This window comes from Gracilinanus agilis, chromosome 1 (assembly GCF_016433145.1).
Source record: "Gracilinanus agilis isolate LMUSP501 chromosome 1, AgileGrace, whole genome shotgun sequence".
NCBI lineage: Eukaryota > Metazoa > Chordata > Mammalia > Didelphimorphia > Didelphidae > Gracilinanus > Gracilinanus agilis.
The window spans coordinates 388,507,896-388,579,984 of record NC_058130.1 but is presented as its reverse complement, the minus strand read 5'-3'; the positions used below and the strand labels follow the sequence as shown (position 1 = coordinate 388,579,984).

At 36.8% G+C, this 72,089-nt stretch overlaps 2 protein-coding genes across 2 annotated transcripts in view; both read right to left on the bottom strand.

Annotated features, from left to right (window-relative positions):
* CPLX4 (complexin 4) overlaps positions 1-2,499 on the bottom strand; it is a 38,119-nt gene extending 35,620 nt beyond the window's left edge. Inside the window, exon 1 of the mRNA XM_044657792.1 lies at positions 2,281-2,499. Coding sequence (XP_044513727.1) covers positions 2,281-2,447 — 167 coding nt within the window. The 5' untranslated portion in view covers positions 2,448-2,499. The remainder of the gene's footprint in view (positions 1-2,280) is intronic.
* Positions 2,500-11,743: 9,244 nt separating this feature from the next.
* Positions 11,744-49,900, bottom strand: LMAN1 (lectin, mannose binding 1). The gene is made up of 13 exons (XM_044657791.1): positions 49,624-49,900; positions 43,455-43,609; positions 43,266-43,373; positions 34,881-34,942; positions 31,423-31,522; positions 26,222-26,345; positions 24,252-24,310; positions 23,885-24,017; positions 17,993-18,186; positions 17,832-17,902; positions 14,295-14,448; positions 12,363-12,484; positions 11,744-11,941 (listed from the first exon to the last, which is right to left on the bottom strand). Exons 1-13 carry the CDS (start codon positions 49,877-49,879, stop codon positions 11,905-11,907), a joined length of 1,575 nt encoding a protein of 524 aa, XP_044513726.1. The 5' UTR covers positions 49,880-49,900; the 3' UTR covers positions 11,744-11,904.
* Positions 49,901-72,089: the final 22,189 nt, after the last annotated feature.

The following is a 72,089-nucleotide window of genomic DNA, read 5'->3' as shown; positions in this document are numbered from 1 at the left end:
CAATCAGGGGATGACTTAAAAGCCAAATGAGGGCAATCTTCTTGAAGAAGGGAGTTGGGCCAGGTGAGCTGCTCATTGGTTGAAGACCGAACGGCTGAACTCCTATTAATAATGTTTCATTTCCTAAGTTTCTTGTGCTGCCCCTCTCTCCGCCCCGCTCCCCCGCCCCCCGGGAGAGACTAGGACTCGTCCCCTCAGCTCGAGCTAAGCCGCGGACCTCTCTGCGTTTTGACTCCTCAGAAGCACGGTCTGGCCAGAGGCAAAAATTAAACCAAGCTGGAATGTGAGCTAAGCCTCCCCTGCTCGGAGCGCCAGAGTTCCGGCATGGTGCTGGGTTTTCCTCTATGCGGAGCACCCGTACAGGCAGCTAACCAGAGGCTGCTCTTCTTGGACGAGAGCGAGGTTATGTGGGAATATCCGTGTACTATACACGCGTCCATGCTCGCCCCCAGACACGCGTGCATACACTTACGAGGGCAAACCTTTGCATGCATGTCTGTGTAATAGACAGATATCGTTCTCTCTCGGTGTAGATCCGTATCCACATCAGTACTGAGACTGATCTCTTTGAGGCGCTAATTTCTAAAGCACGAGTTCTCAGAATGGGATCTGAGGGCCCCCTTTCAGGAGGCCTTGCCTATGAGCGGCTCCTCCCTTTTCCAACGCTATACCTGTGTGAGGCTGTATTTTCTTTGTGTACTTCTACCAAAACAAGAGTGAATGCAGAAGCGGATAGGAGAATCCAGCTGTCTCTTGTTAAGGCAGACATGAAAGACACTGGCAAAAATATCACTCTTCTCATTAATTTTTTCATTGCTTTTCTAATGATGTGTACTGCAGGCTTGAAGAGCTTCAAACTGGTATAAAGCGGCTTCTTTCCATTTGATTGCCTGGCCTGACTTTGCCCTGGAACATTGCCTGACGGAAGCATTTCCTTTCCTTCATCCCCATTAGCCTCCAACCCACTTTGGGCTGGACAGAACTATTCCTGTCTTTCTGGACAAAACAATGGGAATGGTGACCATTAAACCTAACCCTTTCCACGCCTTAGATTCCTCTGGGTCATTAACCTTCTCACCCATAATCACCTTAGCATCAGATTTAGAAAACCATTACATAATTATTAGTGAAATAGCTGTAAAGGCAAAACACAGCATTAGAGATGCTTGTCCTTGAAATTATAAACTGTCCAGTTCAAACTCAAAATGATGGGTGTGTTTATTTCACTTCGGAGTTGACTTTTAAACACAATTTTAATTAGCTTGGCACTAGAAAAAAGGTGGATTTACTAAGCATTAATAGCTAATTCCATAACTGGGAAAAGTTTTTTCCCAAATGATTTTTCATTATCATCAAATTATCATTATCACAAACATTAAAACAACACATATTATTTCCTTTAATGTGTTCAATTGGAATATTGCCAGATTCATTTGCTTTTTCCTTTTTTAAATTTTATGGAACCTTTCCAAAAGGTAATTTTTATGAGCTCTATGCACTTATCACTTCTCCAAATGAATGTGTGTGTCACTAAATCTGCCTGAGTCTTAGGTTACTCTTTGTAAAAGGAAGAGGTTGGAGTAGGTAATCTTTAAGTTCTTCTAGTGCTAATACTTCATCACTGTAATTCTGAACTTTTTGTCTTCCATGTACTGCAACCAGAAAGGAAAAATTGAGCTCATTTTTCATTTAAAGAAGGAAAGAAAGAAGGGAAAAAGGAAGAAAGAAAGAAAGAAAGAAAGAAAGAAAGAAAGAAGGAAAGAAAGAAAGAGAAAAAGAAAAGGAAAATAGGTCATATCTGGCAGTGCCAGGGGAAAAGAGCACTCAATTGGGAAAAAGCAAACCTGGGTTCAAATCTTGTCATCTAAAATTATTAATTATATGATGTTGGGGAAGACACTGAACCTCTCTAGGACTGTTTCCTCATCATGTGGGAGCTCTACTAGATCACCTGTAAGATCCTTTCCAGCTCATTCCTGGATGTGACACTGGAATTTAGACTTGAACTTTCTTCAAATGAATCCTTCATCACAGCAGAATACAAGCAAGCCAGCTAGATTCCTAGACCACTCCACGAAGAAGGGAAAGAAAAGGGGAAGGCTTGATGCTGTCTTTTGAGATTTCTTTTGTAGTTTTGCTCCTATTTTGAGTATTGCTTTTCTGAATGGAACTCTGTGCAAAAGGGGGGAGCTCAGCATTTGGGAGGAAGAGGAAATGATTCTCAAATGAGCAGGCTTGTCCTGTTCTGAAAGGGGAATGAATGAAGGTGCATGTACTCACTTCTCCTCAATCATCTGCTTCTGATATTCCTCATACTCCTCTCTAGTCATTCCCTTTGCAGCTGCAGGATCAGAGGTGCCTCCTTCTTCTTTTTTCTCTTCCGTACCACCTCCAAGGCCTAAATTCTTGACCTGGTCACTTAGCATGTTTTTGATGAAGAAAGTCATGGTCTTATCCCAAAAAAAGTGAAAACCAAGCCTCAAAACTTAAAAAAATAAATAAAAATTCTCAAAACCTCCCCAAAGAGAGCAAGTAATTTAACAGCAAAGGGCTTTCTACACAGCCTCATCAGCTCTTCAAGGGCATAATGATAGGGAAAAGAGGATGCCAAAAATGGTTTGTCGGCCATAAGCTGGATTAAAGTGTCGAACTCCTTAGTGTATAGAGAGGCAGATGGTTCAGATTACTCTGGGGGAAAGCCCTTCCCACCATCGTTAGATATAACTGACTATTTTCTATACCGCTGTTTTTCTTTTCTTTTTTTTCTATTTCAAAATTTCTTCATTACAAATGCAGCAGGTTGCTATCAGGAACCATTTCTATTAAAAGAATCAGAGCCCGATTAGTTGGTCATAGAGCAATTTCCAAATTCCAGCCCCTTAGCATAACATGTCTATTGAAAACAGTGCAATGAGCTTTGAGAACCAGAATGCTTCATTAAGCAAAAATAATCCTTTTTTATCTATCATTTTATCTCATTGGGCTCTAAGCACTGGACAAGGATTTGCTTTTGAGCTTTCTTGGTTTCTATCCTGCTCAATAACTACTGTGCTGGATACCATGAAAAACTTATTTCTAAATCTAAAAGTAAACTGAGTGGTCCCTTGAACTGCAACTGTGTGCAGCAGTGGATGGATGACCCCTGGGTCCCATGAGCAACAAGATGGTGGACTGGATGTTTCTGCAATCTCAATGACCTTGTGAACCTCTCTAAAACAAATTATACACCAAAGATTATTTCAGCTGTCTCTATTATCCAGGACCTCTGGAATCCAAAGGAAGGTTTAAAAAACAAAACAAAAACCAGGAACTGATGCTCACTAACCCTGAACTTAGTCAGCGCCCATCCTTTACCTCTTACCCTACCAGTGGCAAGGCTGCTCCAGCAGATCTAAGGACATAACCTAGGCTTACATCAAACCCCTTCCTACATCCCAGAGAAGGCTCTTTCCAGTGCCATGGGCACTCCAGCTCTAGGCAGTTTAAGTTTCCTTGGCCCTTGACAGTCAGCTTGGCTCCAACCCTTCAGGAGCAACAGCCTGCCAGGATTGCCACTCAGGAGCACCAGCACTGTAAAGCTCTGAAGTGCCAGTGAGAGGGCAAATAGGCCTTGAACTGCTAGTAATGGACGAGAGAACTAAGGAAAAGAATGAGTGGTGGGGTCTCCAAAACATGGCACGATGTATATGAGGATCTATGATACTTTAGCAAGCCTAAGGGAAAGAGTACTGGCATCCAGCTAGGGTCAGTTCTGATGACCAAAAATCTCCTGAGGCAGAGACTTAGGCTGCTGGACCATGAATGTGTGGGAATGTGGGAGGAGGCTAAGACACTTTGAGATCCAGACTCAAGGAAACTTATCATCAGAGTCAGGAAATGAGTGATAAGGAAAAATAAGGGGAAAGTACCAAAGATTTCAGGAAGAACAAAATCAAAGCCCTTGAACACAAATAAATAAATCAATAGGAAAAAGTTACAAAAAGAAAGAAATGGGTCTCCAAATCTAGTAAGTGAGTTTGGACTTCTATGCCAAAATATTGCAAAATAAAATAATCCAGTTCTTGATGACCAAGAATTTTGCAGAACTTGATAATAGAATTATAAGATGCTATTCCCAAATGGTTTAAAAGAGATGAGAATCATGAGAGTAGAATTTACATGCTGCAAAGCAAAAATAAGGAGCCAAACAGAAAAACTTGAATCTTGAATGGCAGCCCTCATCAAAGAAACAAAAGAACAGGGACTGCAAAGACAGAAAAATGAAGGGCAATCAAAGAAGAAAAGAAAAAAAGGGCATTAAAAGAATATATGCTTACTATGCAAAGCAAAACATACTAATCTTGAAGATGGGTTGTGTGGAGACAACCTAAAGATCATAGCTCTCCCATAAGAATATGACAAGACAAGAAACTTTAACACCACAATGAAGGAAACAACTTCTAAACAAAGAAAATGAAATTCCAATGGAAAGAATTAACAAATCACCTCTAGAAAACAACAGTAACAACAACAAAACCAAAGGTTGCAAACTTGAAGACACAAAGTGGTTACATTTAGCAATTCAATTCAGAAACAAGTTCTGCAAGCCATCAAGAGGAGCTTCAACTAGATAGGAATGGACATTCAAGTAATACAAGGCAGAGCCCATAATATGTTCAGAAGAGCAATGGAGCTCAGGATAACAATCTGGTGACCTATCTTGCAAAACTGAGCATAACCGTACAGGATAAGAAACGTATGTCTGATAATAAAGAAGAGGTTCAAACATTTCTTAGAAAGACAGCCAGAACTGAGGAGATCATTTACTTCTCAAATACCCCACACAACAGAAATGCAGGAGGAGCAAATAATTATATCAGGCAAGAATAGCAACAGCAGGGGAGTGACAAGACTACCAAAAGGAGATGACTTTCCAAATGTACAAAAAAAGAACAAAAGTGAAGGTGGAAATCTGGCAGTGGTAACAGTGAAGAGATAGACAAAGGGAATAATGGACAGAATCTGATGACACTCTATCTTCAGATCAATTGATGCCTTTTTTGTTGGACACTACAATATGGGAGGGGACAAGGGGCAAGAGGAACAAGTGGATAGGGAGGAATGTGTGGTGGGCCACACAGTCCAAGGGCTAGCCATGGTTGGGAGGTGGGGGAGAAGTGACCTCTGTGGTCTCAGAAAGAGGAGAGACTAGAAGGTAGAGGGTGAGGAGGGAAGTTTTAAAAAAGTGGAGAAGAAAGGAAGCTTTACTTTAGAGGTGAGGGAATTCCACTGATGGATACTCCCATTGGTAAAGTGGCAGTTGGTGAAGGGAGATGAGGATTGGATGGAGCCTGGAGGATTTGGTGCTTGAAAATCTATTTGTTCCGGGAGGTGGAAGAGTTGGAACCTCTGAGGGTAACTGGCACTTGAAAGAATGGGAGAAAATGGAGAGATTTCCAAGCAAATGCAGGAAAAAAAAACCCAATTTGTAATTCAGTGGGGGTGCTGCATAATCAGGGACATTGTCAGGGAAGGGTCTTATCATGGGGCAGGGGCATTTCTGATACTACAATAACTGGCACTGTTCTAAAGGTGAGGCAGAATAGAAAAGGGAAATGCTTGGAGTAAACCCTACAAAAAAGCAGGAACAGAAAGCCCCTGACAGGGAGAGAGCCTAGAATGGATACCTTGGAAGCTTTGGTTACATGAATAGAGAAGAGAAAGAACAAATAATTATAAGTCATGAATTAAAGAATGAGAGTCTAGAGAAGGTAGAGAGAATGAAGATAATGAGAGAAAATCTTTTTGGAAAAGGATTCAAAAATTTTTCTTAAACTTATGAACAGAACTAACTGAAGGAGAGAAGTGGGAAGCAACTAACTGAGAAGGAAAAAAGGGGGAAAGAAATATATAACTAGGCAGGAGAGAAAGGGTGAGGATCAGGATGGGGGGAAGAGAACCAGTGGGAATCAAGGTCATCTTAAAAAAAAGATTAAAGTAACTGAAGGAACAGAATACTGTATTTTCAGCAGAAAAGTGAGAAATATAACACTCCTCCCAAAAAGAATTTTAGCCACAAATGGAGGGGGAAAAATAAATCTCATATCTTCAAAGGTAAATGCATCAAACAAGCCAACAAAATGAAAAAGTGACATAGAAGACAACAAAACCATACAATCTACTGCTTAAACCAAAACAGACAACATTGATGCATTTAGACTAAGATGGGAAGTGGTTGAATGGGAAAAAATCTTTGTATCAGTTTTCTCTGATAAGAGTTTGATATCGAAGATATAAAAATTTTATGAATATATATGAGTAATAGTCATTTCCCAATAGATAAGTAGTCAAAGGATATGAACGTAAAGCTCATAAAAGAATCCCAAAGTATTCACAACCAAATTTTTAAAACACTCCAAATCACTAATAAGGTAAGAAAAAATCAAAACAAATCACCTCAAATTCTGAAAATTGTCAAAAAGGACAAAATCTGACAAGTCAATATTGGAGAGGTTATGGAAAGATAGGTGCACTAATATATTGTTGGAAGAGCTGTGAAATAGTAGTCTTTTTGGAAAGCAATTTTAAATTATGCAAATAAAATGACTAAAATGTCCATACCCTTTGAACCAGACTTAAATCCCAAAGAAACATAAATAAGAAAAAAGTCCTTATATACTCGAAAATATTTATAGCAACACTTTGTGATAACTAAGAACTGGAAACAAAGCAGATGCTCATCAATTGGGGAAAGGTTAAGTAAATTGTGGTACATGAATGTAATGGAATATTACCATGCATATGTGTGATGAATACAAAGGAGCATGTAAAGATCTATATGAACTGATACAGTGTGAAGTAAGCAGAGCCAAAAAAGCAATATACACAGTAACTACAACAATGTAAATGGAAAGAATGGCACACCAAAAAAAAAAAACAAAAGTAAATGTAAAAAATTTATAAAAATCAAGGACTTAAATAAATGAGAACTTTCTTTTGTGGAGTTAGGAAGTCCACAAGACTTTTTTCAACCTATCAATCAATTGTGCTGATTTGTAGGATGGCTTTCTGAGAAAGGAAGAGATATATGAGAATACTATGGTGACAGAAGAAACAGAAAATATCAATAAAAATTTATTTTAAAATAACTAGCATTTATATTGCACCTACTATATGGTAGACAAAAGGATATGCAGTGGAGGATATGACTGATTCAGTTGAGTAAAGCTGGTCAAGTTTGAGAATGATGATGACAAGAATGAAAGTGATGAGGATGAAACAGATGACAATGAAGATTCTTCTCTCCAGTGACCTCTTCTTGTTTCTTCTTCACCAAATGCCTTACAGTCTACATCCTGAAAAGATGACATCCTTCTAACCCCTCCACACCTACAGGACCTGAAGTCAGTGATTACCACCCCCCATCCTGACACACACCGACACACATAGACACACACACACACACAACCATAGTAGGAAGCTTTGGCCAGCTTTGCTTCATTCTCTCCTCTCCAACTACTTTATATACAGCTTCCTCCAATCCCGTTCATCAGAACAACTCTGCGATTGTTCCTGGATGGGGTTCTTTCTGGATTAAAAGTCCTGACACATCCCTCCCTGTCCAAGTGGACCCCAATGTATTGTTTCCTCCATTAGAATATGAGAGCTTCTTGAAGGCAGACTTGTCTTTGCTTTTATAGTATCTGTACTTCCAGCTCTTAATACTGTGCTTGGTATATAGCAAACACTCAATAAATGCCTTTTTATTCTTTAGGTTGCTTTTTAAAAATGATCATACAGATACAGGATGGGAGAAGTGATTTGCTCAACAGTTTAGGTAAAAAAAAAGTGAACATTTCAGTCAATGAAAGATAGATGAGTAGAGTGTGACCTGGATGTCAATAAACCTAAGATCCTGGTCTGAATTAATAGATGTAAAAATAACCACAATGAGGAATGTCAATAAGCTCACTGTCCTCTATAAATGGTCATGCCACAAATGAACTTCTATATTTGGTTCTGAGGGCAACATTTTGGGAGTCACTGACAAACTGGAGGACAGAAAAAATGGGGCAAGAAGACTTAAAAATCAAATCATGATGACTGAAGGAGACTTGGAAGTTTTCCCTAAAGAAGACTAAATCATATCTCCCTTATTATTTGAAGAACTGTAGGAATGAATAAGGAATGAAATCTTTCCCTTTTAGTTCAAAAATAGATGAGTATTAATGGTTGGAAATTATGAAGAGGTAAGTCTTAGCTCAATACAAAGAACCTTATGTAAAGGCAATCCAAAAGTGGAATGTGTCTTTTGTCAATGGAAATGTTCAAGCTGAAGGTGAGCAATCTCTGAATGCAGATGTTATGAAAGGGATTCATATATCAGACAGGACACTGACCTTTGGAGTCCCTTAAAATAAAAATATCAAGTAATATGTGCTTGGTATTGAAGATTCTCCACAATCCTACCTCACCTTACATTTCTAGTCATTCCCTTGAAACTTTCCTTGTACAAATTAATGTGTCCATACATTTATATAACTCACTCTGTCTTTCTGTTTCTGTGTCTGCCTCTCTCTTTTCCCCTCTCTCTCCAAGATCTTAACTCTTTAGGGTAGGAACATCTACACACTGGTATTCCATACAGTGACCTGAATAAATGCTTTGTATACATTAATATTTAAAAAGAAACACTGCCTTAATAAATACATGGCTCAGATTTTCTCAGAGTTCAATGAAAGAGGAAGACATTTTAATAAAATATTTCTTTATTTGTATAAGGTTAATGTCTTTTCTTGAATTCCAGCTAGCATCAAGTAACATTAGTCAGAAAACAAAATAACTTGAGAAATAGTATCCAAGTGACAGTGGCTAGAAAATCTTTTCAATTTTACAGCAATATCAATAAAATTTATCTCTTAAATAGGCAACAGACAGATCTAACAAGTTGCAAGTATAGATTTTACATCAAATCTTGTTTTTAAACATCAATACAACATTTTTTTTTAAAACTATGTCCCTGAAATGAACATTTGGTCAGGGAGATCCAGTCACCAGATTTTAATATTCAACATTACACTTTCTCCAAAGATTGCATCTTTGTAATGCATTATGCCAGACAATCCCTATTCAAGTAGTTTCTCCTGTCCCTATTTTGCTTTTGTTATTAAAAAGTAATCTTTAACTTTATACAAAACAACACATCCATGACTACCATTAAATGCAAGAAGCTTTTTGGTAGGCAGGTTTTGGATGGGATTTAACACAGTGGATTGAATGTCAGTGAATTTAGAAGTCATTGTCAAGCTGACTTAGGAGTCAGGCAACATTCTGGGTGGCTAATAATATACACCAATTGTTCCTTATTTAAAAAAAGGGCATTAAGGAAGTAATGTGTACAAAAGAATCAGTGCACAAAAGCTTAAGGGATCAATGATGATGAAAGTTATGTTATATCACTAATTCTAAACCAGGGAAGATGTTATTAGGCTCTTTCAACAGATAATATACAGTGTACTTGTATGGTTTTACTATTTTAAAGTTTTGAATGAAAGAAAACATATCTGGAAGATTGGAACATGAAAAAGGTACATTAAACGAGGAGTTAACAATCATCATGTTATTGCATTCTTTAAAAAGTAACTTTATGAACACAAAAAACACTGATAATATTCTAAATAAAATTTGTTTTAATCCAAGGCACCCTGTAAAATATTTGCTGGTGTGAGAGTAAATAAATTCAATTACCCAAAATAACAAAGAAGTTAAAGAATCCTGGCAGTGACTTTTTTCCCCACCAAGTTTGAACATTTTTCTTCATAAGTAATCTACTTATCTTCAGTTCTTTTGAGGAAGATAAACCAGACCCAATTAATGGGATTTAACTGCCCCATCCCAACTACTCAATGTTTTCAAAGCAATTCAATATCCAAGGGAATAGGGAATTTAAAATGCATGATTATGCCCTCTTGATACAGTAGAGGTATTGACTTGTCTAGGCTGTAAACAGAATGAGACCACTTGAATTCTAGCCTGACAAATATATACTGCATAGATTTTGTATTCCTTCAATGTTTCAGGCACAGTGTGACTGTGGAATTTTTAATACTGGATTTGGCAGCTTTTTACTTAGGGGTGATCAGCATAAATTTCATACTTTACAACCTAAACACTCTTTTGAAGGTATTAAAAATTTCTCATAGTCATTAGCTAAAGAAGAAGAAATTTCCTAATAACGTCCTTGAAATGATCCATGTATTCAAATTGATTTTAAAATGTTAATGTTATAAAGGGAAAAAAATCCATTCCTATAGATAGAATGAAAAATATCACATACTGGAATATTCTCATTTATCACCCCAGAACAAATGTTCACAGAGGCTGTAATACTAAGACTGTTAGTTCATATACTAGCACTAATAAAGTATTGCAAAACCAGAGTCTTCATAGAGTCCTTGTATAGGCTATAGGCATGAGAGAAATGACCTATGTGATTAAAAAATCACTATCTTGGGACCTGCTGGAGTCTTATTGCAAAACTTGTGACAAACAAAAAATGGCTGGAGTAGATAGAAGGCATGTTCTGTTAGCCATGAAACATTTAGGTCCTGTTCAGTTATAAGAAAAAAAATTTATGATAGACTTTTAAGTGCAACAAATATATAATTATTATTATTTTTAATCATACTTAAATCTTCAGTCATTAAAGCTCAGAAGTCAGAAATGTAATAACTGTGCAAGGAGTTTATGAAGACCCTTTGTACTTGGACATTAAAAGGCAAATCCTACTGACAAATGCATTATTATCTTGAAGCTCTTAAAAAAAAATTCACAAATGTCTACCCTCCTTTTTTATACTTCTTAAAAACTGCTCATGAAAACCTTGAAATTGCAATGAGGAACAATCTCCCACCACACTTTTAGGGGATAGAACAAATTCATGTATTCAAGGGTTGTGTAGTGAAATGGCATTATAACTCGAATGCAGTGGTTACTTTTGTGTTATTTACACTGTTCAAATCCCATGCACCCCAGAGCTGAATTTACATGCTATACTTTGAAATATGGCAAAACTGATTTAAACTACAAATTGAAAAAAGAAGCTATTTTAAAAGCAGATTTAAGTGACTTTCTTGAGGTAAAGACATTCAGAAGCATGAAATGAATCTATCAGCAGACAAAATACCCGTAAGAACCGTTAATCAGAAGAATGTTGTCATCAAAATGAAAAATTTAGGCAAAAAGCAGCTTAGGTTCCCCCCCACCCCCCAGCTTCCTATCAAAATAAAATATACTGTCCACATTTGAAGGGGGAAAAAAACAAGAGTTCCACACAGGCATTATGAAATGCTAACATCTTGATCCTAAAAAAATGTCTCCTTGGGCAAAATGATCTTGATTTCAGACTTACAGTAACATAAAAGGATTATAGGAGCAGATCTTTGATTAGGACTTTCTGATTCAAACATTGTAAGACTTTGGTTACGCTAACCACCATGATAGGGGAACTATATATACTTTGGACTTCAGGTCAACTTCTTAATTTTGGAAATGTTTTCTTTTAAGTAACATCCTTAAAATGTCATATTCTTATGAGTAACTTTTTGCCTCAGAAATCAAATGTGCTAACCATCATTTGGGAGGCATATCCCTAATTTTTCTTACCCTAATCACACTGGAAATGTGTTTCTTGGCTGTTTTACCATCAACCATAAATTCAATAAATTTTAAATAAAGTTATATACTGTGCACAGTTTTTCTTGTAGTTCTCACTTCTGTAAGGTTTATTCTTACCACAATTTAACATTTAAACAGGTAATTTTAACAAAAAAATTAATAATTTAGAATATTGAAGAAATTCAAACACAAAAATTCCCTCATTTACAGTCAAAGTTCTGTGCATACATACATGTACAAAAATGGTGATCAAAAGAATTTTTTGGCTGCTGCTTCTTGCTGAGTCCTAAATAAAACACACAAACATATATATTGAGATAAGTTAAAATACTATGAATTAGCATTATGAATTAAATGAAAACACAATTCACTGTGACCTATTTTACTACTACATATTAGATTGCATAATCAAAAAGTTTCAAGATGGAAAAGTTATCTTGCCTTCCAGAACTTTACATGCTCCTCTACCTGAAGATTATATCAATCAGGAAAAAAATTTTCTACAGAATGTTGAGTTTTGGGTGTTTTTTTTTTGGTATGTATCTCAAGTGTTATTTTCAAAAATCTGTCTTACCAGAATCTATCTCATTATAGAACTTGGAACCTAGTGCTAAAGTAAATTATTTGTTTTAATTTAGATAACTACCACTAATCTGTATGGATATGGAGAAAGAGGAGAATCTAGTCAGATTATAAGAGGAACTTACCTATACATGATATAACCAATGAACAACATCGTTTGTACTGCTACAAATATTAAAAAGTGAGTTGTAGATAAACAAGATGGAAATGGTGGTAGCTCTGGGCATTTTGGTCTTTCATTTGATGGCTGTAAGATAAAAAAAACCACATGTAGAAGACAATACCCAAAGAATTTCCTGCTACACGAAATATATTTAGCATTTCAAAAGTCAGAGCTTAGTAGTTCCTAAATCAACGATTCTCAAGCATATTTTTTCCAAAGTCCATCAACTAGCCTACTTGCTACTTCCATGTGTCACTGCAATTAGTTTGTTCTACTTTTGCATTAAAGAAAAAAAGTCCTTATGAGGGTGACCTGCAACATCTTGGATTTAATAAAATTATTAAACTTCAACAGAAAAGTGTGCATATAAGTTTTGCAAACAGGAAGTATGGTGTAGAGGAAAGGGAAATGATAGATCAATAACCAGAAGGCTTATATTCTAGCCTATCCTTACTACTTTTTTACCAACATGATCTCAGTTCCCCCATCAGTTAAATAGGGAGAATACCTATTCTACTTACCTCACAGGGTTGTAACAAATGAGATAATATACATGAAAGCACTCTGGAGACTACGTGAATGTAGGATATGAGATATAACTACTAAAGACTATCAAGTGCTGTATGAATAGAAGATGCAGGTTGTTCATTGAAAATATCATATGACAAAAAAATCAGCCCAAAAACTACCTGAAAGACTTTGTTGGACAAAATCTATCTCAGAGCATGTATTTAGAACCATTATGCTAAAATATATTGATGAATGATTTAAAGTCTGAGTTAGTTACTCAGAGTTCTAACAGCTAAAATAAAATCATACTCAAGGCAGTTAATAATTAATTTATATAGTCTTTAAGATTTGCAATGTGCTTTACAAATTTTAATTCATTTGTATCTCTTAAATACTATCTCATTTATTATACTCATGTTTATTTTACAACCACCCTGAGATATAGGTGCTATTAACTTCATTTTACAGCTGAGGAAACTGAGGCACAGAGGTTAAGTAACTTTCCCAGAAGCACATATTCAATCAGTGTCTGAGGCTGGGTTTTGATATCAAGTGTTCTAGATTCTGGATCTAGCACTCTATCTATTGCCCCACCTAGCTGCGCCTCTTAGTGAGTAAAGTAGCAGTGCTTCTGAAATAAAACAAATAACAAAAGAGAAACTATAGGTAGAAGAATCCTTCAAAGTTCTTTTTATAGAACAGTACCATAAATATCTCAGCTACCTAAACTTAAATAAGCCCTTAAAAGAAAAACAGCTAAAATTCACTTAAAATTATTTATAATTTGATTTTCTTCTCTTACCTTCTCCCATTTAGCACTGGCCATTATTCTTTGTCCTCTACAAAATTCTCTAATAAAAATATATGCATTTCATATTTTTGCATAAGTTTTCACACTGTTAATTCTCAATAATTATTTCTCCTTTTAGTAAATGGATATATAATAAGCTAAACAGATCACTGAGGCTGGTAACATTTTCTCAGGGTATGGTGCTATTTTACTGAAAAGAGGGATAAAATAGTTATCATTTTTCTCCTATTCAAAGAAGTCCTGAATATAAGAACCACAGGAAACAGGAATGATGATGGATAAATAAAATCTGGGGCTGGACAACCTTACTAACGGGGCTTGGCAGTTGATGTCTTGATGCTTTGCTTAAAAAAATAGACAAGTTAGATCAGCTGGTTACTGAAGAAATATAAAGTGCTCCAATTCATTTTACAAGTTTAAAATTGATGATCAAGGAAAAAAGCAAAAACTTGAAGTTTTCAGAGGAATAATCAAAAGCTAAAACAATGATTCCTTTTTTAAAAAAGGAAATTAAAACACACTTGACTAGACAAGGATAAAGTTCATTAAAAATTCAAGGAAAAGAAAACATACCACATTTCGCTGTATTAAATGTTCAATATCCCTCTTTACTACATGAAGATGTTCTTTGATATCATTGAAATGCTGGGTTGTTTCATACACACTGCCCGCTGTGCCAGTGTGCTGGGATCCACTGACCAGCCTGAGGGTTTCACCCATGGAATTCCTGAGAAAGAAAATTTCCCGATTCTTAATGAAAACAAGTTAAGAGAGAAGGTCTGAGGTCAAAGCACTGCCTAAGTCACAGAGATGATATTCAGATGCTGGTATCACACTGTCCTGAGACCAGCTGGTCACAGAAAACACTACAAAAAGTCTGACTTGACTGAAGACTGAAAAAATTCACTTGCCAAGTCTTAACAAGCTGAACACGAAAAATCCGATAAACTAAAAAAAATGTTTCCATAGTATAAAACTAGGAAGCAGGAAGTGTGGAGTACTGAAAGGGGTATTAGAACAGGTATCAGAGATCTGGGTTTGAATTTCACCTCCATCAAGGCCCAGATATGTGACAATGGCAGTCACTTCAACTCTCTGCGCTCTAATCACTGAATTTTTGAAATATTTCCATTACCTACCTCACAGGGCTATTGTGAAGAATAGGTGTTATACAATTTTAATTACAAAATAAGTAGTAGTTATTCATGTATAACCCAGTGGAATTGATCATTAGCTCAGGGAGGGGGAAACAAGAGAGGAGGGAAAGAACATAAATCATGTAACCATGGAAAAATATTCTAAATAAATAAGTTAATTAAAAAAAAGTAAATAAATAAATAGTTGTTATCATTGCTCATAACTGAAACTCTGTTCATGCTTTAAAGAATGTCATCAAAGAACTGCATTTAAGAATCTTGTTTTCAGGAGTATGGTCTTAAAAGAATATTCATTCAATCAACATTTTATTATTTATTATGGACCTAGTGAAACAAAGGCAAGACATAGTTCTTGACCTCCTGGAGTTTTTACTCTAGCAACATAAATACACATGTTAAAACAAGTGGAAATGCTCATTGGCTATGGGGGGGAGGAGGGGGAAGGTGAAGAAGAAAGTAAGAACATGAATCATGTAACCATGATAACTTTTCTAAAAAATAAAAATTATTAAAAAAAAGAAAAGCATAGGAAGACATATGAATTGATACAAAAATGAAGTGGGCAAAACCAAGGGCACATTATACAAATAACAGCAACATTGTAATGATAATCAACTGTAATTTAGTTACTCCCATCAATACAATGATCCACAAAAATTTTCAAAGGACTCAAAATATCCACATTTAGAGAGAAATTTTTTTTCATTTTATTTTTCTTATCTTTTTTTGCAATATGCCCAATATAGAAATATATCTTATATGACTTCACATGTCCAATGAGTATCATATTGCTTGCCTTCTCAACAGGTGAAGGAGAAATGGGAAGGGCAAAAGGGCAGGAGAGATTTTGGAACTCAAAATAAGAAAAGAACTTTTTAAAATTAGAATAAAATTTAAAAAATAATCTTCTTCATGAAATCCCTCATAAGCTATTTGAACAACTCCAGTGAGGCACAGCTCATTACTTCCTAAGGCAGTTTATTTCACTTTTGGATATTTTTAATCATTAGTAAATTGTTCTTGTTATAGCACAACTCCAGAGTTTTCTTTCTTTCTAGCATGAATGCATTTGTCAGAAGGAATCTGTGCCATTACTTCACCCAAATAATCTGAATTACCTTGCCCAACTATCCTGGCAGAAAGGGAAAGATAAAAGGATATTTTTGTGTCCTTGTTGTTTCTATCACCTTTGTTTCTATATCACCTAAATTTCTCAAAATATTCCTGTCTTCCCCTCCCAGAGAGCATCACTTAAAACAAACCAACACATCCAATAAAGTCTAATATTTTATGATGGCGAGGTTTATACACCTACAGTCTACCACCTCTGTTGTAAAAGGAAGGGAAAGGAAAGGAGATACATTTAGATGTCTTCTTTTGGGGCAAACTTGGTCATTATCATTTCATAGCACTCGATGTAGATTATTTTCTTATATAGTTCACTTTACTTATATTATTATAGTCTGTGTGTCTATTGTTTTCCTGGTTCCACTTAATTTACTTTGCATCAATTCATGTAAGTCTCCCCATACTTCTCTGTATACATCATATTTATTATTTCTTTCAATTCAGTATTATCCCACTTCACTCAATAGATGGATATCTACTTGGCTACTATAAAATTATTGCTGAAAATAAAAAAAACAACATAAATACAAATTTTAACACTAAATAGAAACATGAAGCAGGGTAAACAAAAATAAAATTCCCTTTGTAACCATCTCTCCACTTAACCTCTTTCTGGTATATACTTAAACTTCTTCCAGTGATCAATGGAAAACAGCAGGAAAAAATGGAGAATCAAACAAGCTACATGTTGCCTCATAATAATATTATTCCAACCAAGAAGAGATTCCGGTGACTAATATTTCACCCCTTCTGGTGCCTTCCTCTATGCCCTCTTCTTTGAAGCTCTCTGTTAGCTAAAGTTATTTTGTTGATAAATGTTGGAAGGGATATGGCAAAATGGGGACACTGATGCATTGCTGGTGGAGTTATGAACTAATCCAACCATTCTAGAGGGCAATTTGGAACTATGCCCAGTGGGCTGTAAAACAATGCATAACCTCTGATCCAGTAATACCACTACTAGGCCTGTATCTCAGAGAGGAAAAAAAAGCAGGGAAAGAACCTAGTTGTACAAAAGGTGCTCTTTTTTTGGTGGCAAAGAACTGGAAATTATGGGGATGTCCACGAATTAGAGAATGATTGAATAAATTGTGGTGACGGAATACTATTGTGCTATAAGGAATGATGAACAAGATGATTTCAGAAAGAGCTGGGAAGACCTACATGAACTGATGCAGAGTGAAATAAGCAGAACCAGGAGAATATTGGTCACAGTAACAGCAATACTATGGAATGATCAAATGTGATAGACTTAGCTATTATCAGCAATACAATGATCCAGGACATTCTGAGGGACTTATGCCAAAGACTGCTACCCACCACCAGAGAAAGAACTGTTAAGAGTCAGATTGTAGATAAAAGCATATGATTTTTCAATTTTTTATTTGGGTTTATGTTTTGGGGTTTTGGTTTTATAAGATTATTCACTTACAAAAATGAACAATACAGAAAGATGTTTTGTATAATACATGTGTAATGCAGATCAAATCGTCTGCCAGCACTGAGAAAGGGAAGGGAAGGAGATAAGTTTGACCATATAATCTGGGAAAACATGTGTGGAAATTTGTTATTACATGTAATTGGCAAAAAAAAAAAAGTTATTTTGTATGTTTTGGAGTAGTTTAAAATTTCTCTAAAATGTCAAACATGAGATCTGTATATGTTGGATAAGACAATACCTGAAATGTTTGTTAAGTCATATATGAATTCAGGGTCTCATCACCACTTTCATAATAGGAAAAAACCTTTCTTACCATAAAAGCAAACAAATATATTTTAAAACAATTATTGGCATCTATTTTATACTATCTTTATACATACTTACTTCATTTCATTCACTTGTCTTAGAACCTCTTGCTGGGTTTTCACCACAGTATCAAGCTCTTGCTGAGGCGCCTGAAATAAGATAAGACAAACCATTTTGATAATCTTCAACAACTATACCAGCTAGTTATCAGCTTCTTCACATTCATGGGCTGAGCTCACCTGTCCAAGCTGTGCTGGGCCACCAGGTCCTCTTTTAGAGATTTCTTCTGTCAAGGCAGAGACATATCTTCTTTGTTCATCGAGAATCATATCTAATTGTCGGTTGAGTTGCTTGATTTCAAGATGGATGCGATTTTGCCCTTCAAAAATTTGTCTTAGCTCCCGATCACTTACACTCTCAAAGATTTCTTCAGCTACAAAAAGTTAGTTTAGAATATCAGAATCGCACATGTATGTGGCTGGCAAAGAAGCATGATTCTCACATATTTTAAAATTGGCACTAAGAACTCCATAATCTACCAAGTCCAGCAAATACACTGCTAGATTATATATATTATATACAGAATACCTAGTTAGATAATGTAATTAGATAATGTAAAATGTTATTCACTTGTGTTACTTCCAATGACTAATTTTTCATTTTTATTGAAATCTTGTTTTTTATCATCCTAGTTTCAAAAATATATTCCCCCTTCCCCATAGCAGCTATTCCTTACAACAAAGTAAAAAACAAAACAAAAAAAAAATAGCTCACTAAAATAAACCAATATACAAAAAGAATTTGACAGTTTATTTAATAACCATAGTTCCCACCTCTGCAAAGCTGCATGGAAGAGGTATTTTCTCATCTCTACTTTGGGTCCAAACTAGAGCATTTAATTTCATTTTGAGGAGTTATTTTCATCTACACTGTTGTAGCTATTGTGTATTATTTTCCTGATTCTGTTTACTTCAAAGAAGTTTTCTTATACTTCTCTGCATTTTTTAAATTCAGTTTTAAATTTATTTTACTACACTCAAAAATGATGAACATCTATACTCTGATGTTCTTTGCTATTACAAACAATATTACAAAAATATTGGTATATGTAGGACCTTTATTAAATGTTTTTTTACTTCCTTGGAATATATGCTTGGCTACAGGATCTCTGGACAAAAGGTATAGGCACTTTAGTTACCTTTTTTTTTTTAAACAAAGATTACAAATTCTTTTCTAGAATGGTTCAACCACTTCACAGTTCCACCACACTGTATTAGTATGCCTGTCTTTTCACAGTCCCTTCCAAAATTAACTGATTCTTTGTCATCTCTGCCAATTTGTTGGGGATTAAGTGAAATCTTGAAATTGTTTTGATTTGAATTTCCTCTTAATTATCAGTGATTTGGAACAATTTTTCATATGGCAATTAATTAGTTTATAATTCCTCTTTTGAAAACTGGTTATATGCTTTGACCATTTATCTATTGAAATGGCTTTTACTATAAATGTGCTTCAGTTTTTTTTTTTATCTACCTTGAATATCAGACCTTCATTAGTGTTATTTAATGTAAAATTCTTTTCTCCAATTGGTCAATTCCCTTCTTATCCTAGGTGCAATGACTTTGTTGGTGCAAAAGTTTTTTAATTTCTTGTAAAAGAAATGATCTATTTTATCTTTCAAGATTGCCATTATCTCTTCTTTGGCTAAGAATTCTCTCTCTAAAAAAAATAAAAATAAAAAAACACACCTTTTCCTCTATCAATAGCTCTGCAGGTAGATTAAAAAAGGTCCTCTATTTTTTAAGTCACGAAATAAGTCTTTTAAAATTATTAATATTATTGTTGTTTTTATTCACCTTCCTTTTCCTATATTATTTTAAATTACTTCACCCAAATAAAATTTCTTATAATGCATTCTTTTTCATAATTCCTTCCTTCCCAATCACCTTTTTTTCCTCTTTCCCTTTATTTCCCTAATCAATATGAAAATAGTTTAGTATTTAAGTGCCTAGAATGGGCCAGAAGGTAAAGTATTGGTGATAGGTCTCATGAAAAATAGAAGACTCAGTTCTTCCCCATGCAAGGTGTGCAAACACAGAGGAGAAGCATGATCAAACAGGTGAAGTGATAAGAGGAATCTACAGAAGCCTGCAAGGAACAACTGCCCTCTGCAGGATTCGAGCAATAATGGAGCAAAGAAAGACAGAAATTTGAGATAGGAGGGGATGATTTTCCATTTTCAGAATAACAGAATAGTGATGGTCCAAAGTTTGATTATATAGTCCACAAAACGAGGTCTTACTTAAACTTTCCCTCTCTGCCCACAAGGAACTATGAAATGTTATATCACTAAGATTTAGCTATCCCTCACAGTATTATAGCATTAATAACCACTTCTATTGAGGTGGGTTTCTTGACTCGGTTTCATTTGACATTATTGTCTACCATCTCCTCCTAGATGCTCTCTGCTCTGGGCTTTTGAGACCCTGTTCTATTCTGGTTCTCCTCCTACTTCTACGGCTATTCCTCAGTCTCTTAGTGATGTGTCAGCCACGTTACCCCCATTAACTGTGGGAGAACCCCAAGGCTCTGCCCTGGGCCCTCTTCTCTTGTCTCTCTATACTACCTTTTCCTCAGTTATCTCATCAACTCCTAAAGATTCAATGATCATCTCAATGCAAAAGATTCCTCTGAGCCCCAGTCAGGCATTTCCAGTTGCTTATTGGACAGTTCAAACTGGATGTCCCACAGGAAGTTTAACACTGTACACCCAAAACAGACCCTGTTGTCTTCTCCCCTCAACCCACATTTCTCTTCTGAAATCTTCTATTCCTCTGGAGGACTCCCTTTCCCCCATCCATGACTGAGATGCAGCCCTTCAGTGTCATCCTCAACTCTTCAGTCTCTCCTCACAACCAGTCACTGAATGCTGCTGCTTCTATGCTGCCATTTTTCTCACACATACCCCTTGCCCTTTTAGTCAGCTCCTGAGGTCAGCCTGCTTGTCTCTGTGCCTCAGCCTCTCCCAACTCCAACCTGTCCTCCAGGAATAGGCAGAGGCATTTCCTAACATGCAGGCCTGGCTGGATCTGTGCTTTCCACAACTCCATAAACTCCGGGGGATCCCTGCTGCTGTGAGGGTTAAACACAGCCTCATTTGTGGGACATTTCCAGTTGTTCACAGGCTGCCCCTAACCCAGTGAAGCTCCTTCCTATCTTTCCAGGTCTGTCCCCCACTCCCTAGTCTGGGATCCAGCCGATTTGGCCTCCCAGTTGTTCCAAGCTCATAATATTCTACCTCCTCTGGTCTCTAGGCCTTTGCCTTAGCTGTTCTCCAGGCCTGGAATGCTCTCTGGAATGCTCATCTTCCCTTGAGATGCATGACCTTCTTCATGAAGACTTTTCTGGTCCCCTGGCTGAAAGTACAGCCCCTTCCCCAAACTAATTATGTCTATTTTGTATAGTTTACATTTATACTTTGTCTTCCTCATTAGAATTTATTAAGCTTCTTGAGTGTAGGGGCTAGATCACTTTGTCTTTTTTATCACTGGTGCTTAATAAATATTTGCTAATGGATTTGGTAATGAAAAGGTCTCAAGAACAAAATAATCCAAAACAATCTCTGGTTTAGCCAATACATGTTATAACTTAAAAAAAATTATTTTCTAATACATTGGGTTCGGCTTAATATTGAAATTAATTTGTATTCCTTAAGCATATACCCACTGAAAGAAGTGAAATAGGAGTCTAGAATTATGTAAGATACGAAAAGGACAGTCTGGGACAGCTGGAAGAAAAATTAATTTTTTTTCATATTTATTAAGTACTCTAAACACTCTGTAGTATAATCTATCAAAAATAGCAATATATTATTCTCATAATTGATCTGGTAGACCTAAATTACTATCTTTCCATGACATAAGGTAACTGAACCCCGAGAAAGATTGTACAAAACTATGAAAATACTAGGAATGAACTTAATGCTACACTTAAAAAAATTATTTGTTTGTTACATTAAAATTAATACTACTTAATTTTGGTCCAATCTACAACCCCATAGTACTTTTTCACCAGTTAAATAAGTATATTTGTTGATGTAGTTGGTTAAAAAAAGTCATTTGACAAAGTCCCTTCAAAAACAAAAAGCTATAAATGAATTGTATGAAATGTAGGTTCAACCAATCACTCAATAAGTCAGGCACATCTGTATTTCTAGATGCTGGGGACCCAAATGCAATGAATGAAAAGAATCTCTACTCTTGAGGACCTTCTAACAGAATAATAACTGAGTCTATTGCAGTTATCAACACAAACTGAACCTTGGGGGATCTACTAAGGCTTCTCAAAAGTTGATATATACTGACTACATTGACTATAACAAGAAGTTTACCAGTATAATTGAAGAGTAAACTTATTGAATACTACTTGACTACTTTCCAAATTCCAGCCCCTCCACTTGACATTATCACCAGAAGGCTCAGGGAATCCACTGTCAGCTTTTTTTTCTGCCTAGAAGAACCAATCAGTGGCCTCCCCTGCCCACCATCTGAATTCCAGGAATATACTGAAGAAGATTCTCTATGGCCTGGGAACTCCTGCAGAGAAGCCTGAGACACTCTGGAGTAGGTAGGTGGTGCTCACTCCTTGGGCTCTAAACCCTTAAAGTCAGACTATTCCTCTAGGTCCGCGACGGTAAACCCATAGAATACATGCCAAAGATGGCATGCAGAGGCTTCTCCATGGGCACCTGCAAACCCCTGGCTTGGCTGGCTGGCCCCACCTGCAAATGCAGGGGTGGGACATTCTAGATCCTTTCCACTGTAGCTAGGGGCTGAGTATGGTTCCCCTCCACCCCACCCCCAGGCTCAGGGAGCCAAGCAGAGGCAGAAAAAAGACCTATGGCCCCAGGAGCAAAACAGCACAGCACAGGGCTATTGGCCACTTATTCTTTTTTTTTTTTTTTTTTTTCATTTTTTTTTAACCCTTGTACTTCGGTATATTGTCTCATAGGTGGAAGATTGGTAAGGGTGGGCAATGGGGGTCAAGTGACTTGCCCAGGGTCACACAGCTGGGAAGTGGCTGAGGCCGGGTTTGATTGGCCACTTATTCTTGGTGGACACCCTGACTAGGTGAATAGAAAGGGTAACTGTCCTGCTTTTGTAAACATAGAATTGATTGGGTCTAGGCCTTCCGGATGGCACTGATCCTAATTAAAATAACCCCTTGAGCAAATCTAGGGCTGAGCCCCATACACCAAGCCCTAAGGGAATGTGCTAATCAGATCTTCCCTAATCCTTCAAAGAAGGATGGAGAAATCATACACCCAACCCAAATTGGAGGGGATCAGCTGCTTACACCTCCAAGGGTCCCCATTGAGCCATCTATCCATCCTCACCACTATAAAGCTGGAAGGGCAGAATACATAGACTCATGACTCATGACTCTTGCATTAAACCCTTTATCCACCCCAGAAACAGGTAGCAGCAGTCTTCTGCTCAGTTTGGGAAGAAAATAATTGTCCTTAGCCTGTGGTCATGGTGAAATTCCCATCCCCTGCAGATCTAGCTGCAGCCTTTCACTTTTACTAAATATCTCCAGGCCTACCAGTATAAGTGCTTAGCTAGGGTTGGGTCATGGACCCTTTTTCTTTTAATAGGACTCCTGCACTGTGTAGAAACTGCACTGGGAACCCTGTCACCTCCAGCAAGAAAATGATAATGTAGTCCTCTAATTGTATATACAGGTAACCTCAGTGGCCACACCCCTATAAAGTCAGGAGGTGGGGCTCGAGGGGGGAGAGGGCAAAACTGGCACACAGTGAGGGGGGATGGGGTGGGGTATGGCAAAGGGTCCCTAAAATGTTCCAAAAGGATGCCCATCATTGCTCTGGGGCACCTAGAACCGGCTCTACACTAGATGCTGGGAATAGTCCTTAAACCACTCAAACACTTAACAATCTAACTAATAATGTAAAATTGCTTTAGTCCTAGTCACCAAGAGATTACTTATTCTGAGGTGCTTTAGTTTACCACACAGCAGAAATAGGATCCATGCAGTTACTAGGCAACCAGCTGGGAGGGAGCCTACTAACATGTACAACTTCTGTGGGGCTCAAGTTCATTTAAACTTGCCTGGTTGCCCTTGAATATCAGGGTGCTCCTTCTGGAAGGCTTCCTTTTTTTTATCCAGTTCTTGCTGAAAATGCTCAAACTCTTCTTGGTACTTTTCTTTGTCCTTTTCAGGAATTTCTTTATCAGGGGAAGGCTTTTATAGTTCAAGAATAAATAAGAGAAAAAGGAAGCATATTTGTTAAGATACTATAATTAACTTATTTTGAACTATGGTAAAAAACTAGAGTATTGTAATAATAAAGCTGCAATACTTGCTGCAATACTTGCTAAGGAAAGCATATAAAAGGTTATTAAATTCTAATTCAAGCTGTAGCACTTTCATACTTGTTAAACTAAAAAAGAGCTTTTTAATTTATCATGTACTTACTGTTTCTTTTCCAGGCTCAGTCAGTTGGAAAGTCAGAAAAGAAAGGACATCATGATCATCTACAAATTAAAAAAAAAATCATTATGTACCATCCTATTCCAGTTTCTAAACTAAATGATCATATTTAAATTTTTCTTTACAATCATTCATTTACTTAACCATTTCTTTTGTCTCTAAAACCTGGTTTTTTTCAATAATTAATCATGGAGGATGACTATGTGTGAGCAAAGAAATCATAACAGAAATAAAAGAACAAGATTAAAAATCTATCAAGCTAGCTTAGAGACATTCATCTCAAAACCCAATTCAAATAGACATTTGCTAAAAGCACATTAATGTATAAGATACTATGTTATCTGGGGAAATAGAAAATAAAGCAGTCACTGGCTTCAGGAGCTTCAGTTTTAGGAGAAAGCACAAGAGGTAGGGGAGAATGCAGAAAGACATTCAGGGTGGGGAGGGGTGAAGGGTCAGGCAGAGGGTGAGGGCCACAAGGAAGCTAAAGACAAACTTCAGCAACAGGAAGAATGTTGGTGTTCTCAAAAGAAACGGGAATATAAAGGACAGACTTAAGCACCCTTGAAAAATTACACATTCTACATTAAGATACACTTATGTGTTAAGATGTCAGGGTTCTATACAGGGGGCACAGTTATTAAGTTTGCAATCTCGCCTAAACTTTGCTGTTGGGCAATGCTGAACAGACACCAGGCTGGTGTTTTAGTATTTTATTTTATTTTATTTTTATTTTTTTAGGCCCTTAACTTCTGTGTATTGGCTCCTAGGTGGAAGAGTGGTAAGGGTAGGCAATGGGGGTCAAGTGACTTGCCCAGGGTCACACAGCTGGGAAGTGTCTGAGGCTGGATTTGAACCTAGGACCTCTTATCTCCAGGCCTGGCTCTCAATCCACTGAGCTATCCAGCTGCCCCCTGTTTTAGTATTTTAGATCTTAATTTCCTGTCACGGAAACTGAAAATGGGATAGAATAAACTCCAGGCTGTCTAAGCAAACTGCTAATCCCTAGCTGGCCACAGCCACAAGCCGGCAAATGGGGACTTGATCCTCTGCAATCAATCCTGAATCGTTTTCCTTCCCAAAGAACCAACTGTGGCATGTCAATGATGTGGATCACATTAAACAGGAAATCATAAATCATGAGTGGAAAGTGGGGAGGTAGCACCCACATGTACAAAAGTGACTCTTTTGGGGGTGGGAAAGAACTGGGAGTAGAGGGGTCTGCCCATCATTTGGGGAATGGCTGAATGAGCTGTGACACATGACTTGGATAGAATATCATTGTGCTATGAGAAATGATGAGGAAGAGGTTTCAGAAAAACCCAGATAGTCTCATATGAAGGGAAGTGAGCAAAACCAAGAGAAAAATGCCTGTAATACCAGCAAACACTGTAAGAATATTGTGAAGGACTGAGCTCTGATCAATGACAGCGATCCACCAGTCATGATGAAAAATGCTGTCCACCTCCAGAGAGAGAACTGATGGACTCAAGAGCACAGACAGATGTATATTTTTTCCTGTAGTTGCCTTGCTTTTCCCCACCAGAACATAGCTAATATGAAAACCTGATTTCCATGACTTCATATGTATAATGGGCATCATATTTTTTTTCCTTCTTTGGATAGGGAAGGAGTAGAGGAGAAAGGATTTGGAACTGGAAAGAAAAATACAATCAAAAAAATCGAATAAAAAAGTGGGGGGTAGGCATGAGATGATATCAACTATATTTTAAGACCAAATTAAAAGAAGGTAAAAATCTCTGGTCTCTTACAGTAGGTTTTCAAACTTCTCATGAGAGGCTACCATAATTCATTTAAAGAGGAAGCAATTGCTTGATCCCAAAGTGCTTTGCACTTAAGCAAATAACTAACTTCTATCATATCTAAACTAATAAAATGTTCCCAGTAAAATTTAACTAGAAATTGTTCAATATTTAAAGGTTATAAAAATTTACCTGCTAGACCACCTGTTGCTGCAGATATTCCAAAATGCCCTTGTGCAGGGATTACCATGTTTTCCACTTTAGCACAAAGCTCATAATCATCTTTATCTGGTGTAAAGCCATTATTGATCATCACCTAGAAATATACACAATGGTTACAGATTTTTATAAAATATTAAATGTTGAATAGACAGGGAGTCAATTTTTATTTTAACAAATTTAATTAATTCTAACTTCAAATTCAATTTTGAATTCAGTATTCAAATTACTTCTAATAAATTATTGTAGCAAGGAGTTACGACAGAATTTTTAAGATGCAAGGAATCGTTTTCTGGTTTGGTCAACTGCCTATTCCTTACTTCTCTTCTGCCTTAGAAGTCAGCAAATAGGATTAAATGACTTGCCCAGGTCACACAGCTAGGAAGAGTCTGAGGCTAGAATTGAATTCAGGTCCTCCTAACTCCAGGCCTGGTGCTCTATCCACTGTGCCACCTAGTTGCGTCCAATTAGAGGTTTTTAAAGGATGGAATAGATCTGGGATGTTTGTAGACAGCAAGAAAGGAACAAATATTGATATTTATTAACAATTCTAAGACAGATGTAAAGGTTTTAAAAAATAAGCAGGGAGGAGGAGAATAGTAAGATCCATGCTTTAGAGAGGAAAGATATTGAGGAAGAATAATTAAGGAATTACTATGAGAAATCAGGCAACGGCTATTAAAAATAGTGGTTGTGTGAGTACAGAGATGTAGAAATAGAATAAACTGGTCTTGGCAAACTGATTTGATAGATGTTAAACTCAGAAGGTGTATTTAAGGAAAGCATGAATTCTGTTCTGCTCTGCTGAAACATTCAAGAGGCAGCTGGCAATGTAGTGCTTAAGCTCAGGATCAGGCTACATAAATCCAGGACTCTGTGTTAAGTTATTTAGACCCAGGATGAGATCACTAGAAGAAGTGGAACAGGATGAGAAAAGGCAAGGGCCCAGGATAGAAGCTGGGGGCCAGCTCTAGGTAGGAGGAACAACATGGATTATGATCCCTCAAAGGGCACTGAAGAGCAAATGGAGGTAGCAACACCAATAGAAAGCAGAGACACATAAGTCCAGAGTGAAGAGAATAGTCACAGGTGTCAAGTGCTACAGAGTCTAAGAGAATAAGGACCAAGGAAGGGCTGTCGATTTGGCAGCAGAGAGTCACTGTAACTTTAGCCAGAGTAGTTTGCACTGAGGGATGAAGCTGGAAACTAGATTGCAAGGGGTTGAGAAGTGGAGGCAACAAGTATGGATGAGCTTTTCTAGAAATTTGTAAAATCAAGGGAAAGAGGATATTGACCAATAGGTTGAAAGTCAAATGACTCTCACATGACAAAAGATCAAATGAAGGTATTTTTGCTGTTGTTTTTGTTTTTTAAACTCTTATTCTTTCTCTAGGGTTAAGTGACTTACCCAGGGTCATACAATGAGGAAGTATCTGAAACCAGATTTGAACCCAGGACCTCCCAATTCCAGGCCTGGCTCCCAATCCACTATGCCACCTAGCTGTTCCCAAGTGAAGGTTCTAAAGGATGAAGATGATCAAGGATGTTATAGACAGCAAGAAAGGAGCCAATAAACAGGAAGAGACAGAAGATGAAAAAGAGGATGGAGGGGAGGAATGTAATCTGCCAGAAGAGAAAGGAGGGGCTAGAATCCAGGGCATGAGCAGAAAGGCTGGTCGCCTTGCCAAAGAGAAGGACCCTCTCTCCTACAAAAATCAGACTAAAGAAGGAGATGGTGAAGAAGGATGTCAAGGGATTTGGGGACATGATCCAGGAAAGAGAAAACTCATATAAAGTGAGCCAGGCTTTTGCTAAGAGTTGGAGGAAAGAGAATTATATAGAAAGTTTAAACACTCCCTCTATATCTCAGGCTTTTTCTCAGGACCTCATTACATTCTTAAAAATTACTGAAGACCTTAAAGAGCTTTTGTTTATCTGAGTTACAGCTATCCATACTGTATTAAATTTAGAATGACAATATTATTATAGACAGTTTTCCCTCACAAGCCCCCCGGTCATTAATAAAAAAGCTGAAAAAGCACAAGGCCAAGCCCAACTCTGAGGTACTCTCCTCCAGAAGACTTTCTTTCAAGTTGGCACTGAATATCAGTAAACCATTATTCTTAGAATCCAGATATTCTCAATTCATCTAATTATATTATTGCCTAGTCCACACCTCTCCATCATTTCACAAGAACAGCATGAGACATTTTATCAAATGTTATTAAATAACTTAAAAATTACTAAATGCCAAGTAGTCTGACCTTTACATCCCTACTTGTGTCTCCACAACTTTTTTGACTCTGCATCCCACTCTGAGCACTTTCTCTAATATACTTATAAATTATACACACATACTACTATACAAATATAAGCATTATAAAACACACAAAAATAGACATTTAAAAGGAGGTAAAGACAAAATTAATGTTAAAATAATTTTATTAATGGTACAAAACCTTTTTCACTAAAACATTAGTAATTATTCATCATCATAATAATTAGTCATGTTTTAGAGAAAGCAACTTAATTGAAAATGCTTCATTATTTTAAAAAATTGTTTGACATTCTCTGATACAAAGATTCAAAAGTCTGGTTCTAAGTCTAATTTATTTTGATGCTCATTTTAATGGCTCTTGCAGCTAAAAAGGACACTCACAAAAAAAAAAGTTCCAGCCAAATGGAAGTAGTATACCACTAGCAAAACTTTTAGAAATAATACTACATAGACATAATTGTGGGAGGCAGGATTTGAATTCAAATCTCTCAAACTCCAATCTGGAATATATCCATTAGACAACACAATTACATATTATATACAATGCCAGAATAGCTGAAATACAGACTACAGATGCCAGTGTCAAGTTAACATATCTAAATATCAGTAAAACTTAACATTTACTTATTATTCCAGATAAAAAAATAAAAATAAAAGTTTTAAAATTATCTTTCTCAACTCCTATTGGATTTTGTGTATATAGTGCATTTTGGAAATTGCTAGCCTAACTTATTCTTTACTGAATATATGTTTCAAAATCAGTAATCAGTAATCTAGCATCTCATTCTCAGTGATCATGGCTTGATTTTGCTGATGACTATCTTTTCATCTGATATGAAGTGTAGCATACAGATGAATAATGAATGAAGCCATACAAGATGTTCAGTGATTGTAAAAACTGAAGCTAGTTGTAACTTTTGGGTAAAGGCCAAATGTGGGAACAGTCTGATGGAAAGCAAAAAGCTTGAGACTCTATTGAAGCAAAGCTCTGGAGATATGGAAGGCAAAAGCCTGAACCCCTGCTGAACCATAAGGCAGCTGAAGTTTAGCATGTACCTCACTCACCTTTTCACCCTGAGGCATGTGGCCTCAAGCTTTCCCCCCTTTCCGCACCCATGAAATCACTGATGTATGCCTTTTTCCTTGGGAATCTAAGCTAGGGTGATTTATGATCTATAGAAATCACTGTGAAGACTTGATGAGATAAACTAGATTACACTGTACCACCAGTTCATATCCTAATCATTAGTAAACTTCCAAAGTTATATATCTTTAATATTAAATCTAACTGAAAATCAAATCAAATTGTGGGATCAAATCTCCTTTTTTTTTTCCTGTTCTGATCTTTTCTCCTTCCCTTCCTCAGGGTCCCATTTGAGAAAAGGGAGAAGAAAAAATACTGATAAGGGTGAAAAGGTGAGATATGTGTTAAATTTCAGCTGCCTTATGGCTCAATACGGGTTCAGGCTTTTACCTCCCATATCTTCAGGGCTTTACTTAAATGGAGTCTCAGGCTTTTTGCCTCCCATCAGGCTGTCCCCACAGCCAAGTATTTCAGATATATAATAAACTAGATTCAAAGACGCCTAGCATGGTTTTGGGATTAATGTACTATTGTTGCTATCTTCCAACTAGCAGCCAAAAGACTGATTTAATTATTTTTTAGTTACAGATTTATATCTGAGTAGCTTAGTGCAATGTTTATCTGAACCAAGGGATGGGATGATGGGGTAATAGAAAGTAATTAATTATTCCTCAAAAAGATTTTTGATGTATAGAATCTCAGCATTGGATCATATCTCAAAAGTCCTATCAGATCATATAATGTAACATCCTGGAAAAGGAAGTTGTTAATTTACCTTGTTTAAAGAATCTCAGTGAGAAAAATCTACAACATCCTTAAAGAACTGAATTTTTATGCTCGGTGTAAAGAATTTTTTTATTATGGAGTGTTCCAAATCTGCTTCTGCAATTTCTACCCTAATTTTGTTTTCTGAGACCAAGTAGAACAAACAAATTTTATCTCCCTTGTCATGTCTCTCTTATTATCCTGTCTTCTTCAGGCTAAAACACCTTCAGTTCTCTAGTCTTAAGGGCTCTAAGATGGAGGGTGAATATAGGAAAAAGGGGACTGAAGGAGGCAGACTGGCTTCCCACACTTCTTAGAGGCTATAAAGAAAGTAAACCCAACTTCCTAGTGTCAGCCTTTGGCAATTTAACTGAGTTTAAGGTTTAAGCCATATAACTAGCCATCATTTCATGCTGTTTTTGTGTTAAAATCAGAGAGTAGGCAAAATAACTCTTGGTAACATGAAGAGAAAAAAAGCCCAAGTATAGAATTTTGAATTGAATTTATTATTTCCAAATACAGAATCATCAAGTATTGAGCCTTTCAAAAGCAGGATCCAGAATTAAAAGTACAATTATATTATATATCTATAGAGATATTAATAAAGTTACACATTTGATATTCACATGACACAAAGTTTTTAAGGCAATTATTATTGCCTTACACTAATCCTGAGATATCATATAAATGGCTACCAATGAAGATCTTTTCAATCTTATCAAAGACTTGATATATAGAGAAAAAGACACCTGCTAAGCATATGTTCACATGTCATCCCTGGAAAAGTAACATAGTATTTGTGAAAAGAACACTAGACTTGGGAGTCAAGAATCAGGCCTCTTAATATTTATTGGCTAGATGGCTATAGGAAAATCACTTGGCTTCAGTTTCCTCATCTGTACAATGGGAATAATAATACCTGACGTAGCTATCTCATAGGGTTATTATGAGGTTAAAATGAGACTGTATAGAAAGTCATATGCAAGCATTAAATCACAATATAAAAGTCAGTTACAAATATTGTCATTGTTAAATGTCACTACTTACTGTCAGTGTTTTCTGGTAATAAGTAATCTTTGCCCGGACAGGATATGGCTTATTACGAAAGTCCCTCTGGCAACTTGACAAAGCTTGATTGGCACCATCACTGTAGTATGGAGAAAGAGAGATAAAACAAAAAACTTCAGAAATTCCATCTTTGAAAATCATTAGCAAAAATGATTTGTGTGCAAGTAGAGAAAATATTTAAGTTAAAATCAAGTTAGGACACTATATATTAGATCCTTTAAGAAGTAAAATTAAATTTTCTAAACCAAAGAATAAATTTTCTCCTTACCAGAAAAACTCTGTGGAATACTAGTAGGTTAACAGTTAATGCACATCAACTTCAAATAGGACAACCCTTGTTTTTACAGTTAAATGGTTAGTAAGAAATCATCAGAAGCATAAAAGATTCAAATATCCAGATAATAAATTCATCCTATATATGTATTTTAATAGGCTTCTTCTCTTCTTAAATAAGTCAGTCTTAAGATCAAATAAAGATCTTTAGTTAGGATGGTTGCCTGAATACAGACTGCCTAGTTCCCATACATCCACTTCAGTAAAACTATAAAAATCACACCAAACTGAATGTTTAAGAAGCCTAAAGAGAAACCTCAATGAATAGTCACCAAGAAGCTCAAAGGCAGAAGAAAAAGGGACCTCCTGTCCCAGCTAAGTTGGCACTTTGCACAGAACAAGAAGTTGGAAGCCCTTGTGACCAGAGCTGGGCCAGACACCAAAGGCCTCTGGGAGTCTATAGCTAAGGCAGCAACTTGGAGGTTTGGGGGGCGAGAAGGGGGATATAATTGAAACCAAACAGGGTCACTGAGGAAGCAGCCAAGTAACCAGGCTGGGAGAGGCTGCTCCATGTACTGCACCACTCAGATGGAAAGAGTCTGGGCACAAAGGCTCTGAGTTCCCCAGTATTTTGCCCTGAGATGTCACAGAAGGGCTTGAAGACCAAGTACTCTGAAACTCAAAGCTCCTGGGGCCGAGGGCTGGCTGAGTATGGGGAGACCATCTAAGAAGCCAAGTGATACAGAACAAGGCGAAGTAGGGCTAACCACACCAAAAGTGCTGCACAGGGTAAAGCCTAGCCTTGGCATAAAGTCTAATTCAAGAACTAAGGTTAGAGAGATGAATAAATGAAGAAATAGGTCTAGATACCAAAAAAATCCAATCTAGTAGAGAGTAATTCCTCAAAATCTGCAGTCTCAGGAAAAAATGGCTCGTGCACAAGAACTTATGTGAACACTTATAAGAAATGAAGCAAGGGAAAAAGTGAAGTAAAAGTTCTTAAAGAAAGAATTGAAAGGAGAATAAATAGCTTAGATCATAAAGTAATAAACCTAACCCAAGTAAAAGACTCTGAAAATTTAACCATATCTAACAGAAACAAATGACTCCATGAGTCAGCAAGAAATATTAGAATAAAATTTTTTTAAAAGAAGCTATCTGCCATCAAAAATAATTGATCTGGAAGGGGGCAGCTGGGTAGCTGAGTGGATTGAGAGCCAGGCATAGAGATGAGAGGTCCTAGGTTCAAATCTGGCCTCAGACACTTCCCAGCTGTGTGACCCTGGGCAAGTCACTTGACCCCCATTGCCTACCCTTACCACTCTTCTGCCTTGGAGCCAATACACAGTATTGACTCCAAGACAGAAGGTAAGGGTTTAAAAAAAAAAAAAAAAAAAAAAAAAGAGGGTCATTGAAACATTTTAAAAAGTACAAAGAAGAATACAAAGTTCAGAAGGAAACACCAACAAACAGGGCAACTTTGAAAGTATTATGTTGAATTCACTATACACATTTTTAAAAAAGCAAGCAGTAGAGATAATATTCACTTTTTCATATATGATCTTTTTTAATGTTCTAACTAGGATATGAAAATGATAATTTTTTGAAATTTAAGATGAGAATTTTTAGAAAGCATTTTAAAAGACCCAATATAGTACTATACCTATTTCAGTGATCAATTTGATTTAAGCTCTAGATTTATAGCCATAACCCTGTTTTTGCCAATATCCTTTTGGGGATTAAATGCAACAATGGCTTATGACTATCAGCCTAATGTCATTACTAGGAATTACTATAATCTGCAACATTTTTACATTAAATAAAATGTATTATGCTTATAAACTGAAGTAATTCATCAATATAACTTTAAAACAGAACTGAATAAACAAAAGCAAGGATTTCAAACCCAAATCACTTCATCATTCTTATTTTAAAAAAATGTTTTTGAAAAACAGCTGCTTGAATGCATGGGTGGACATGATTGAGGATGTGGACTCGAAACTACCACACCAATGCAACTACCAACAATTTGGAAATAGGTCTTGATCAAGGACACGTGATAAAATCAGTGGAAATGTGTGTCGGCCATGGATGGGGGGAATGCGGGGGGTGAAGGGGAAAGTAGGAGTATGAATCATGTAACCATGTTAAAAATGAATATTAATAAATGTTTAAAATTTTTAAAAAAATGTTTTTAAGGAGCAAAAATCTCATTTATGTTTTAGGGAATGTCCAAATTTGTAAAACTAAAGCAATTCAAGCATTTATTAAACATTTACTACATGAGAGGCCCTGAGGAAAACAGAAACAAAAGTGAAATACTTCTTGTCCTCAAGCTTACATTCCATGGATTAGGGGAGGATGCCACATGTATACACATAAGGGGAGTCAATCAATGAAAATTTTTGGACTGAAGCACTAAGTTTGGAAGAATAATAAGGAAAGATCTCATGTAGGAAGTAGCATTTAACCTGAGCTTTGAAGGAAGGTAGAAATTCTAAGTAGAAATTAGGAGAGGATACATTCTAAATAACAAAGATGGCCTATTCAGACTCAGAGACAGGAGAATATCATGTTGGAGTTAACAATCAATACAGTTTGGCGGGTCATCAAAGGATATATGAAGAGAATTAATGTGGAATGGTTGGAGTTTTAATAAAATGGTCATGAGAAGTATCATTGTATTTTAGTCTCGAGATGACAGAGAGTTCCCTGACTTTACCAACTGGGGAAGTGACACTGGCAGAGTTATGCCCTAGACAGTACTCTGAAAGCTCTGGGAAGGAGAGCCAGGAGAGGAAAGAGGCTGGAGGCAGAGACATCCATGAGGCGACTAATAATAAAGTCAGAGGTAATTTCAGATTATTCTAGGATAGTAGTTATATAAGGGGAGAAGATAAGACAGATGCTAGAGATTTCAGATATAAATTAGATAAGAATTGGCAATTGCCTGAACAGCTAGACTAAGGAAGAATATTGAGGATACTTCAAGGTGGTGAAAAGTGAGTGGCAAGAAACATGAAAGTCCTAAAAAGATATCAGGAAGTTCAAAAGGGGTGGGTGGGCTTTAGGTGAAAAATAATCAACTGTTTTAGAAATCCTGAGTTTGAGATACATATGTAAAATAAAGAGCCAGAAGTCAGAAATAATATATAAACACTTACTTCTGATGATCATACTGTATTTGTCCATTGTTGCCTATAATAACCACAGCTGGATTGTTTTTCTATAAAACAAAACAAAAAAATAACAGTATATTTTAAAGTTCTTAGAAGAACTAATAGCTTAATCTAGATTAAGGCTTCTTAACCTTATGTGCATGTATATGTCATGGATACCTTTGTAAATCTGGTGAAGATTATGAACTAAGAATGCTTTTAAATGCATAAAATTGATAGCATTATTTAAGAAATAATAATTCTACTTACTTAGGTACCAAAATATTTTTAAAAACCAAGTTCAGAAATGCCAAAGTTATGAACTACTGGTCTAGAAGATGTCTCAGGTCCATTCAATTCAAACTCTTTCTTTTTTATCAGCTAATTTTATCAGCTAATTTACTAATTCTGAAGGCATTGAATTATACAAGAAAACTATGGGTATAAACTGAGAATTAATACTATAATTCTAAAAGATCTATCTGTCCAGAAGATTTTTATTGCAACATTATACATAATTAGAAAACAATCTAAAGATACAACAATGACATATTAACATGACAGAATATAATAACGCAATTAGTACTGACAAGTATGAGAAATATAAAGATGTCTACAAAGGCCTTTGTAAAAGAATGCAAAGATTAACAAAGCAGTTCTTGAAGACTGGAATAGTTATAATTACAATCATACACAAAAACTAAACAAGAATGACAAAAAATTCTGATGGTGACCTAGAGGGAGTGACTGAAATAGTGTTTAAAGTTATAGTTCCTTTAGCTTTGATAAAGGTGAAAAAGACTAATTATCAGGTTTATTTAATTAATTTTAAGTCCTTACCATCCATCTTAGAATCAATATTGTGTATTGGTGTCAAGGCAGAATCATAGTAAGGGATAATACCCATTAAGTGACTTGCTCAGAGTCACATAGCTAGGAAGTATCTGAGGCCAAATTTGCACCTAGGCCATTCATCTCTAGGTCTGGCTCTCAGTCCATTTAGCCAGCTAGCTGCCCCAGTTTTAACTTAACTGACCAAAAATATTAGAAAATTATTTACAGGAAAGAGGTTACAGCAACTTAAAATAGTCCTTGAGAACATGAAATCCAAGTACTGCCAATTCAATAAACATTTGCTAAGTCCCTAGAATATATGAGGTATAATCACAGCCATAGAATACATAAAATTGGCAATCAGAAGAGAAGACAGATGAATAAACAACTATGCTGCAAGGACAGTGAGATATGAGCAAAGTAAAGATCCAGGCAAAGTGCTGGAAGAAACCTAAAGGACTGATCACTGTCCCCTAAGGGGGAGAAGTGAGCTCAGTTTCAGAGAAGAGAAAGCACCTGACCTGAGCCTTGAAGCAAGAAAGTGATGTCCAGGAGAGGGAGAAGGGGGAATAGAGAGTTCTATTTCAGACACAGAAGAAAGATTGAGAATATGCAAAGAGATGGGAGAGGTCAAGACAAAAAGAGGGGTTTTAGAACATGGAAGTATATGAAGGGTAGTAATATGAGAAAAAGCATGAAAGGTCAGACTGAAGAAGGCCTTGAGTGCCAAGATGAAGAGTGTATATGTATTTCATTTAGTAGGCAAAGAGCTTTCACAGAAAGTTTTAGTGTTTGAAAGTGACACAATACTAGTAGATTAGGAAGATCACTGGGGCAGCAATGTCAATTTGGTACCTGCAAGTTAGAAGCTACAATAATTTAGGTAAGAAAAGAGGAGTATCTGAATTAGGGTCATTAGACCATACAAAAGATATGGAGCTGAAAAAGACCTCAAAGGCTCCAATCTCCTTTTTTATAGTTAAGACAAATGAAGCCAAGATTGGTTACATGACTGCTCAAAGACATCAGAGGTAGAACTTCGTGAACCCAGGTCTTCTTTCTCCAAAGATATGTACTTTCCATGCCACCATGAAAATGAAAAGGAGGAAAAGAGAAATACCACAGAGGTAGCATTGAAAAGACTTGGTAAATAATTGCTCCTCTCTTTTCCCTACCTATAAATAAAAAATTTGAATCCAATTTCATCAAGAGAATGATGATGCCATCAATATTAGTTTGTGGGACATGTTAATATTAGGTTTATTTATTTTTGAACCCTTACCTGAAGAGCAGTAAGGGTTAGACAATGGGGGTTAAGTGACTTGCCCAGGGTCACACAGCTAGGAAGTGTCTGAGACCAGATTTGAACCTAGGACCTCCTGTCCCTAGGCTTGGCTTTCAATCCACCAAGCCACCTAGTTGCCCCCTATTAGGTTAATTAAAAAAATAAAAACTAAAAACCCTTACCTTCTGTTTTGGAATCATTACTATGTATTGGTTCAAAGACAGAGCAATAATAAGAGCTAGCAAGTGGGAGGTTAACTGACTTCCACAGGGTCACACAGTTAGGAAGCATGAGGCCAAATCTGAACTCAGAAGCACAGCACTCCTTCCCTAAAAAGTTCACCATCACTGACCTAGAGAGATACTTCGAAGAAGGAGCAGGATGAGGATAAAGAGGCAGTGAAGGAGGGAAAATGATGATTATACAGTAATGGAAACTAACCAAGGTGTCAAAGGTTTTGAGATAGGGATAGTCAAATGCTAGCAAGAAGGGAAAGAGTATGAATATAAGGGGGGGAGGGGGAAGGTGAGCGATTTAGTGATGAAGAGATTAACAGTCATCTTGGAGAAAGCAATCTTAGTCCAGTGATCAGGATAGAAGCCAGACATTAAGGGGCTGAGGAGAAAATGGGAAGGGTGAGGAAGAGAAGAGAAAAAGAAATAATCAACTCTTTCTAGAAATTTGCCAGTTAAAAAAAACATTAGATAGAACAATGGATTTTAGAGGTCAAGGAACAGGATTAAGGAGAGGTTTTGTTTTTATTTTTAAAGGGATAGGGAGGATCCTAGCATGCTTATAGGATGACCTGAAAAAACCAACATCTAGGAAAAAAATGAAGAAACATGAGGCAGGTAATGACTGGTGGAACACAGTTGAAGAGGAAATGGGAGGGAAAAGGATTAAGAAACATGCATATAATTTACCTTTGTAAGGCTACATGGATTTTATTTTGAGAAAGATATACCCTTTTGTGAAAAGCCTTATTTTTATAATATTTGTATTAGCAGAATTTATGAGAGGCATTAAGCAAATAACTTTCTGAAAAGAAATTGATTTCCCATAAATTATTCCAAACTTTTTCTCCCAAGTGTCTCACACTCACACCACCTCTTCTCACTCTCTCACGGTCTCTCTTACTTTACTGAAAAAACTGAGGCTGTTTACTGAGGTCCCTTCTTTTTATTTTAAAACCCCACGATAACCCTCCTAATTTTTCTTCCTTTCCTTCAATCTCTGATGAAGTGGCCCCATCTTGCCAAGTGGCCCTGGAAAATTCAGGCCTTCTACATTTGCCCTTGATCATCTTCTCAAGGAGACTGGTCCATCAATCATCCCCATCTCTCTCTATAATCTTCAACCTCTTCAATTGACTGATTCATTTTCTACTGATTTCAGATATGCTCACATCTCTTACATTCTTAAAAAAAAATCTTCACTTTGGACAGCAGGATAAATACTTGATGATTAAATTAATTAAAACTTTTTTTTTTTACCAAACTAAACAAGTGAGCAAGGTAGGTTCTAAAACTTCATAATGTTACCATATGCAGCTAATGATTTCTATATTTAGTTCTACCTTAAAATTATTAAAATAAGTTAATTCAAAACTGAATTTTTATTTTAAGTGCAACAAAACAAGAAATTATCAGAATATTAGCCTAACCATAGTTACTGTTGGTCAGCAACTTGAATTTAAAAAACATTTGTGAAATGTGAAATAATCAATAAGCATGCACATGTTGATAATAAAAGCAAATTATTTCACTTAAGTCAGTATTAGCATAATCATATATACTTTTTAACATTTTCCTACTGGGCAGGAAAGGAAAGCAAGAAGAGGGTAGAGTGAATTGTTCTTAATTTCAACAAGTATTAAATAGCTTGGGGAAGGCAAAGACATCTTTCTTCTATTGGTAACCTGAATTCTAGAAAACAACTCCAGCCATGGGAAACTGGGAGAGTGAGGGCATGTAAGAATGGGTCATTAACTTGAGAACACAGGGAAGTGGATAGAGAAGGTTATTTGAACCAGGCTCATGAATTAAACAAAAAACTAGTGTGTGATCTCATTTCTACCTATGAACTGGGGGTTGAACCTGGAGTAAGACTAGAAATAGGAATCTAATGGGACATCCAATAGGGATCCACAGATTTAGAAGAAGAAAGCAAGTGAGTTTTTTGAAGACCCTTGCAGAAGATAGCATAAGAAACACAGGATCTAACTAATGTCTATGTGGTTCTACAAAGAAATGAAACAGATTCCAAGCTAACACAAGAGACAGATGTTAGGCTTCTCTTAATAAGCAGATCTAGCTATATTTATCATCTGATAAGTTCACTTCAGGAAAACCAAATAAAAAAAGTATAACAACAGATCAAGTACACATTAGAATCTCAATGGCCCTGGTAATGAAAGTGACTGTCTGGCAGGCAATAGGGCATCCAGGAGCCTAAGAACTGAGCAATCTTTAGAGACCAGATATAAGGAAGGGTCTTTCTTGCCTATTTCATCAGAAGTGAAAGTTGGTCTTCAAAAAGGCCAAAAAAGTCATTGAAGTAAAAGAGAAGGTGCTCTGCACAGTGGTCTGAAATCTAGGGATGGAGTCATAGGACCACAGATTTTGAACTGGAAGAGACTTCAGGGAACATCTAGCCCAATCTTTTCCTTTTATAATGAGGAAACTGAAGCCCACTAAGCAATTTGTCCAAGATCACCCAGGTGCTAAGGGACAGAACTGAGATTCAAATCTAGGGTCATCTGACTACAGAGTCAATGTTTTTTCCACCATACAAACCTGCCAATCCCAAGTCTTGGCAGGTGGATGACAGGGGGAAGGTACAATAAGCCAAGTGCCCCACACCAGGAGACAGTGCTGAGAAACAGGTTTTAAATGGGCCAAGAAACTTAGTAGCCTCATCAAACGGTAACTCAAGAACTAAGACAAGTCATACCCAAATGGACCTGCACTGGGAGATTCTAAAGATTAGATATGAAAAGGAGTAGGTGAGTTATCAGAGTGAGTGGTCAGGAAACAAGAGAGCTATAAAAGAAACAGGCTAGTTCTTTTTACATTAGCAGAAAAGACTGGAATAGCTTTCTAAAATATCTATGACTTTTAAACTTTTATATTTTATTATTTAAAATTTCTTTAGAAATTCCTGTGGTTAATAATAGTAAAAATCCTTAAAGAACAACAAAAAAGTAAAGACAGGCTATGTGTTTATTTAAAAAAAAGAAGAGGATCAATAAGTTCTAAATGGATAATTCATCTATGTGGAAAAGGTCACAGGATAAAATAAACTAGATGACAAGAAAAGAACTAAAGTTAATGAGAGAATATAGAACCAAAATGGGAGAGAAGATCTCAAAAGGCAAAACAATTTTGTTACTTCAAATTTAAAAAACTTTTGCCCAAATAAAATTAATATAATCACAATGAGGAAAACTGTTGAATGGAGTTGGGGGAAGTACTTTATAACAAATATCCCTTATAAAATCTGAGATCCAAAATGTGTTTATAGGAAATTGACACAAAAATAAAACTGTCATTTCCTAATTGATAACTGAGTTTTCAAAAAGAAATGCAAATGATGAATAATCATAATTTTAATGCTCTAAATCATTTTTTAAAATTTTTCTCCTGAATTACCAAAGATGATAAAACTGAAAATCAGTGTTGCTAAGACTAGGAAGACACTAGTGGTGGAATTATGAATTGGGCCAAGTGTTCTGGAAGATAAATTCAAATTATGGGAGAAAAAAAAAGATTAAATTACTCCTACCCTTTGACTCAGGGATCACATTAATTGGAACAAATCTCAAGGAGATCAAAGACTTAAAAGGTTCCAGATTTACTAAAATATTTATAACAGCACTTTTTATGGTAGTAAAAACTAAAAACAAAGCATCTATTAAGGGAATGGCTGAACAGTTTGTGGGACATAAATATAATGGAATATTACTAAAATATAAGGAACAACAATCTTGAAGAATTCAAAGAAACACAGAAAGGTTGGTACAATACAGTATGAAGATTGTATAACTAAAAGACTAATACCCAGAATGATTGTAATAATGAATACAAAGAGACAAACCAATTTATCATTTGGTATAATCACAACTTTAGTCCCTAACATGGATAATAAAACATACCTCCATGTGTTCAGTATCTTGACAAGGAACTAAGCTGTCTGCCAGTTGCTATTACCATATCTGTCAGTTTGCTTATGTGAATACTTTCTAAAATGGGTCTACCACAAAGGATTCTTGGGAGTGGGGGTAGGGAGGAGGAAATATGATAAAATGATTATGTTACAAAAAACAAGTCATCAATATAACTTTAGTAGGGGAAAGCAGTAGGGCAAGAGAAGTAAAAATTGACATCCAGCCTAGTAGGCCAAACTGGATGTCAAAGAATCTTGGTGGGTAAAGGACTAGAAGTAGAAACTGTAAGAGTAGAAACTGTAAGCAAAGTTGCAGACTTGCTACCAGAAGAAAGGCTAGACCATAGGGTCCATAGCATCATAGTCAGCATCTAAAAAAATGTAGATAATATCAGTAACAATTAGTCATTAACATTTAACAAGGGCACAATGAATACACAGCATTTGTGTTCCTCTAGTTGTCTATTCCTGGTAATGACTAAACTCTTCAGGATTCTGTGGAGAGAGCGAGATACACTGGAAGATCATTGGAGCTGGCATCAGAAAACCTGGGTACAAGTCCCTGGCTTGTCCACTTACTGGTTGTGTAAATCCAGCTCTCTCAAACTGAATTTCCTCTCCTATAAAATGTGGAAAGTAATGCCTGTTCTGCTGATTGTACAGGGTTGTCATAAATATCAAATGAGATAAAGCAGGTAGAAGTCCCTTGTAAACCATAAAACATTAAAAAAATTTTTACTGATACATTTTGTTTTTATATCACCAATATCCCACTCCCCTCTTCCCATCTCAGAGTCATTCCCACAATAAAGAATTTTTTAAAAGGAAAAAAGTTCACCACAGTTCCACAATCACAGTTCAGCAAAACCAGCTAACATAATACTCGGTCTGACATTGTATGTAGGGTCCCACATCTCCACAAGAAGAGAGGGAGGTACATTGCTGTGTCTTCTTTGAGGCCAAGATTGGTGGGGTTCAATTTTAATTTTTTGTCATCATTCTTTCTGTTTACAATATGGTAGCTATAGTATAAAGTTCTTCTGGTTCTATTTACTTCATTTTCATATAAATTCATATAAGTACTCATTCTTTGTATGCTTCATAACCATTGTTTCTTAACACAAAGTACTATTCGATTCCTTTTATGGACTATAACTAGATTTTGAAATCATAGATATTTATTCTATTTTCACATCTTAGCTACTACACAATTGGACATTTTGGTGTATATGGTACCTTCATTGTTGATCCTAACAGAGGGATCTCTTAGTTATCTTACAAATACTTTCCAAAAAGGTTGGACCAATTTACAGACATCTTTGACAATTTTCTGAGCATGAGGTAAAACTGAAGAATGGTTTTGACTTATATTTCTCTTATTACCAATGATTTGGAACAGTCTATCTTGTGTTTCCTCATGCTTTGCAATTCTTTTGAGAACTCTTTGTTCATATCCTTTGACCTGTTATCCACTGGGGAATGGCTTTGGAGTTATGTATTTATAAAACACTTATATAACAAGTTATTTCTGAAAAGTTTAAACTAATACATACAGTAAATGCATTTTGTAAAGTGTATAATTATGCCCCATTTATGATACTCTTGAAAAAATTAATAAACTCAGTTTCAGTCTAATAGATCAAGTGGTGGAATTGGAATTAAGAAAGGCTTAGGTTTAAAAATCTCTTTTTAGGGGGCAGCTGAGTGGCTCAGTGGATTGAGAGCCGGGCCTAGAGACTGGAGGTCCTGGGTTCAAATCTGGCCTCAAACACTTCCTAGCTGTGTGACTCTGGGCAAATCACTTAACCCCCGTTGTCTAGTCCTTACCCCTTTTCTGCCTTGGAGTCAATACACAGTATTGATTCTAAGACAGAAGGTAAAGGTTGGTTTTTTAAAAATCCCTTCTTAGAAACTTAGGCTCTGTGACCCTCTCTCAACCTCAGTCCTATCATCTGCAAAATGGAGATAATAATAGCATCTAAATAATAAGGTTTTGGGGAGGATTAAATGAGAAAATATAAGTACTCTGAAAACCTTAACATACAATATAATGTTAGCTATTATTGTTTTTATTCTATATATATTATCATTGCAACGATAAAACATACCTTTCCATCATTGTCAAAGGAGTCAAAGAAAATTCCAACACCATTCCAGTTATCAGCTGATCCAAACACAGGACCTTCCAAACCTTGACCTTCTGTATACCAAATTGCCTGTTAACACATTACAGCAGAATTTAAGAGGCTAGAAGCATGTACTTATTTATATTTTATAAGTTAAGCAAATTTTCGTACTAGGCCATCAGCTCCAATTCGTCCTCTTCCAGTGACTCGAAATGTCACCTCAACCTCCCAGTTTTCAAATGCGGCTTTTGTTTTTGTCCAGACTGATCCTTTTTGGCTTTTCAAAGATGGAGCTATTCGAATCTGGTCTGAACTAGGTATTGCATCTGGGGGGGAAAAATAATTTTTTTAAAAAGAAAACTTCAAGTGACTTTTAAGTAACATTCAAATAAATATTGCAACATATAATTTTCTAATTTTTAGAAATGTTTCAAGATGTACCATAAAGCAAGGGATGAAGCTGGCAATTTCACTCAGTAATAAGTACAGTTCAGTTTAAAAAATACTCCATATTAGGGGCAGCTGGGTAGCTTAGTGGATTGAGAGCCAGGCCTAGAGACGGGAGGTCCTAGGTTCAAATCTGGCCTCAGACACTTCCCAGCTGTGTGACCTTGGGCAAGTCACTTGACCCCCATTGCCTACCCTTACCACTCTTCCACCAAGGAACTAATACACAGAAGTTAAGGGTTTAAAAAAAAAAGAGAGAGAAAAAAAATACTCCATATTTAAAAAAACAACACTTTCATTCTTAGGTACTTCAAAATGTAATATTTTTGCACAATAAAATAATATATTTGCAGTTCGACGAAACCCAATCCAACAAGTATTTAGCTATCTACTCTATACAAAGCATTATTCTAAGTGCTAGCTATACAAAGAAAATTCATAATGATTCCTGCCCTCAAATTGCTTAAATTCATTTTATTGCTGAGGGGTTGGGGACAGAGATACATGTACACATATAAGTAAATTTATGAAAATTTAAGATCTGAAAGAACATTAACACTGGACTGGGATCAGGAAAAACTCTATTCCTTCCCTCAAAGAGAGGGAGCATAAGATGAATTTTAAAAGAAGCTAAAGACTAGGGAGGGGGGAAGAATAACTCAAGAAAGAGCATTCTAGAGATATGGGACAGTTAAAAAACCTGTGAGATGCCATGGAGAAGGGAATTCAGACAACAGCAAAACAGCAAGCAGGCCAGTTTGGCTAGAATGCAGAATGCATAAAGTCATTCAAGTAAATCAACAAATACATAAAGTGCCTATTAAATGTCAGACAAGGTACTAAGTGTTTGATATGGAAAGAAAAGCAAAGTGACAGTCCTTTTCATCAAAGAGCTCACATTCTAATGGAAGAGACAATATGCAAATAACTGTATATATACCTATATATACCAAGTAGATGGAAAGTAATCTCAGAAGAAAGGTGTAATAGCAGTGAGGAGAACCTAAAAAGGCCTCTTACCAAAGGTGATAGATAGTTGAGGTTGAATCTTGAAGGAAGGCAGAGAAGCCAGCAGGCAGAGATGAGGAGAGAGAGCATTCCAGGAATGGGGGCAGGCAAAGAAAAGGTACAGAGTCAGGACACAGAGCATGGTATTCAAAGGACAACATAAAGGCCTGTGTCATTAGATCATATAATATGTGAAGTGGAATAAAATGTAAGAAGATAGGAAAGACAAGACGGGTCCAGGTTGTGAAGGGCTTTAAATGCTAAACAGAGCATTTTATTTGTGATCTTAGAGGTAATACCTAGAGGTGGCCATTGAAGTTTACTGAATAAAGGAGTAGCATGGTCAGACAAAGCCACTTTGGCAGCTGAATGGAGAATAGACTAGAGTGGAAAGGTCTGAGGAAGGGAGAGCAACCAGAAGGTTAAAGAGACAGTCCAAGCATAAGATGCCCCAAAGTGGTGACTGTGTGAGTACAGACAGAATCATAAAAGAAATGCTGGAAAGGTAGACATGACAAGACTTGACAACACAGTGGACAGAGAGCCAGGCCTAGAGTCAAGAGGACTCAGATACTTTTCTAGCTGTGTGACCCTGGGTAAGTCACTTAACTCCAATTGCCTAGCCCTCATCACTCTTCTATCTTGGAATAGATACTAATCAATTCTAAGGCAGAAGGTAATGGTTAAAAAAAACCCTATCTGTTTAACAACAGATTAGCTATGTGAATAATGTGAAGCCTAGAAAGGAAGCCTAGGCCTGGATTATGATGTATATTAAATACCAAACTATTATATTTCATCCTAGAAGTAATAGGGGGCTACTTAAAGTTCTTGAGCAGGGGAATAACATGGTCAGACTTATGTCTGAAGACCTATGATTAAAGAAAGCTGCAGTTATATAATTAAAATTCTTAGTGAGAAACAATAAAGTAATTATGACTGAAAAAGAAAACTTTGTAGTTAGGTTCTTTGAATATTATTTGCATTATATAATACTCCCATAGAAAAGAAAGGAGCATTATTCTTTCATTTTTCCAAGTTCAAATAGGGAAGTATGCTATATGGAAAAGAGTAGTGCATTGGAAGTCAAGACTCTATTATTGACTATTATGACCTTGAACAAGTCATGATCTCTCTGAATTTGTTTCCTTATCTCTAACTTTAACATGTTAAGAGTTATGATCTCTAAGGCTCATTATGGCATTCAGTTCCATGATTTGATCTAGACAGGCACATACTAATAGTCCAGACCAAAAACTATTACTATGTGGTAAAACACTGATGGAAATACTGAAGCAAAGAAAAGTTAAGACACTTGTACAAGGTAAGACACTCTTCCCTGTCACCACCACCTTCACCGACTCAGGGGCACATAGGACTATATTGGGAATTCAAACAGGATCTGCCTCCCAACACTGGTGAACATAAGTGCATGGATGTTTGTTTTTTTTTTTAAATGAAAGTTTTATGAACAATATATCATGGGTTTTAAAACATTCATAATAAACACCTCCAAATTTTACTCATCTAATTTCCCAACTCTCACAGTGTACTTAAATGTGAAAAGAAAGGAGGGGTTTGGAGGTTTAGCTATATAAAGATTACAAAGAACATAAACCAGATGATCTCTAAAGCAACTTTTCACTTTAATAATTGATGTGGTTATGAATCTACTAAGGAGTTAAATGTGGTTGACATTCAGAGAAGTAACTCCCAGAACTGGAATAATTAGGAATGAAATCCAAAATATTCCATGCTTACATTGCCTTTCCTCACAGTTTCCCTCTGACCAATGGCATATCCCTTGTCCCCTACCAAGCTCAACCTAATGAAATCCTACCTTTCAAGACCTTCTTCAAATGCCATGAAATCTCCCCTGATTGCCCACTCTCATTCCCAAAAGAATTACTTTTCCTTCCTTGGATAGCTTAGACCTCCTAGAGAACTGTGTTTATACATCTCTCATAAATGTATGTGTAACACACACAGACACACATACACACATATAACTGGAGGAGGTGGGGAGGAGTACTTTAGACCTGTGATTTCATCAGTGTAGAAACTCCCAAGGTTTCGAAACTCCCCCTACCAAAGCATATCACTCACTTGTAACTGATTGTCTAAGAAAACTGCCTAGAGCACTGTCAAGTGACTAGACCACAGAGATAAAATTTTTTATGCTTTAGAGGCAAGACTTGAATCTAGATCTTTCCTTCTTGAGGAGTGTGGTCACTGCAGCATACAGCCTCTCCTCAGCACATTCTCTTTTGTACTAGTTCTTCATACATATGATATTATGGTTGATAAATCTATGGATAGGAAATGGCTTCACTTAGCTATTCTATCAGCTCCAGTGTGAGCACACATATTTAAAAACTTTTAATAAATGTTTGTGGAACGGAATCTCAATGTTTTATTGAAGGAACTCTAATTTAGAAGAGTCACATTGACTGGACAATCTATGACTGGTTAGTTCCCCAGGCAATTGATGATGCCAAGGCCATGGATTTCGAGTGTGGGCCAGTTACCTTTGCTCTATTTATGAAAGCAAACTGTACCCCTAAACATGGCCATTCCTTCAACAAATATTGATTACTTATGTGCTGAGCTAAAAGGACAGATGAGGCACAAGATCTACCCTTAAGGAGTTCATGACATTAGTCTTTAAAATGTAACATAAGGGTTTTGCTTGCATGTATACTCTTTATCCTCAACTCAGAAGTCAATTCAAAGTGCAGCATTTTGATTGAAGCATACAGATCTACAAATAAATAATGTGTATGTAAGCTCACACGATTTAGTGTTCAATTATTTATAATTAATTAAGATGGTCAGAGTTCAAACTACAATAAATACTTTAGTGAAAAATTCTTATTTCCAATGTGGCAGGTCAGTCACCAAACCTAGTTTACAGCATAAAGTGCCTAGGACTGACACATTAGTTAACCAGGGATCCATTACCACTAAAATCTGAAGAACTTGTTTCTTTCACATAAGAAAATGCTTTTAAAAGGCACCTTTAAAAATAACGACTCTAAACATATATTTTGTAATGTCTTATGTTCAGAGTTAGATGATCAAATGAAAACTGAAGATAGAAAGTTAGCATGATTTGGCAATTGGAGAAAATAGTGGGAAGAACACTGGCACCAAAGTCAGAAACTGGGTTCAAATTCCCCTCTGAAACTGACTAGCTGTGTTGATCTTGGGGAACCTAGGAAAGGGGAGTGGTCTAAGTTTCCTCATTTGTAAAATGAGAGGATAGCCCCAGATGGCCTGAGATTCCTAACCAAGTCTAAATATTTGATCTTATGAATTCCCAAGTATACAGACATGAAACTTCAAAAAAAATGTAAAACATTCCTTCTCCTCCCCCCCACCCCCCTTCTCAACAGTCAGGAACAAAGTTACATGCTTTAACAATATAAGAATGGGAACTTATCAGAAAAAGACTAGGTCAAGGGACAGCTAGGTGGCTCAGTAGATAGAGCTGGGACCAGAGGCTCTGGGTTCAAATGTGACCGCAGACACTTCCTAGCTGTGTGACCCTAGGCAACACACCTAACTCCAACTGCCCCTTAGACCAATAAGGTTCTAAGACAGGGTAGAATTTTTAAAATAAAACAAAATAAAGACTAGGCCAAGTTACCCCCTGAAAAGAGCCACAAACTGAAGGTGGATTTTCGTTTTTAATAAATATGTTCTCTGACATCAAAGAAATTGGTTAAAGGGCACTAAAACTATAGGTCATCTCAGATGCAGTGGGGGACATTCATCATAAACAAGTCAGGCCCTAAGTGAAACTTCCTACATTATAGATCATAAAGCTCCATGAGGGCAAGGATCCTTTCATATCTTAATGTTATTAATCACCCTGCCCAACATGGATTCTCATCACACAATCAATCCATCAACAAGCATTAGTGAAGTACCTCTCTACCACGTGCCACGCACTAGATACAAGAAAGAATTAATCAAGCACCAATTATGTGCCAAGCACTAAATGAAAATACTGTGCCTTCAAGATGCTTAAACTCTAAACAGGAAAAAAATGAACACGCAAAAAATACAAAGTAGCTACATCTGAAGTGGATCACTAAAAGCTGAAGGGGGGGAAGGGTAATCATGTAAGAGGTGGCACTAGAGTGGAAAAAAAAGCCAGGGGCAGAGGTGAATCCCGAGGGCATTGAGCATAGCAGCTTGGGGGAGGTGGCCTATGCAAAGGCACAGAGACTGGAGTCCTCTACAGTGTCCAACTGCCGACCAAACGTTTGTTGAATGAATGCTTTTTAAGTCTAGGGCCCTAATCTTTTCTGGATGTATCCTGAACTCCGCCTCCCCCTTCCCCCCCCCCCCCAGCTTGGTGAAGCCTAAAGACCCCTTCTCTAAACAATGCTTTTAAGTGCATAAAATAAACAAGGGTTACAGAGAAAACTAATTATGCTGGAATATAATACTTTAATTAAAAAAAACCTCCTGGACCCAAGTTTAGTGGGGTCCGCTCTAAGTGAACCCCGAGTGCCGGGGTCCGGCACCGTGCAGAGGAAGCTCTCTCACTTCCAGAGAAAGGGGCGGGATCCCCCAAGCAATACGTGGCGGGACCAAAGGACTGAAACCTGATGCAAGGAACCAAAGGTTTGAGTGAGGTGGGGGAAGCGGAGGAAGCAGCCCTGACAGTCGGCCTGGGGTGGTCGGAGCCCGGGGGAGAGGGTGCGATTGTAGGGCGCCTCTAGGGCCTTCCTAAGAAGTGAGGAACGACGCCCCTCTACCCCCACCACCCCCATCTCACATACACCCCCCCATCCGGCGCAGGGGGCTTCCACTCTCTCAGTCAAGCAGAAACGAGGAAAGGGGGGAAAGGACCCCCACTCTCGGCCGCACTTACTCCCAGCGTGGGCCCAGAAGGGCACGGTCCCGTCGCTTTGCACCAGATGCGGCCCCTTGAAGCTGTACTTGTACTCGAACCTGCGATGGGGCAGAGGGACAGGAGTGGCGGCGGGAGCCCCTCCAACGGCTGCGGGGTCCCCGCCCGCTCCTTGGGCGCTGGAGAAACGGCTCAGAGACAGCAGCAGCACGCAGAGTAGCGGCCCGGGCCCGGCCCTGACCCCATCCCGGGGACCCCCGCGCCTGGACCCCGCCATCTTGGATTCTGGGACTAGGCGGCCCGCCGGCGGAGGGAACGAAACACCGAGTGAACGGCCAACAGGGCGCTCCGTGATTGGTAAAGCTTCCAGCCCCCCCATCGGCCAGTGGAAGCCACGCCCACAAGCACCGCCTCCTTCCCCAGCCGCAGCGTGGCTGGGGCACCTGGGGGCGGAGAAAACGTGAGGGGCGGTGTCTAAGGGGGCGGTGTCTTAGAGGGTACCACCCTCCCTTGGTGGCAACCAGAAAGGGAATTGAAATTTTCTCCCACTTACCTGATAAGGAGAGCTAACCTGGAGGAGGGGAAAAGTTTTTTAAAAACACAAACCCCGACTACCCTCCAAGACACAAACACACAAACACACTATACAGTCTACCTAAAGTCAGAAACCATGCTTAGAGACCCTTAGTGTACTAAAGAAAAACTTAGTGAACTTCACTTTCATTCTTTCCTCTTCTGCCATTTCAAGGTGGCAAAAGATCCTTCTGAGGGAATTGAAACTATCCTAACATTAGTGGTAGAATATAAACTTCTTGATGGAAGAAACATGGGGGGATTTTTAAAAATTAATTTTGCTTTTTTTCTGTGATTTAAAAGCATTTTTTTTCTCTCCCCGTCCTTACCCTCCCACATTGAACAAAAAAGAAAAAGAAAACCCTTATAACAAATGTGCATAGTGAGTAGGTGGGTGGCGAGTCAGAGAATATCCCTACATTGGCCAGATCCAAAAATATATGTCTTATTCCAAATTAGAAGTCTATAGTAACATGTTTCATCTTTCTGTCTCCAGTAATCATGGACTGTCACTGAAATGCTCATTTCATCATTTTTTGGCACAATATTCCTTTTTATTCACACACTAGTCAATAAACATTAAGTGCCTACTATATGCCAGTGACTGTATTCGAATATTGCCTTCCCTCTGTTGATTATTTATAATTTATCCTTTATATAGTTTGCTTATACATATTATTTGCATGTTGTTTCTCTTACAAGATTATGTCCTTATTGTCTTTTACCTTTCTTTGGATTCCCCAATGCTTAACACTGGGTTTGGCACATAATAGGCTTGAATATGTATTTATTGACTAACTGCTAAGCCCTGGGGGTACAAAGAAACCTAAAAGAAAGTTCCTGCTGTAAAGGAGTTCATAGTTTGTTATAATTTGTTTAGCCATACCTCAATAGAGGTTTCTAGTTTTTTGCTATTGGTAGAATGTGTATTGATTGATTCCTAGGAAGAATGACACTATTTTGTGGAGATGTAAATTGTTAGGTGTCTAGTTTTTATTAAAGATTACTATTATTACTTATGTGTATGGCATGATGCATTTGAGGGAGAAAAGGGAGATGGGGAGGATTTGGGAATGACTTCTCTGATGATATATTCTATTGAATAAATGGGACTGTGGGTTTTTAAAAATAGTACAAACTTCTGTGTTTCCACTCCTGTAGTTCTTCTTCTGAATGTGGGTAGTGTTCTTTTCCATAAATCTCTCAGAATTGTCTTGGGTCATTGCATTGCTGCTAGTACAAATGTCCATTACATTCGATTTTACCATAATATATCAGTCTCTGTGTACAATGTTCTTCTGGCTCTGCTCCTTTCACTCTGCATCAATTCCTGGAGGTCTTTCCAGTTCACATGGAATTCCTCCAGTTTATTATTCCTTTGAGCACAATAGTATTCCATCACCAGCATATACCACAATTTGTTCAGCCATTCCCCAATTGAAGGACATAGCCTTGCTTTCCAGTTTTTTGCCACCACAAAGAGCGCAGCTATAAATATTTTTGTGCAATTCTGTTTATTAATGATCTCTTTGGGGTACAATCCCAGCAATGGTATGGCTGGATCAAAGGGCAGGCATTCTTTTATCACTCTTTGGGCATAGTTCCAAATTGCCATCCAGAATGGTTGAATCAGTTCACAACTTCACCAGCAGTGCATTAACGTCCCAATTTTGCCACATCCCCTCCAACATTCATTATTCTCCCCTGCTATCATTTTAGCCAATCTGCTAGATGTGAGGTGGTACCTCAGAGTTGTTTTCATTTGCATTTCTCTAATTATTAGAGATTTAGAACACTTTCTCATGTGCTTATTGATAGTTTTGATTTCTTTATCTGAAAATTGCCTATTCATGTCCCTTGCCCATTTATCAATTGGGGAATGGCTTGATTTTTTTATACAATTGATTTAGCTCCTTGTATATTTGAGTAATTAGACCTCTGTCAGAAATTTTTGTTATAAATATTTTTTCCCAGTTTGTTGTTTCCCTTCTGATTTTGGTTGCATTGTTTTTGTTTGTACAAAACCTTTTTAATTTAATATAATCAAAATTATTTATTTACATTTTGTAATTTTTTCTAACTCTTGCTTGGTTTTAAAATCTTTCCTTTCCCAGAGATCTGACAAGTATACTATTCTGTGTTCACCTAATTTACTTACAGTTTCCTTCTTTATATTCAAGTCTTTCTCCCATTCTGAATTTATCTTGGTGTAGGGTGTGAGATATTGATCTAAACCTAATCTCTCCCATATTGTTTTCCAATTTTCCCAGCAGTTTTTGTCAGAAGAAAAACAACTGCTTAAACACTTGGGTTAATGAGGACATGATTGGGGATGTAGATCCGAAAAGACCACACCAATGTAACTATCAATAATATGTAAATAAGTCTTGACTGACCACATGTGTTAAAACCAGTGGAAATGCAAGTTAACTATGGGAAGGGTGGGAGGAAATTTGAGGGGGTGAAGGGTAAAGTAAAAACATGAATTATGTAACCATGGAAAATTTTTCTAAGAATAAAAAATTAAAAAAAAAGAAACTAAAGATTTTAAAAGGGACAATATCTCAATGTAATTTTTATCTTTTTCTTCTGTGATTTATGAGCTTGACTTTTAAGAATGGGAAATTACATTTTGTAGAAAAATATCTCTAGTAGCTAAGACAGTAAAGATTAAATTTTTCTTTGGAGTGAGAAATAAAAAAAAAAATAGTACAAACTCAGTTCACTTCGTTGGAAAAAAATCTCAAAATTCCCAGAGACAACCATGTTGCAGGGATTGTAAAATATTTCACAGTTTTGCTTTTCTGAAACATTCTATTTTGAATAAAAATCTAATTAAAGATTTCAAAATGGTTCAGTGTTTTTCTATCCACAGTAGTTTGTACCACTTGCTATATTAAACTGGGCTAAGGGAGCCAAATAATGGACTTAGGATTTCTATTATAGAATTTTAACTTGTTTATTTCTGGCCTCCCAATCTGCAGTCTTCAAGAGCTCCAAATTTATTGCATACTATAGTTAATTCCCTTAGCCACTATTTCAATATGGTGGTCCTCTGTGTACTTAAACTTCCTTGTGTCACTATACAAATCAAAAAGGTTGGGAAAGCATTTTAGAACATAGCCAAGAGTTCTAATCACATCCTGCTAACCAGTGTGAGACCTAGAGCAAGTCCACTCAACTCTGAACCTCCATTTCCTTCTTTATAAAATGTGGGGCTTGGATTAGATGGTCTCTAAACTGCTTTTGTATATTAATACTATACTCCTCATGTCACAGCATTTCAAAACTGGCCTCTAATAGCATAGGTGAAATTGTTTTGCATAATATGAATCAGTCAACCAAGACACATTTATTCTCTCAATTCTATGCACTTGTTTAAACAGTACATAAACAAAATGGAAACAAACCAAAAGATTAGCATGGCCACATGCAAAGAACACATCTACTAGTGAAATGTGGATCCATACAGGTATTATTTAGATGTTGCTTGAGGTGAGCCTTGAAGGAAACTAGGAATTATAAAAGTGAAAGAAGGAGTACATGTTAGGCAGGTATTATATGTCATCAACTTATTATATCTAAAGTACTGCTTTAGGCTCAAGGCATACAAAGAATAAAAGGCATAACCCCTGTCCTTCAAAGACTATGATCGGGAAAGCAAGTAAATTTTAAAAATTAAATATTAAATGTTGCAGATCCTAATAACGAATGAATGATACAGACAAATTTTATAGAAGTTGAAAGGAGGGAAAGGCTATGGGAACTTTGTTAAATAAAAGATCTTGGGGGAGGTAGAACTTAGAGCTGAACTTGGAAACAAAGGTAGAATTTTTACAAGGGGAAAAGATAGGAAAGGACATTTTTTTATATATGTATTTATATACATATATAAAGTTTAATCATTTAACCCAACCTCTATAAAATGGAAACTTGATTTAATTTTATTTTTAAGACTTAGACAAGCTGACATAAGTTAATACTCTCTCATGCTATTTAAGTCTAAACTCCTTACCCTTATAAGTTCACCTTTCATTTACATCCTGGAGAAACTTGCCCAAAAGCCAAGCTTTTGTCAGAACTCAATTCTTTTGTGAATTCAGTCTCCACCCTTGTATTGTCTACCTTTGTAATCTTACCAATTACCCACTTATGAAGAATAGGGGTGTACCGGATGTTCAGGGAGGACCAGTACCTCTGGTATAAGGACTGCCTAGCCCTTTTCAGGGTTTCTCATCCACCTTTGGTATCCACCTTTCACCCAACTCTTACTGTGGCTCTCAGAAGTTGTAGCATAGGCAGTGACCAGACCTAGTAAAAAACGATCTCAGCAGATGAGCTAAACCAAACTGAGGGTAACCAACGGGTCTCAAACTCACTGGTGACTGAGGGGGGATGCTCAGGAATACCCCCAAGCTTGTGAAGGGGCAGATAAGAACAATTTGTTCCAATGGCCAGGAAGGAAGCTGAAGCAGGCACTGTGGAGCATTTTCAGCTTGGTCAGACAATGAAGACTCCAAGGTCATCCACTGCCCGCCAGGCCATTGCCAGTTGTCCTGATTTTTGTCTTGTCACTGGACTTTGGTGACTCTGGATCACAGTCAAATCATGACATCACCCTCAATATCATCTGCTTGAAAGGACAGACAACAATATACTGAATTCAAGTCCTTTGTAACCTCACCCACCACCCACTTACCTCAAATTCAAGATGATTCAAAGACTGCAGAGTTAAAGAATTCATCACAGGAAATGAGTTAATCATTTTTTAATTTTCTCTCTTCATTCATTACATTTAAACATTCTCCCAGAATGACAAGTAAGGTTTCTTTCTCCTCTAAGGCTTCTCATAGAAGGAGAATTAAGCTATCACTCCAATATTCCATTGTCTCTTCAAGATAAAATAACTGGGTTTGTTTGGGAGATGCTATTACAGTTGTTGTTTTATATGCAAGGGGCCACATGGCCACTACCACCAGCCATAGTCAATGCAACCCCTCCACTATCCACTGACAGCATCACCAATCTTACCAGTACCACTGTTATGATTGCTACAATCTTCATCGTAAGTATTTATTGGTTACATTATTGTTGTAAGGAGTCTGTTCTATTATTGTCAGAGTTTGGTTGTTTTTCAGTCGAATCCAATGAATCTTTTTTTTTTTTTTTTCTAAAACCCTTACCTTTCGTCTTGGAGTCAATACTGTGTATTGGCTCCAAAGTAGAAGAGTGGTAAGGGTAGGCAATGGGGGTCAAGTGACTTGCCCAGCCAATGAATCTTCATTACTCTATTTGGGGTTTTCTTAGCAGAGATCCTGGAGGAGTTTGCCATTTTTTTTCTTTAGCTCATTTGACAGATGAGGAAACTGAGGTACACAAGTTTAAGTGACTTGCCCTGGGTTATACAGATAGTAAATAACTCAGTATCTTAGGGAAGAGGGAGGAATGGGAGAAAAGAAGAGAATGTGCCGGGAAATGATTATTAATTATTTATGATAAAGGGCAGCTGGGTGTTTCAGTGGATTCAGAGCCAGGCCTAGAGACGGAAGGTCCTAGGTTCATATCTGGCCTCAGACACTTCCCAGCTGTGTGACCCTGGGCAAGTCACTTAACCCCCATTGTCTAGCCTGGTGATGACAAATCTATGACATACGTAGCCATTTTTGATGACACATGGCCACATGTGGCCGCATACAGAGAAGTTTGGGGCTACATGACAAGGATGAAACATTTGCTGTAGTGTAGTGTAGACACTGGGCAGTATAGATGACAATTCTACCTATATTAATTTACCTATTTTGGTTTATTAAAGACAGTTATATATTACAATTATACATTTTAGTTATTTAAACTATAAATATTGTGAAATTATGGTTTTTTTCTCGAAGTAACACACCACCCAAGATATACTCGGTTTTTTGACAAATTTTGACACACCAAGCTCATCACTGTTCTAGCCCTTACTACTCTTCTGCCTTAGAACCAATACCCAGTATTGATTCTAAGATGGAAGTTCCTAAGCAAATTTCTCTCTCCATTGTGTCTCCTTTTTTTAAGGTCATCTCTCAGTGACCTGGAAGTCAAAGATCACTGAGTAAATTCAGGTATAGACAAGCCCTCAGAGAAAGTTAAAGAACCAAGAATAAATTCAGGTATAGACAAGCCCTCGGAGAAAGGAAGTTAAAGAACCAAGGAACCAACAAGATGGGAAGCTGATTCCACAGCCACTGCCCCATGGGCGGCCCAGGCAAATTAAGAAACTATGGTTGGTTCCTGAGATGTGATGTGTGAGAGGTTGTGGGTGAAGAAAAGAGCTTATAAGGTCAGACCAGGAGCCTGTCTGGGTCTTCTGGCAGGAGCATGGAGAGCTGAAGGAAGCCTTGTTGGAGTTTAGCTACAGGCCCATCATGGTGGCCAATAGATTAGAAGGCTAAGTATCTCTCTACCTTTCTCCTACCTTTCCCTCTCTATACTACTATTACTTTGATTTAATAAAGTTATTAAGCTACTATCAGCCTCATACTTTTTTTTTTTAACCCTTAACTTCTGTGTATTGGCTCCTAGGTGGAAGAGTGGTAAGGGTATGCAATGGGGGTCAAGTGACTTGCCCAGGGTCACACAGCTGGGAAGTGGCTGAGGCTGGGTTTGAACCTAGGACCTCCCATCTCTAGGCCTGACTCTCAATCCACTGAGCTGCCCCTCAGCCTCATACTTTTAATTATTACAAAGGTAAAGGTTTAAAAAGGTTTAAAATATATATATATATGATAATGTAACCTGGAAAATATAAAAATATAATATGTTAATATATAAATAATATAATATAATGTATATATAAATGTATAATGTAACATGTAAAAAATAAAACATGCATTATCAAGAAAAAAATTTTTTGAACTCAGGAAAATGAGTCTTTCTGACTCCAGACCCAACACTCTGTCCACTGTGCTTTCTACCTGTCCTGTCTATTCCATACAATAGAATATGAGTTCCTTGTAGAAAAAGATTGTTTCTTTTTTTTTTTTTTAATTGTTTCTCCAGTGCCCATGTTTTTGGTGTGGTATGTATAGAGAAAAAAATAAAGCCTATCTCAGAGTCAGGAAAACCTAGGTTCAAGGCCCACCTCTGACATCGACTGGTTAGGCCACTCTTGGCATTTCATAACCTTTTAGTGCTATTGGGAACCCTCTAAGACTGTAATTTGCAGAGAATGTGCCAATCTGTACTGTAAAAGTGCCAATGAAATCACAACCCCAGGCCCATCCCATCCCTCTTCTCTGGTAGAGTGCCTTGCACATATTGCGAAATAAATGTGTCAGATTGATTTGAATATTCAGATTATGTGAGCAAAGACCCAAATGCTCAATTAAGCATTACAGAGTCATAGGACTTGAGAGCAGTAATCCAACATATTAATTATCTAGTCTAAATTGCCTTGATAAATAAAAGTAGCTTCATTAGGGAAGACCTCCTTCTAGGACTGAAAGAATAGTGATGATTGCATGCAGAAACCAAAGTGTGAAGGGCCTTGAAAGCCAAGCTAAGAAATCTGGATTTTATGATGAAAGCAGTGAGAACTATTGAAGGCCTTTGAGTACAAATAAAATTTTTCAGAATCTGAATCTGAATATAGATTATATGAGAACAACTAGAGTAGAGAGACCAGTGAGGAGAATCTCTTTGTAGCCTAGGCAGGAGGTGATCAGAGTCTGGAGTAGGCTGGTGAATGTGGGAATGGAAAAGAAGGAATGGAGGGAAAAGCTATTATTAATGAGGAATAAATAAAACTTGAATTTATCTTTCCTCATCTCCTACTCTGCCCCCATAGTCTCTCCTCTCAGTTCCAGCCAATCAGAAAGTTCAATAAATCAGGTTTGTCTAATTTTGCTCATAAACCATTACCCAAGATGTTGCTCATATGCCAGAAACAACACCTTAGTTCCAAGACCACAATTACATATTCTTTTAATTAACATTTTATTCATTTTTCTATCATTTATTTATTCACTTTCAGCATTATTTTCTTTTTAAATTTTGAGTTCCAGATTCTCTTTCCCCAGCCCACTGAGAAGTCAAACAATATGTCAATTATACATGTGAAATCATGTAAAATATATTTCAAAAATATATATATTTCCATGTTAACCATATCACACACACAAAAATAAAGCAAGAAAATTTCTCTCCAATTTGCACTCAAAGTTCATTAGTTTTGGGGGCAGCTAGGTGGCTCATTGGATTGAGAGCCAGACCCAGAGATGGGAGGTCCTGGATTGAAATCTAGCCACAGACACTTCCTAGCTGTGTGACCCTGGGCAAGTCACAACCCCTATTGTTTAGCCTTTACCACTCTTCTGCCTTGGAACCAATACACAGTATTGATTCTAAGTCAGAAAGTAAGGGTTAAAAAAACATTCATTAGTTCTCTCTCTGGAGGTAGATAACATTTTTTCATCATGTTATTATTATTTTATTATTCCTGTTGACTCCTTAGGAGCATAGGGCCGCAACCATCTCACGCCAGCGGACTCTGTTCTGGGCAACTTCCCCCAGCTGGGCCCATGTCATTCCGACTGTTTTTGTTTCATTTTCAGCAGATCTTCACCAGGTCTGTTTTGGTCTTCCGACTTTCCTCCTCCCTGAAGGGTTCCAGCTCAATGCTTGTCTGGCTACGTTGTCTTCCGGTTTTCGTAGCGTATGTCCTATCCATCTCCACTTACGTTTCTTTATGGGACTGATGGGATACTGGATTGTTCTTTCCCAGAGTCTGGCATTGGAGATCTTTTCAGGCCATCTGATGTTCAAGATGTGACGTAGACATCTGTTAACAAAGACCTGGAGTTTGTTGGTGTTGGCGCTCGTCACTCTCCAGCTTTCTGATCCATATAGGAGGACGGCCTTTACGTTGGTGTTGAAGATTCGGAGCTTAGTGACGAAGGACAGTGCTTTGGAGATCCAGACAGACCGCAGGGTGTTAAATGCCTGTCTGGCTTTGTTGATTCGGTTTCTGATGTCCTCATCTGCTCCGCCGTCCTTACTGACGATGCTACCCAAATAGATGAAGTGGTCCGTCTCCTTGATGTTTTCTCCCTGTAGTTGGATTGGCAGGTCCTGTGTGCTGTTGACTGTGATCACCTGGTCTTCTTCTTGTTGATCTTCAGACCTGTCTTCTCTGCTTCTTCAGAGAGACGTGCAAGTTTGGCTTGAGCATCCTGCTGCTTGTGAGAAAGGAGACAGATGTCATCCGCGAAGTCAAGGTCCTCTAGCTGCTTGGTATGAGTCCATTGAATGCCCGTATTGTTGTCCTTGGTAATTCTTCTCATGGTCCCATCTATGACCATCAAGAAGATAAGGGGCGAAAGCATGCAGCCTTGCTTCACTCCGGTCTTCACTGTGAAGGGAGCCGTCAGTTTCCCATTGTGGATGACCTGGCAGGTAAAGTCTTCATATAACCACTGGATGATGTTGATGAGCTTCGGGGGAATCCCGTAATGCTGCATCAATCTCCAGATGATGTTCCTGTCCATGCTGTCAAATGCCTTCTCGAAATCCATGAAAGTCATGTAGAGGGGAGACTGCCACTTGATGGACTGTTCGATGATGATTCTTCTAGATGTAAGAGCAAGACATGGTGCAGATGTGGCCTCGGACCACCAACTCCTGGTGGCAACTTTTAGAACCAAGTTGAAATCATTCAAAGACCTTCCAGGCAGATTACACCACAAGTACAACGTGCAAGACCTAGAGACCAGAGAGGAAAAAGAAGCATTCAATTGTGAAATCAAGAACAAGTTCACGGCCTTGACAGGACTCATGGGAGAGACAGTCGAAGACCACTGGACCAAACTCCAGCAGACCTGGAAGACCACCTGCGCAGAAGTCCTGAGAAAGAGAGAGAGAAAGCGCAAGGAATGGTTAACACAAGAGACATGGGCCAAGATACAACAGAGAAGAGATTTGAAACAGAAGATCAGCCAGTGCCAAGGTCAACAGGAGAAAGAAGAACTTCGAACACAGTACTGGGAAATTAACCATCAAGTCAAGAAGAGCCCAAGATATGACAAGAGACGGTTCATTCACGATATGACCGAAGAAGCAGAAACAGCAGCGGGGCAGGGGAACATGAAGAGGCTATACGAAATAACAAGAACTCTATCAGGAAAGAACTACAACCCTAGCAAGCCAGTGAAGGACAAGACTGGCAAGACAATAACAAGCGATGCAGGGCAGAGCATTTCGAAGAAATCCTGAACCGACCGCCTCCACCAACTGTTCCGGACATACCACCAGCCACCGAACTGCTTCAGGTGAACACGGGCCCACCTACCAAAGTTGAGATCATCACAGCCATCAAGACCATGAAAAATGGTAAGGCTGCAGGTCCAGACGGCATCCCCCCTGAGGCACTCAAGGCAGACCCAGAAATGTCAGCGGAGATGCTACAACCCCTCCTGCAGAAGATCTGGGAACAGGAACAAGTCCCGACAGACTGGAAACTAGGCTACCTGGTGAAGCTACCCAAGAAAGGTGACCTATCCCAATGCAGCAACTGGCGAGGAATCATGCTTCTATCTGCTCCCAGCAGATAGTCTAATTTTCTTGGCAAAGAAATGAGTGTTTTCCATTTCCCCTTTCACTGGGTCCTCATTTTACAAATGAGGAATTGAGGCAAATAGGGACTTACCCAGGGACACACAGCTAGTAAATGTCTGAGCCAGTCAGTGTTTGAATATGGATATTCCTGATGCCAGGTCCAGGGCTCTATCCACTGTGCCACCTAGCTTCCCCAAGAAAACTGGAGATAGTAATAACAACTTAAACTATTATAAAAGGAGTATCAAAGACCCTTTAAGGTACCAATATCTGTAATATTCCTTTGCCATAGTTGGGCTCTGGCTTTCCCTGTGATCATTAAAGAGTAAACTCCTTTGTGAAATAAGTAGATAAATGTTTAGTGTAAGAGGTTCTTTAGCATAAAAGAAATAAATGACTTCTTCTCCAGAGTCATCCCGTATTTATTGCCCCTATTGACACTCTGCAATGAGGAACCAGAAAAAATCTCAAACTTTGCTGTTATGCTGAGTGACTTTTTTTTTTTAAACCCTTACTTTCCATCTTGGAGTCAATACTATGTATTGGCTCCAAGGCAGAAGAGTGGTAAGGGTAGGCAATGGGGGTCAAGTGATTTGCCCAGGGTCGCATAGCTAGGAAGTATCTGAGGCCAGATTTGAACCTAGGACCTCCTGTCTCTAGGCCTGGTTCTCAATCCACTGAGCTACCCAGCTGCCCCCATGCTGAGTGACTTTTATCTGGGTTTATTTATTTTTTATAAAAACGATGTGTCTTTTGTCAATTCTATAAGCTCAAAGACTCCTAACCAAACTACACTTATGCAAGTCTTTCCAGCAAACAGTTCCTCCCAAAAGGATGAAGATGCATGCATTTTTACTTGGCCATTAGCTTTAATATCTACAATTTTTACTATTACACTTGATGGAAATGATTCTCCAGGCTCTTGTTGTATCTGCCTGACTTATAAAGAAAGTTAGAGAGTGAAATGCTTTGTTGGAATCTTAAAAGAGGGATATAGACAATCAGTGCTTTCCTTTTCCCATACTGTAATTGGAAAGTGCTTGCCATGATTTGTGTCATGTGGTGAGCATTATATGAATTATTACCTATTGTTTTCGAGATCCTTTAAGGTTCTAAAATAAATGTACTCTCATGTAACTGTGGAAAATGTTTCTTAATTAATCAACAAAATTTTAAATAAAATAAAATCAATGTACTCTTATGTAAAGGATTGTGGAAATGTGTTTAATTGAACTAATGCTACCCATATTGTAAGATCTCCTTTCATGTTTTACAATATATGAGGTCGTGTAAAATTTTTCTAAATTGTTGAACAGTACTATTAGAGGGGTAAATTCTTTTCTTTTCTTTTTTCTTTTTGAATACTATCTTTTATTTAATTAATTAAGTTAGAACATTTTTCCATGGTTACAGGATTCATGTTCTATCCTTCTCCTCCTCCCACCCCCTTCCATAGCCAACACACAATTCCACTGGGTTTTACATGTGTCGTTGATCAAGACCTATTTCCATATTATTGATATTTGTGCTAGGGTGCTTATTTTGAGTCAATATCCCTAATTATATCCCCATTCACCCATGTGATCAGGCAGTTATTTTTCTTCTGTGTTTCTTTTTTTTTTAAACCCTAAACTTCTGTGTATTGGCTCCTAGGTGGAAGAGTGGTAAGGGTGGGCAATGGGGGTCAAGTGACTTGCCCAAGGTCACACAGCTGGGAAGAATCTGAGGCCAGATTTGAACTTAGGACCTCCCATCTCTAGGTCCGACTCTCAATCCACTGAGCTACCCAGCTGCCCCCTCTTCTGTGTTTCTACTCCCAAGATTCTTCCTCTGAATGTGAATGGTGTTCTTTCTCGTAGGTCCCTCATAGTTGTCCTGGGTCATTGCATTGTTGCTAGTACAGAAGTCCATAACATTCGATTTTACCACAGTGTATCAGTCTCTGTGTATGTTTTCCAGGTTCTGCTCTTTTCACTCTGCATCAATTCCTGGAGGTCTTTCCAGTTCACATGGAATTCCTCCAGTTTATTATTCTTTTGAGCACAATAGTATTCTATCACCAGCATATACCACAATTTGTTCAGCCATTCCCCAATTGAAGGGCATACCCTCATTTTCCAGTTTTTTTTTGCCACCACAAAGAGTGCGGCTAGAAATATTTTTGTACACGTCTGTTTATCTATGATCTCTTTGGGGTACAAGGGCAAATTCTTTTCACATTTTTACTATTACACTTGATGTTAATGATTCTCCAGATCCTTGTTGTATCTGCCCTATTGCTGATCAGACCAGTATTAGTTAGGGAGGTATTACAGGCACAAGAGATCCATTAGAATCTTTAGAGTAAAAGTGGCTCTGGATTTGCAGAAGTCATAAATGCATTTGTGGTTCTACAATTCTGCTTTGATCATGGAGTACAGACCCTTCTTTGTTTTTTTTATTTTCTTTTTTAAAATTTGTTTATTAAACTAATTAATCTAGAATATTTTTATTTAAATTATTTTATTTTTGTTGACTGTGCATTTGTTTATTTCTGATTATTTTTTATTTTTATTTTTCGATTTGACCATTTAAATTAATTAATTAATTAAGAATATTTTTCCATGGTTACATGATTCATGTTCATTCCTCTTCCCTCCCCACTCCCAGAATGGAGTAGTGATTCCACTGGGTTTTACATGTATCATTGTTCAAAACCTATTTCCACCTTATTAATACTTGCAGTAGAGTGATCAGTTAAAGTCAACATCCCCAATCATATCCCCATCAAACCATGTGATCTATCATATGTTTTTCTTCTGGGTTTCTACTCCCACAGTTCTTTCTCTGGATGTGGATAGCGTTCTTTTTACAAGTCCCTCGGAATTGTACAGACCCTTCTTTGATCCAGACATGAGGTCTTATTAGCTCTTTTACTAAAGTAAAGTGAAATCTAAGAAACTAAACCAAAATGGGAAACTTATTTTTTAAATGTTTTATCTAGGAAACTCTTTCCCCTTTCCTTCTGAAATTTATTGGGTTTACTATAAGTAATCTGTTATGAAGTGATATCTTTAAGCCTATGTAGTAACAAGAGGCCTTAATTTTGGAGATTTTCTTTTCCCTTTAGGAGTTAATATGCAATACCAACAACTGCCCATTCAGGAACTTCTTTAAAAGAATTTTTCTTCTAAATGTATTTATTTGTTTGTTTATTACATTAAAATACCCAGGTAACTTCCTTCCTCCCTCTTCTCCCCCTCCTTTGGAGAAGGCACCATTTGACAGATAGGCATATGTATATATAAAACTATCTCTTGCTTACTTCTATTTATCATTTTTTTCACTTGAGGTAGATATAAGCAAAACATTCTTCAAACAATATTTCTTTTGCTGTATATAACATCGTATGCAGTAACAGCAATATTGTAGGATGATCAGTCTTTCCATCAAACGGCCTCTAGCTACTCTCAGCAATACAATGATCCAGGATAATTCCGAAGAATTTATGAAAAAGAATGCTCTCTGCCTCCAGAGAATTACTGCAGTCAGACGGAGATCAAAACATACTATTTCTCACATTAGTTTATTTATGGTCTTATTTTGGGATTTTGGTTTTATATGAGTATTCTCTCATAAAAGTGACAAATATGGAAACGTGTTTTGCATGATAATACATGTATCAGCCAGATCGGATTGCTTACCACCTCTGGAAGGAGGAGGGTAGAGAAAGAGGGAGATGGTTTGGATCTTATAATTTCAGAAAATGTATGTTGAAAATTGTTATTACATGTCATTAGGAAAATAAAATATCTTTGAATAAAGAAATGGAAAGTCCTACATGAAATTATCAAGAGTAAAGCAAGCAGAACCAGAAGAACATTATATACAATTTAGGAACTTTTTATGGAGTAATGCAAGTTTCAAGAACATGATGACAATAACCTAGTTCTAAGATGAAATTAGTGAAATGTTGTCGTTGGAGGAAAAGTCTCTTAGGACTTTAATCTGCTCCCAATTTAAGATTTAATTTCAGGTATAACTATCTGATTTCTCATAAGGCCACTAGTCTATCATTCAAGAGAAATGGTATATGTTCCTGGAGTGTAAGGACTGCTACGGGTTGGATATCTGTTTCTGGGAAAGTGGAGGGAACAACCTTGTGTTGGCGAAGGCAAGATCATTTTGACTTAGTTTCCCATCTTGATAAATAAGATATTTTCCACCTAGATTTTAGCTGTGGTATCAGTTGGTTTGTGTTAAACCTTTCTGTGTGATTGGCTGTTGATTATGACTCATACTTGAAATCAAACATAAATAAGGAACAATAGGGAAACTACTATATCCTTCTTTCCTCTCATGTTGCAAATTCCTTTGATAAGGACAAATATATAATAATGCCTCATTTTTTTCATTGTAAGGTATGTAAAAGATAAATTTCATTGGTGACTTGACTAAATAACATGTTAAATAGAGTACTATTATAGCAAGAATCCATTTTACATTGTCACTTGAATTACAAATAATGGAAACCATTCACTGTTTTTAACCTTGTTAACAACAGAGAAGACACTTTCCTGATTTCCTGGGGGTTTCTTAACCTACTATTTAATGAGTTACACATCTTAAAGTTGATAAGGTATTTAGTTTTCAGGAGATTAATATAACAACATCCATTCATTATATAAACATGATTATAATATCCTCCTAATGAGGGAATAAATTGAAATCAGATTTAGATAAAGATGAAGATATATGTAAATTAAAAAAAATTAAATGGAGCACATAATTTTCAGGTGCAACAAAATAGCTTGTGCATACCATTGGCTCTCAAATACAAATAATCTAGCATAATTTTACAAGTCAGGCTCTCATGCATTTCTTTTAGGACTGATAGCAATATTTAGATAAAGATACAAAGTTTGATTGAAAAACAGCCAGAGTGAGGTAGGCCTTAAATTCCTTATGTTTCAGCTGTGGGTTATAGTTCACCACATCAACTTGTTACTAAATTATATTAAGATTTGTTTTGTAAGTTATTTTAGCAAGAACACTTAGGAACCTCTGCAAGTGACCTTGAATCACACTAGCAACTATTTTAGGAAGACTCAACTTCAAAACTGCCATCAACTAAGACCTCCAGAATAGGACTGAGAAAGAATACCTGAGATATTTGAAACTGAACTGGAGATTAAATGGATATTGAGACTGGGCTGCTAGTGTACAAAGGCACTTGATCATTATAATATTTAGAAAATGCATAAAATATTCCTTTTCCATATGCTACTCTCTCTGTAAGGCGAGCTTACCAAAGGGGACTGGCCCCAATGGGGCATGTTTTCATCTAAGGTTGCACAGTATAAACATGGTAGAAAAAGAGATACTCTGGGAAATTACATTATGTTTAAAGGCACCATAAATAATGAATTAACATCAATGTTTAATATGTACATACCAAATAGCATAGCATCTAAATACTTATAAGGAAAGGTAACCAGACTGGAAGGAGAAATAGGTAGCAAAACCATAAAGTAAAAGATCTCAATGTATGCTTTTAATATGCAGGTAAGTCTAACCAAAAGAGAAACAAGAAAAAAAGTTAAAGCCCTGAATGGAACTTTTGAAAAATAGAGATAATAGCTCTTTAGTGATTATTGTATGGGAATGGAAAGGAATTTTATATACTATTCATCTGTAGGTGGCACCTTTGCAAAAAATAACCATGTATTTCAGCACTCAAAAATGTAGAAAATCATAAATACTAAACACACCATTTACTGATCACAATAAAAATTATATTCAATAAAGGACTACTGAAGAAAAAATTAAAAAAGCAATTAAGAGACTAACACTTTTGATGAACTGCTGTATTTAAGAAGAAACCTTCCCCCTGTTGATTATTTCTAATTTATCCTGTATATGCTTGTCTATACATTATTTTCATGTTATCTGTGCACTCTTTGAGAGCATGGATTGCCCTTTGTCTTTCTCTGTAACCTCAGTGCTTATCACAGTGCCTTGTATAAAGTATAAACTTAATAAATGTTTGCTGAATTACTGACAGATAACTTTATCAGAGAAATTATATTAAACAATGAAATTTAGAGGATAAAGCTAATGTAATTCTTAGGGGAAATTTTATTTCTCTAAATGTTTTCATCAAGAAAAGAGAAACATTAAATACAACATGAAACTAAAATTAAACTCAAAGAACAATAAATACATCCAACTAAGCAACAATGTATACATTCCCAAAAGAAAAGATTTATAAAAACTGAAAGCAAAAATAAAAAATAGTATAAGTTGATTAATAAAACTAGGAACTTTAAAAACACTAATAAAATTAAGTCAGTCAACTTGATTTTAAAAGGAAGGAGGAAAACAAAATTCTTCATATCAAAAATGAAAAAAAAAAGAATTCATAGTAATTGAAAAAGATATGAAACAAATTATTAGCAACTATTTTGTCCAACTACTTACTAACAAAACTGATTGCTTAGAGGAAATGGATGAATACTTATAAGAATATAACATATTTAAATGAACAAAACAATAGAGTACTTAAATAATCCAATTTCAGAAAAAGAAATGGAACATGTCATAACTTAATTCCTTACGAAAAAACTCCAGGACTAGGTGAACTTATAAGTCAATTTATCAAACATTTAAAGAAAATTTAATAAGGGGAACTTTCATTTATATCATAAATAATAACTCTCTAATACCAAGAGAAAATGATATATGTAAAGGAAAAACATTAGTGTCTTCCTTATATGAGATCCGGTAAGAGAAGTTGGCCATTGTCACTACTACTATTTGAATAGTCCCCAAAAACAACAACTAAAAACAATAGCTATAGCCATAAGAAAGGGAAATTGAGAGAAGAGGCAGAGATGAAAAAGGCATAAAGATAAAGTTGTTATTTTAAAAAATATGTGATGCTTTACTTAGAAAACTCTAATGAGTCTACCAAAAATTAATTGAAATAATTAATAATTTTAGCAAAGGTATAGAATAAAATCTGCACAAACTGTCAGCATTCATGTATTATTACTAATAATAGCAAGAAGGGCTAGAAAGAGAAATTCCATTTGAAGCAACTTTGAAGGGTATAAGATATTTTGGAGTGTATTTACCAAGTTACATCCAGGAACTACATGGATCCCACCATATAATACTCTTTGCAGAAATAAAAGCAAACCTAAATAATTGGAGAAATATTCATTGTTCATACGTATGTTGAACTAAAAAAATTAAAATGGCAATGCAACCTAAATTAATTCATTTGGTGCAATACCAATCAATTCACCAAAGAATCATTTATATAGACTTAGGGAAAAATCATATGGAGGAACAAAAAGTTTTTTAAAATCTCATTATTATTATTATTAATAACAATATTAATAATACTTGGCATATATAATTGTATTTGAAGGTTTGCAAAACACTTTACATATGTTATATATGTTATTATATACATATGTATATGAGATAACATATATATATGTTATCTCATTTGTTCCTCAAGATGACTCCAGGAGATAGGTTTTATTATTATCCTCATTTTATAGATGAGGAAACTAAGATAACCAAAGACTTTGTCACAAAGCTACTAAGTCTCTGAAGCAGGATTTCATTTCAGATGTTCCTGATTCCAAGTCTGGCACTCTAGCTGCCTTATGGAGGAAAAAAAAAGCATGAAGGAAGGACAACTATCAATACCAAAAGATATTGTGGTGGAGTAATTGTCAAAGTGGTTTGGTTTTTGGTTAGAAAATAAAGTAGTCTTTAACAAGATAGGTCTATCAGTGGAACAGAATTGGCACACAACATTCAGAAGCAAATAAACATGGCAACCTAGTGTTCAATAAATTGAAAGATCTCTGTTATTGGGGTTGACTATTCATAAAAATTGCTAGGAAAACCTGGCAGCATTCTGGCAAAAATTAGTTTTCGTTCAACATTTCATGCCATATGCTAAAATAAACTTCAAATGGATACATGAGTTAGATATAAAGGATAACATTATAAGTAAGTTAAAGGAGCAAAGAAGAAACTACTTTTCAGATCTATGTTGAAGAAAGTTCATGACTAAATAAGTAATACAGAGGAGCAGAGAAGATAAAATGAACTATTTTGCTTATGTTAGACTCAAACATATTTGTACAAACAAACTTAATACAATGATAATTAAAAGGAAAACAGGTAGCTATTTAAAAATCTTTGCAATAAGTTTCTATAATGCCTCATATCTAAGATAAATGAAGAACTGATTCTAGTGTATAAGACTATGAGCCATTTGCCAGTAAAGGATATTAAAAAACTATTTTCAAAGAAAGAAATCCAAGCTTTTTATAAACACAAGAAAAAATGCTTCGTCACTAATAGAGTAGCAACCAAAGCCTGGAAAAAACTTTCAGTTCTCAAAAATTCTTTGATTGTGGCCAACAGGACAGTGTTTCTATTTTTTTGGGGGATCAGTTCTCATTACCTGCTGAGACACTATACCTCTTTCATAGTTGACAAAGGTTCTGCAGAATTGGTACTTGTTAATTGACAGGTTTAGACTGGTGGCTTCTAGCACAGATCATGACTTTAATAGTCTTTCTTGTATTCTAAAAATGTATTCCTTTTTTGGGGGGGCAGCTGGGTGGCTCAGTGGATTGAAAGCCAGGCCTAGAGACGGGAGGTCCTAGGTTCAAATCCGGCCTCAGATACTTCCCAGCTGTGTGACCCTGGGCAAGTCACTTGACCCCCATTGCCCACCTTTACCACTCTTCTACCTAGGAGCTAAAACACAGAAGTTAAGGGTTTAAACAAAAAAAAATGTATTCCTTTAAAAAAAAAAGAAATATTTTATTAATCCCTTTTTCACATTGTTGTCAATTCCTGATACCACTCTCACTCTAATACAACTTTCCCTTACAATGAAAAACTAGCTAAAGCAAAATAAGTCAATATATTGATCATATCTGAAAGACTGCACCTCATTTTGGACCTCTCTATCTAGAAGAGAAAGCCAAGTTTCATCTCCTGGCTTTGGAATCAAGTTAAAGAGTGCCGACTTTGGAATCAGGATGACTGAGATCTAATACTACCTCAAGATACCACCCAAAGTTGTTGTAAGGATAAATTTAAGAGAATATATACATATATATGTATATACATATAAAGTGCTTTGGAAACCTTAAAGTGAAATATAATGGCTACTATTGTCATTTTTGTATCAATTTGCTGTCATTTTCTTTACATTACTATACAGAAAGACTGATAATTTCTCTAGCTTTGTTTTGAATCCTGTTACCTTACTAAAGCTATTCCTTCAATGTTTTTTTTTTCCATTGATTTTCAAGGATTCTCTAAATCAACATCTTATCTGCTCATAAAGATAATTTTGCTTTTTTAAAACCTATTCTTTAATTCCTTTTTTCCCTTATAACTAGCATTTATTGTATATATAATAGTGGAGTAAATGAATGCTCTTGCTTCACCACAGATTTATCTATTAAACAAAAACCCTTGTTTTAATTATTTTTATCACATTCAATTAATTTTATTATTTTCTTTAAAACATAAATGATTGATAAGTTTTGATAAAGCCCCTTTCTGTACTTATTAACATAATCATGGAGCTTTTTTTTTTAATGAATTTGATTTATTATGTTGATAGTTTTTCCTAACATTCAACCAACCATTCCTCTATTCCTAGTCTAACCTAGTGGGATGGCATAACAGTTAGAAAGCTAGTCAATAGTTAAGAAGGTGAATTCAAATTCCATTTCTGACACATACTGATTGTGTGATCCATCTGCCTTACTACCATGCCTGCTGGGCTTTGCTATCCACCCCCCTATATATATGCCATCTCCCTACAATTAGAATGTAAGCTTCTTAAGGGCAGATATTGTCTGGTATTTATATTTGTATTCTCAGTGCTCAGCACAAAGTAAGCTGAATGAATTCCTTCATTCATTTATCTCATTCATGTCCTATAAACTCTTTTCTCATTAAACCACATATGCTATAATTAAACCTTTACAATCAGAGTTCTGTATTTGGGGACACATCAGCTACATTTATATTACATCTTAATATTTGCAAAGTATTTTATAGTATCTCATTTTATCTTCACAACAACCCTGGAGTAGGTGATTATTATCTCTAATTTAAAAATCAGAAAATTGAGACTCAAATAGGTAAAGTGACTTACCCAAGGACACACAGCTAATAAGTGTCCAAGGTCAGATTTGAACGCAGGTATTCCACACTCTGGGTTTAGTGCTTTCTCTTTTGCACTATCTGGTTGCCTCTTGCACAAAGCCTTCTGAGAGTTATAGTCCAAAGACTATTCAAGTAAGGACATACTCCTCTACATTTTTTTTTAATTTATAGCTCCAAAGCTAGTATTGGGAACCAGAGGTTTAAGAGATATTGTATAAAAAACTCTATTTGAGTTGGTGATATAGTGGAAATGAGATTAGCTTATGAGCCATATGGTCTGAGTTCAAATCCCAACTTTAGAGTGACCTTTACAATTAAAGGATGAAACTGGGAGAAAGAATAAATAGATGAAAAATAGATAAGACCTCTAAAGATTTTAATAATCAATTCTTCCCATAATCAATGGCAGTGGGTTCTATCATCTCGATGTGCTGTGTAAGGAATAAATAGTTCCGAAACAAAGAAAATTGGGGAAAACTAATGGGACTAGCCCAGTAATGGGCAAACGTTTTAAAGAGGGGGCCAAAGGAAAGAAAATGCAAATATGTCAGTCTGTTTCTAAGGCACTCTTTCAAAGTTTCATTGTATCGTATCCTACTCATTGCATTCATCAGATTAGGAATAATGTCCCATAACAGGAGAGAACATTTCAGGGGGTCGCATCTGGCTGGCAGGCCGTAGTTTGCCCATCACTGGACTAGACCAACTCTTCTCAGAGGAGATCCATGATTGAGGCGACACGGTTTTAAAGGGCATATTTTTTTCAAAAAACATCATCTGGTCTTGCATCATGTTTGTATATTTATTAGAAATTCATAATTTAAAAAAGTAAGGGGAAACACCACTAATCAAAACTAGCATTTCCTACTCAAGCACTATGATTCAAGTATGAAAATCTCCTATGCAGGCCTAGGGATTGGAGGAGTCTTGGGGGAGCAAGAAAGGGTAATTTTGGCGTTATGGATGTATTTTAGTTCAAAGACAGTGCATCTCAGGGTGGAGAATTTTATCCAATCATGGAGAAGAGAAGTTTTTTTTTGAATAGGAAAGCATCCAGATGGTGTTACTAAATGTTGTCATAAAGGGCTAGGGTAGTTTTTTTTGGGGTGGGGCATTTACAT

What these genes read in the sequence shown, in the direction of transcription:
- LMAN1 (XM_044657791.1), bottom strand. Translation starts at nt 49,879, where the DNA reads ATGGCGGGGTCCAGGCGCGGGGGTCCCCGGGATGGGGTCAGGGCCGGG. An exon ending in CTGAGCCTGGAAAAGAAACA is followed by an intron (nt 24,018 to 24,251) that starts GTAAGTACATGA and finishes GAACTATAAAAG; the next exon opens with CCTTCCCCTGATAAAGAAAT. An exon ending in ATTGGTTATATCATGTATAG is followed by an intron (nt 11,942 to 12,362) that starts GTAAGTTCCTCT and finishes TGTTTTATTTAG; the next exon opens with GACTCAGCAAGAAGCAGCAG.